This window comes from Hylobates moloch, unplaced genomic scaffold, assembly GCF_009828535.3.
Source record: "Hylobates moloch isolate HMO894 unplaced genomic scaffold, HMol_V3 SCAFFOLD_5, whole genome shotgun sequence".
Classification (NCBI taxonomy): Eukaryota; Metazoa; Chordata; class Mammalia; order Primates; family Hylobatidae; genus Hylobates; species Hylobates moloch.
Window position 1 is genome coordinate 84529757 of NW_026652280.1, and position 69041 is coordinate 84598797.

General features: G+C 53.3%; 2 protein-coding genes across 13 annotated transcripts; one reads left to right on the forward strand and one right to left on the reverse strand.

Moving 5' to 3' along the window:
* Window positions 1–5603: 5603 nt before the first annotated feature.
* SLC25A45 (solute carrier family 25 member 45) lies at window positions 5604–17550 on the reverse strand. 10 transcript variants are annotated; one of them, XM_032153408.1, is made up of 8 exons: window positions 17462–17545; window positions 12870–12954; window positions 12299–12360; window positions 10524–10567; window positions 10259–10330; window positions 9768–9953; window positions 7216–7474; window positions 5604–7073 (listed from the first exon to the last, which is right to left on the reverse strand). In XM_032153408.1, the coding sequence occupies exons 3-8, from the start codon at window positions 12333–12335 to the stop codon at window positions 6805–6807; spliced, it is 867 nt and encodes a 288-aa protein (XP_032009299.1). In that variant the 5' UTR covers window positions 12336–12360; window positions 12870–12954; window positions 17462–17545; the 3' UTR covers window positions 5604–6804. The 10 variants fall into 10 exon arrangements, with proteins under 10 accessions (XP_032009299.1, XP_058294913.1, XP_058294907.1 ...); XM_058438930.1 differs by having other exon boundaries at window positions 12299–12353; window positions 17462–17539; XM_058438924.1 differs by lacking the exons at window positions 12299–12360; window positions 12870–12954 and having other exon boundaries at window positions 5604–6307; window positions 6934–7073; window positions 17462–17550.
* Window positions 17551–17647: 97 nt separating this feature from the next.
* On the forward strand, window positions 17648–45536 carry FRMD8 (FERM domain containing 8). 3 transcript variants are annotated; one of them, XM_032153414.3, is made up of 11 exons: window positions 17648–17772; window positions 18048–18132; window positions 20384–20551; window positions 24610–24711; window positions 25078–25136; window positions 25296–25462; window positions 28139–28360; window positions 31039–31162; window positions 32005–32148; window positions 36096–36300; window positions 43247–45536. In XM_032153414.3, the coding sequence occupies exons 2-11, from the start codon at window positions 18048–18050 to the stop codon at window positions 43363–43365; spliced, it is 1395 nt and encodes a 464-aa protein (XP_032009305.1). In that variant the 5' UTR covers window positions 17648–17772; the 3' UTR covers window positions 43366–45536. The 3 variants fall into 3 exon arrangements, with proteins under 3 accessions (XP_032009305.1, XP_032009309.1, XP_058294914.1); XM_032153418.2 differs by lacking the exon at window positions 20384–20551; XM_058438931.1 differs by lacking the exon at window positions 28139–28360 and having other exon boundaries at window positions 17655–17772.
* The last annotated feature ends 23505 nt before the right edge of the window (window positions 45537–69041 follow it).

The window sequence follows — 69041 nt, forward strand, 5'->3', positions numbered from 1 at the left end:
ATTATCTGGGTGTGGTGGTGGGCACCTGTAATCCCAGCTATTGAGGAGACTGAGGCAGGAGAATCGCTTGAACCAGGGAGGTGGAGGTTGCATGAGCCGAGATCATGCCACCGCACTTCAGCCTGGTCAACGAGCAAAACTCTCAAAAATAAATAAATAAATAAATAAAATTAGCCTGGGCATAGTGGCTCACGCCTGTAATCCCAGCACTTTGGGAGGCTGAGGCAGGCGGATCACCTGAGGTCGGGAGTTTGAGACCAGCCTGACCAACATGGAGAAACCCCGTCTCTACTAAGAAAACAAAATGAGCCAGGTATGGTGGCACATACCTGTAATCCCAGCTACTCGGGAGGTGACACAGGAGAATCACTTGAACTCGGGAGGTGGAGGTTGCGGTGAGCCAAGATCGCACCATTGCATTCCAGCCTGGGCAACAAGAGCGAAACTCCAAAAAAAAAAAAATAATAAAATATAAATAAAAATTAGCTGGGCAAGGTGGCACACACTTGTAATCCCAGCTACTTGGGGGGCCAAGGTAGGAGGATCACTTGAGCCTGAGAGGTTGAGGCTGCAGCGAGCTTTGATCGTGCCACTGCACTACAGCCTGAGCAACAGAGCGAGACTGTCTCAAAAAAAAAAAAAAAAAAAAGAAGGGCATGTGCAAACGTCTTGTGGTGGGAGGGAGCCTGATGTGCTTAAGGAACCAAGAGAAGGTGCACACCTGCAAGCCTTGCAGGCTGCGGGAGGGAGCTTGCCCTGGTTCTGCAGAGGACTGGGAAGCCACCGAGCAGCAGGGAGACTTGGGGAGAACTGTACTGCCAAAAGTTAAAGTACGTGGGCCAGGCGTGGTGGCTCACACCTGTAATCCCAGCACTTTGGGAGGCCAAGGCGGGCAGATCACAAGAGCAGGAGTTCAAGACCAGCCTGACCAAGATGGTGAAACCCCATCTCTACTAAAAATACAAAAAATTAGCCAGGCGTGGTGGCGGGTGCCTGTAATCCCAGCTACTCGGGAGGCTGAGGAGAGAATTGCTTAAACCCAGGAGGCAGAGGTTTCAGTGACCCAAGATCTTGCCACTGCACTCCAGCCTGGGCGATACAGCAAGACTCTGTCTCAAAAAAAAAAAAAAAAAAAAGTTAAAGTATATGTTCAGATCTGAGACAGGACCAGGGCTGTGCTGTTAGGATTGGTAAAGAGGGAGTGGAGGCCAGATGCGGTGGCTCATGCCTGTAACCCCAGCACTTTGGGAGGCTGAGACAGGGGGATCACTTGAGCCCAGGAATTCAAGACCAGCCTGGGCAGCATAGTGAGACCCCCCTCTCTAAAAAATTGGGAAGGAGTAGAAACCTTTCAAAGGGTTAAGAGGAGTTAGGAACTCTTTTGGCATGGCGGCGGGGAAGAGGGAGAGCTCTCTGGGGCATTGGCCCGGGCTGGGAGCTGAGGGCAGCAGGGCAGGCTGGGGTAACTCGAAGTGCCTTTGGGACATCCGAGGATGTGTGACCAGAGACAGCAGTGTGGGTCTGGCACTCAGGAGCCTAAGCAGGCTGGAGACACCAGTTAAGTCACATTCACAGCATGGACCCCCTTGGCTCAGCTGTTTCCTGAGTCTGGTCAAAGTTATTTAAGCCAGAGTCATCTCGTGGTTGTGTCATCTCCCCCTTTCCCTGCGCATGTAGCTTTTCCCAGGCTGGAGTGCGGTGGGGAAAGCCACAGGGAGTGTCACTATACACATAAGTTAGTCTCCTGGAATTTCTTCAGCTGTGGTCACTGCTAAAAAAAGAAGTATGACGCTGGACAACAGGAGTCCAATGGGACTTTATTTAACATGTTTGCTCAAGTTATCAGCTCTTTGCAAGTGACCGACAGACACCACCTCCTTTGTAACCTCAAAGCAGGTTCACAGACTATCTCCCAGTTCTTAGGGATTTCTTCTGTCTAAAAGAGTTCTCAAAAATAACAGCAACCTGAGATACCATCTGTTAAATCCTTAAGCAATTTCACATGCATCTTATGAGACCCTGCTGATTAAAAACATCTAGATTTTTTTTCTTTTTTCTGAGACGAAGTCTCGCTCTGTCGTCCAGCCTGGAGTGCAATGGTGCGATTTTGGCTCACTGCAATCTCCGCCTCTCTGGTTCGGGTGATTCTCCTGCCTCAGCCTCCCAAGTAACTGGGACTACAGGTGCGTGCCACCATGCCTGGCTAATTTTTTGTATTTTTAGCAGAGACGGCATTTCACTGTGTTAGCCAGGATGGTCTCGATCTCCTGACCTCGTGATCTGCCCACCTTGGCCTCCCAAAGTGCTGAGATTACAGGCATGAGCCACCACACCCGGCTACATTTTGTGTTTTTTTTTGAGATGGAGTCTCTCTCTGTCACCTAGTCTGGAGTGCAGTGGGGCAATCTCAGCTCACTTCAACCTCCACCACCTGGGTTCAAGAGATTCTCCTGCCTAACCTCCTTAGTAGTTGGGATTACAGGCATGTGCCACCATGCCTGGCTAATTTTTGTATTTTTAGTAGAGATGGGGTTTCACCATATTGGCCAGGCTGGTCTCGAACTCCTGACCTCAGGTGATCTGCCCACCTTGGCATCCCAAAGTGCTAGGATTACAGACGAGAACCACCGTGCCCAGCCAACATCTAGATTTTTAGAATCTCTCTGGCCCCTTCCTGCCCCATCTTTGTCTTTCTGCCTTCCCCTCCAATAGTGGCATCTCCTCCTGGGGCCTCTGTGCAGGAGGAGTGAGTTATTTGCTCACTAATCACACCATACTAAACCCTAAACTCACTCCAGGACTGTTCTCCCAGCTGAGTGGGTAGCCTTTGCTAAGAGTTGGTGGAAAGAACTTGGGCCTGGAACTCCCTGGTCCCACCTGAGTCTGGCCACTCTCTCTGGCTGTAAAGGTGGAGTTTAGAGGAGGGGCACTCCGGGCTCTTTAGGAGACGCCTGTAGATAGAACCAGAGAGGGAGAACGGGAGCCCATTTAACTAAAGCCAAAAAAATAGATTTTTTTCATTTTACTCCCTTGCTAACTGCTTTTTTTTTTTTTTTTTTTTTTTTTGAGTTTGGGAGCAGAGGTTTAATAGGCAAAGGAAAAAGGAGAACAGCTCTCTCTCTCTCAGACAGAGGGGCACCCAAATGGGAATTCCCGCTAACTGGTAATTTGATGAGAAATAGCAAACGACAGAGGACCACTCTGACCTGCCCTCCTGCCTACTTCCTGCACTGTTTATAGAAGCCCACCTCCTCCTCCTCATGCGTCCTGTTTGCTTCCTTCAAGCCACTGGCTGCCCAGTGTTCTGACAACTGCTGTACCATCGCTGCAATGTCCAGCCTGGAATCCCTGGCACTGTAGTGGTGCTGGATGGGCTCAGAGATTGTCCGATCAGAAGGGATCACAGACGAAAGCTGGGGGTGGTGGCTCACGCCTGTTAATCCCAGCACTTTGGGAGGCTGAGGCGGGTGGATCACTTGAGGTCAGGAGTTCCAGACCAGGCTGGCCAACATGGCAAAACCCCGTCTCTACTAAAAATACAAAAAGTTAGCCGGGCATGGTGGCATGCACCTGTAGTCCCAGGCAGGAGGATCACTTGAACCCAGGAAGCAGAAGTTGCAGTGAGCCGAGATCGTGCCACTGCACCCCAGCCTGGGTAACAGAGCAACACACCATTTCAAAAGAAAAAAAAAAGGGATCACAGAGGAAACTGAGGCACAGAAAGGGCAGTGCCTGCCTCAAGGCACCTGGGAACCGGCCTCAGGTGGACCTTGTGTTTTCCATAGGAGGAGCAGAGACTGCTAGAAACTAGGAGTTCGAGTCTCTTCCACCATACACCTTTCTCAGCCCGAAAGGGCAGCACATTCCCATGATCAGGAGCCCCCAGAACACCGATTCTTAAACTTTAGCATGTGTAGAAATCCCTGGGAGACCTTTTCACAACACAGATTCCTGGGCCCCATCCTCAGAGATTCTGATTTGGTAGGTCTGGGGTGGGGCCTGAGATGCTGCATCTCTTTTTAAAAATTATCATCATTATTATTATTTGAGACAGAGTCTTGCTCCATCACCCACGCTGGAGTGCAGTGGCACAATCAAGACTCACTGCAGCCTCAACCTCCTGGGTTCAAACAGTCCTCCCACCTCAGTCTCCCAAGCAGCTCTGTCTACAGGCACAGTGCCACCACACCTGGCTAATGTTTAAATTTTTGGTAGATACAAGGTCTCACTATGTTGCCCAGGCTGGTCTTGAACTCCTAGCCTCAAGTGGTCCTCCTGCCTCGGCCTCCCAAAGTGCTGGGATTACAGGTGTGAACCACTGTGTCTGGCCAGATGCTGCATTTCTAATAAGCTTTGCTCCACGGACCACACTTGATTACCACTGACTTAGAAACTCACAGCGCCTTATCCACTGAGTTAGGGGGAAGCTTGCTAAACTGTTGCAACAAGGGCCTAAACTGTTGCAACAAGGGCAGAGCCAGGAGCCTCACGCCTGTAATCCCAGCACTTTGGGAGGCCAAGGTGGGTGGATCACATAAGACCAGGAGTTCGAGGCCAGCCTGGCCAACATGGTGAAACCCTGTCTCTACTAAAAATACAAAAACTAGTTGCAGATGGCCTCCATCTGCAGCACATGATCCGGTGAAGGAGAGCTCTGATGAGCATGTGACGGAGTATGGTCCCGGCAGGTCTAGCCCAGGGTGGTGTGGGGGGAGTTGAACTTAGGTGACTCGCGGAAGACCCCCATGTGCCCAGGTGGAGCAGGGTAGCTAAGTAACTGGACGCTGGGGCTGGAAGCTCAGAGGCATCTAAGCAAGTTGTATGACTTACCCGCGGTGTGACCTAGGACAAATTACATAATGTCTCTGAGCCGAGGCTGCCTCTCTATCAACTGTGATCATAACACTGCGATTGTTTCTATAGGGAGGCCCCAGTAAATGGCAGGAATTCCGGTCACCATGAGGTGGACTCACGTTGATCTCAGACCAGATAGGGACATTAGTGGGTACAAATGGCCCTTGATGCTCAATTTTGTTGTCAGTTAAAAGAACCCTCTCAGCCAGTTTTTAATTCCCACTGAGCAAGTGAGATGGGTAAAGAAAAGAACAGTGGCCCACGCCTGTAACTGCAGCTCTTTGGGAGGCCAGGGCGGGAGGGCTATCTGTGCTCAGGAGTTCAAGACAGGCTGGGCAACAGAGTGAGACCTCCTCTCTACAAAAAAATAAAAAAGCCAGGTGCGGTGGCACACACCTGCAGTCCCAGCTACTCAGACTAGGGTGGGAAGATGGCTTGAGCCCAGGAGTTCAAGGCCACACTGAGCTATAATGGCACCACTGCGCTCCAGCCTGGGCAACAGAGTGAGACTCTGTATCTAATAAAAGAAAAAATAGAGAAAAGAAAAAGCAGCAGAAAACAAGTGCCATTGGCTGGGAGTGGGCAAAGCACACAGACTCCCAGCTCCCAGCATCCTCCACTGCAGGTGACCTCGAGAAGGGTCAGAGCAGGCAAATGGGGGCTGGGAGGTTCAACAGAAAGCTGTGTGGCAAGACCAGGGAAGCAGGTGTGGCAGCTGGCGTGGAAGAGACAGGTCAGGAGTACAGTCGTATCATTTAACGAGCATTTATTGCACACGTCTGTTCAAGCACCAGGCTCAGGCTGGAAACCATCCAAAGCGCAATCCCTGACCTCAGGGAGCTCACAGTCCAGTGGGGAAGCCGAGAAGCAAATTAACGACTCTGAAGAAGCGCAGGCAAGTGCTATGATCAAGGCATGTGTGCGGGTGGGGTGTCTGGGAACCCCAAAGTCAGCCTCAGGTGGGGAGGTAAGTCAAGGAAGGGCGAGGAGACCGGGCTCAGCCTGGGTCTCAGAGGAGAGCGGGGCCAGCCCGGGGGATGGTGGAGTCACCCTGCCGGGCACTGTGCACTGCTGGCCAGGCCCGGGCAATGAAAGCACAACTTGTTCAGGGTCCAGGAAGCAACCCCAGGAGAACAAAGCCTCGTGGGGAGGGAGGAACCTGGAGGGTGGAAGGCGTTTGGGCTTTTCCTGAAGGTGATGAGAGCCACTGAAGGATTCTGGGGGAGGAGACCTAGGGTTATCCTGGGTCATGGGGGAGAGAGAGCTTTGAAAGGCAGGGAGGTGGGAGGCAGCAGGGACTCTCAGAAGCGGAGTCTCAGAGCTCCTTAAGAGGTGAAGGTGGCCGGGTGCGGTGGCTCATGCCTGTAATCCCAGCACTTTGGGAGGCCGACGCGGGCAGATCACGAAGTCAGAAGATCGAGACCATTCTGGCTAACATGGTGAAACCCTGTCTCTACTAAAAATACAAACAATTAGCCAGGCGTGGTGGCGAGCGCCTATAGTCCCAGCTACTTGGGAAGCTGAGGCAGGACAGTTGCTTGAACCCAGAAGGTGGAAAGGCGGAGGTTGCAGTGAGCTGAGATCACACCACTGCACTCCAGCCTGGGTGACAGAGCAAGACTCCATCTCAAAAAAAAAGAGGTGAAGGCACAGGACAGGGGCTGGGATGTCACCAGCACCACTTGCCAGCTCACTTGTGCCTCATGCTCCCTGTTTCACAGATGTGGGAGGCAAAGGAGTCAAAGCCAGCTACACAGGGAGGCTGCACAGGCCCCCGGCTCCCGGCTCCCAGCGGTGTCTGCCCAGCCCAGATCTGCACGGGTGGGAGGCACCTTGGTTAGATGGGCTGAGCCCCTTGCACTGATTTGCAAGCTTTCAACCTGGCCTCCAATCTCAAACTGGCCTCTGGGCCATGGGCCTGATGGGGAGCTGCTGGCATTGCCACAGGGCTCATCCCCACCAGCGGAGGAGATATTCGTAGCTGAGGAAGGTGACAGCATTGACGGGAAAGGCGCGGGCACTGTTGATGGTGACCCCCCGGAAGAAGACCCCCAGTCCTTCCTGCCGGACGCTGCTCACCATGCAGTCCAGCATCCCCTGGTACACTCTGCGTCTCAGTCCATCCATCTGCATCCGGGACTTGATCACGTCTAAGGGCGTGGCTGCCACCCAGGAAGCAATGCCTGCAAAGCCCCCTGCCACCAGCACTGTGGCTGAGCCTGGGGCAGAGGGAGCCCAGAGCAGGGGTCAGACCCAGAACACAGCATCCTCCCCAGACCCTTATCTCCCTCCCCAGTCCCCACTGGACCCTGCCTGCTACTCACACCTCTGTCCCCCATCCTCTCACGCCACTTTACTTACTGGGATTCTGGCCTTCTGGTGTGTACTGGCGACAGAGCCCTTCATAGGTGATGAAGTAGATTCCCATCGTGGGGGTGTCCCTCAGCGTCAAGGCCCAGGCTCCTCGGAACAGCCCCCGGGGTCCCTCCTCCCGGAAGATGGAGGCTGCACAGTGCACGGGCCCCTGGTACCGGGGTGGGGGGCTCCCTGGCTGGGCCCTTGGCTCTGTCTGGTTTTGTAGCCGGACTTTGATGAGGTCAAAAGGAGCCAGACAGTAGGCCTGTTGGTGATGAAACATGAGGGCCCCGGGTGGGGCTTTGGGCTGGGAACTGGCCCCTTATATTCACAAGAGGAAGGAGGCAGGCAGGGGGCCGCATCTTCCAGTCCCTCAGGAACCCTGCCAGTGCCCAGCCTCTCACGTGCATGTGTGGCTGGGATGGCCAGGATGTCTGCATGCGACGGGGACAGGCCACCTCCCTTGGCATCAGGCCCAAGAGTGAGAGGCACTGCCCCCTCATGCAACAGTGACCAACTTGCCTGGCCTGCAGCAGGCACTCAGAACAAGCCTGGATTCTTTTTGCAGGAGCAGGTTGGTTTCTGGCCTCCCCAAAGCCGGCAGTGAGCATACCTGTACGGTGAGCAGGGCCAAGTGAAGGATTCAGCCTGTGACTGTGAAATAGCAAAGAAATCACCCTTTCCCAGGGTGGAGGAGGTCCCCTCGTGAGTGTTGTTCTCCTGCGCCCACCTCTCAGAGGCCCGGGGGGCACAAGGCCAGCCCCTCCTGCCTCCGGAGAGGCAAGACTCCTTCCCATTAGCATCCCACCAAAGAGGCTTCTGAGTGTGGGAAGGTGGGTAATGGGGGGACTTGGCAGGTGCTAGGGCTCTTAGCATCGGCGGAAGCAGACGCTACACAGATTTGGGATGGAATTGGGGCTGGGGTCCTGGTGAGGGTCAGTGCTGGGGGGATGTAGAGGGCGATGGGGGCAGTTAAGGTTTGGGTCAGAGATGCCACTAGGTCAGGATAGCTTTTGGAGTCCAGGTGAGAATCGGGGTCCATGTCAAGGCTAGCCTGTCTCTGAGGGATTTATCTGTTTTTTGCTTGTTTGTTTTGTGACAGGTACATGGGCTCAGTTCCCCAGCCCTGGAGATGGCTGATGGCGACGAGGGCTGGCGGTCGCCTCCGGTGGTAGTACTTAGGGTGTGGCAGGCCAAGTCTTCGTTTGTTTACTTTGGCCCAAGGAGTAAGGGTCGTAGGTTAGGGACCATCCCTTGGGAGATGGGGCCTTGTGCCGCCCTCCAGAGCGTGCTGGCAGGGCTGAGCTCAGGGCTTCGGGAGGTGTTCTGAGCCCTGAGGTCCTGGGGGCTGAGGACACGGCTAGGCTGACACCAGGTGACAGACACCCCCACAGGGGTGGTGGAGTGTCAGATGCCATTTCAGAAGGTCAGCTTAGGCCAAGCCCAGGGCAACGTCTGTGCCCATCAGAGGCTGTCAATCCCTGCCTCTTCTTCCCACTCCACACTAAAACACATTCTTCCTCTAAGACTCTGTTAAACTAAAGCCACAGGTTTGACTGTAAACCCAGACTCCATCAGCAGCCCTCACAGTCCCCACTTCTGCTTTCCAAAGAGCTGGAGGGGGCAGGGTGACTTAGAAGCCGGGCCCGGCCACTTAGCTGAGGGCTTCGGTTCTCTTCCTTGTGTTTGTGGGATATGGCTGGCGAGGCTCAGGAAACCTATAGGTGACGCCTCGCACAAGAAGGAGCAGAAGAAAAGCTGGGGCCTCCGGGGGTCTCATTAATCATTAATTCATTTGAAGGAGCAGCCTGACTTTGTCCTTTGTCCTTGCTCTCTGCCCCATGAAGTGTGACAAGGAACTGGGGGCAGCTGCCCAGGAGAGGGCGGCCCTGGCTTGCGGCTGGGGTGTGAGTGGGTGCTGGGCGCACCCTCTCCCTGCTTATGCTCACAGGACCCATTCAGCACCAGCTCCCACTGGAGGCGGCTGGTCCCTCTTCCCTCCATCTGCCCCTCTAAAGCCCAAAGCCCAGATGACGGCAGTGACTGAATGGTTAATGCCCTGCTGGGCCGGGCCTCAAGTGAGGCTCCCAGGTCGTGGCCACCCAAGCACTGCAGGTAAAGGGTAGAGCCGGGCGGGGCCAGGGGAGTGTCAGGACCTCATCAGGACCCGGCCAGAGGGGCTGGGCTCACAGCTCTGCGGGGGACTGGCAGTTCTCCAGGGTCAAAGGTCTCCTTGGGGAGTGGGCTCCCTACAGCTCTGAGGCTGGCAGATCCCTCTGGAGGGGGGCAAGCCCCATCAGCTGGAGCGAGTGGCCCAGGCTGCTTCTCCCGGCACCCTCCTGGCACTGTCCACCAGCTCTCTCTGCCTTTTGCCCCCTCAGTTCCCCAGAGCCCTCCCCCAAAAGGCCTGCAGCCTGGAAGGCCACAGCACAGGCCTCTTGTTCCCCTCCAGGAGGCCGTGCCTCCACAGCTGTGGGTCGCCAGAGCAGGGTGGGAGAGGACAGAGCGAGATGACCATCCCTATGACACCTGTGTGTGCCCACTCACTGCCCCCTCACCTGCAGGAACCCCCCGGTGCAGCCCGCTAGGAAGATGTGCGTGTAGCTGGGCGGTTGGGCCCGCCGCTCCTGGTGGGAGGTGGCCGTGAGCACCAGTAGGGTGTTGCTATAGACCCCAAACAGGACAGAGTTGACCACAGCTATGCTGGCAATGGGGAAGCTCATTCCCTTGAAGAAGCCCAGGAGCTGCAGAGAGACACAGTGGCAGTGGAGTAGGCACTGTGGGGCCTCCCCTTGGTCCTCTCCAGCCCGGGCAAGGCAGCCTCTGGCTGGAAACTGCTCCCAAGTCCTGCCACAGGGAGGTGGGGACAGGCAGGGACAGGCTGAGGCTGCGCCGCTGGGGTGCTAGGCTACCGCCTAGGCCCCCCAAGGATCCTAGACTTGGTCTTCTCTCCTCCAGGGGCAGAATCCTGCTGGAGAGGGAAGCTGGTACCAACGGCCCCAGATGCCTCCCCCAAAGAGGGAGGACCCCAAAGGAGTGGGCCACTCACGGACTCATGGCGGTAAATCTTGACCATGCAATCAACGATGCCCCGGTAGGTGGTCTGGGTCTGCAGCCGCACCTGGGTGGGAGGACAGAGCAGGTAGGGTGGCGGGATGGGCAGGTGGGCCAACCTTTCCCTCTGCCCCCTCAAGCAGGATGCCAACCAGCAGGAGAGGCAGGAAAGGCAAGATTAGCCAGGCCTGATCTCAGGGCACCCTGACATTTGGGTCAGGTGAGATCGTTCATTCCTCTGGTGCCTCTCCTAAACTCACCTTTACAGTGTCAAATGGGTGTCCCAGGACCAAGCCCAGAGCTCCTGTGGTGACAAGAAGGTGCTATGAGTGAGGGCCCTCGTGCCAGGCCCAGGAAGCAAGTCTGTGCCAAGAGGAAAGAGGGGTTCAGGCAGGAGGAAGGAGAGCAGGGCCATCTCAGACACGTGTAGCCACCTTCCTGCCAAGCTCTAGAGACTCCAGCTGCCCCTGACACCCCCTCCACACAGGCACTTGGCCAGGAAGGCACTGAGACAAGGGAGCAAGACCCCAGGCCCCACCTGAGGATGCACACCCAGGAGGGAAGAGCCAGCCAAAGACGCACGTGTCCTCGCTGGAGCCCATACCCGGGTATCCCACTGCATATGAGCCGCGGGACTCTGGGTTAATCACCCAGGTTCCGCCTCTCCGAGAGCTTTACTCTTCTTTCTTCAACTCATAATGTTGTCGCCGGGATCCAGAGCAGGCCCTGCTGCCAGCTGGCCACGCAGAACTGCAGGGCCCTGATGGGGGTCATGCCTGGGCACCTGCGGAAGAGCTTCTACCCTCCCCTCCACCTGCCCACTGCCTAGCCCTGCCCTCCACAGCAGAGGCTGGTTCTGGAGCTTGGGGGAGGTCGCACCCCCAGGAGGCAGGTTCAGAACGTCCCTCTCTTTCTCCTAAGAGGAATGCCACCCAGAAGCTGGGCTGGGACCACAGCACAACAGGCCTCAGGGCCTGGGACTGCGGCCCACAGCCAGGTGGGGCAGAGGCCCAGAGGGAACTCAAGACAGCAGGTGAGGTCAAAGGTGAACTTCTTTGTAAGCCCCACAGGGTGGGCCTGGAGAGCAGGGCTCAAGGTACAGGGTGCTCACCTGGCTCTCCCGCCCTCTGCAGGTGTCAGGCAGAGTGGCCTTGGAAGGCAGAGGCAGCACCCTCCCACCTGTGCCTTCCTCTCTTCTCCCCATCGGCCACTCCCTGGAGGACTGGGGACAGCTGGCTCTGGGGTGCTCCATGGAACCCAGACTTTTTTTTTTTTTTTTGACACAGGGTCTTGCTCTGTTGTCCAGGCTGGAGTGCAGTGGCATGATCATGGCTCATTGCAGCTTCAACCTCCTGGGCTCAAGGGCCCCCTCCCACCTCAGCCTCTGGAGTAGTTGGGATCACAGGCATGCAGCACCAAGCCTGGATAATTTTTGTACTTTTAGTAGAGACGGGGTTTCACCACATTGGCCAGGCTGGTCTCAAACTCTTGATCTCATGATCCACCCACCTCAGCCAGCCAAAGTGCTGGGCTTACAGGCATGAGCCACTGCTCCTGGCCTCTCATTTCTTATAGAGACAGGGTCTTCCTATGTTGCCCAGGCTGGTCGCAAACTCCTGGCCCCAAGTGATCCTCCTGCCTCAGCCTCCCAAAGTGCTGGGATTACAGGTGTGAGTCACCATGCCCTGCTTTTTTTTTTTTTTTTTTGTGGCAGGGTCTCATTCTGTCACCCAGGCTGGAGTGCAGTGGTACAGTCATGGCTCACTGCAGCCTTGAACTCCCGAGCTCAAGCAATCCTCCTGAGTAGCTGGGATGATAGGTGTGAGCCATCGTGCCCAGCTAATTTTTTTGATTTTTCGTAGAGACATGGGCCTCCCTATGTTGCCCAGACTGATCTCAAACTCCTGGGCTCAAGTGATCCTCCCACCAGGTCGGAACTCAGCCTTTGGTTTCCGCTCCTTCCATGTCACCCATCTTCCCCAGGGAGTGACCTACCATTGGGTGTGATGTGACAGAAGGAAGAAAAATGTCTCACCAGAGATCCAGCCAGCCACAAATTCCTCCACCGGCATTGTCTGGGCTTGCGGGAACTGGCGGCTCCAGCAGAGAAGACAGAGTTGAATTCCCCCCTCTCCCTCCCCTGGCCCACGCTGATAACCTCCCACTAATGTTTAACCCTGGCGGGAAGGTGAGAATTGGCCTGGTGCCTGGACCTCCGGCAACTGGCAGAGGGGAGCGAGCCAGTTCCGGTGACCCTGGCCACCTGGAGGAGTCATGCAGAGTACAGTCTCACGGGCCAGGCGTGCCGGGACCACAGGGGCCCTGATCCCCGAGCCCGGCCAATGATCCTCGCTCTGGGGATGGCAACTGGGTCCCTGCCCCGTGGTCGTGCCCCTCCAGGTCTGCCTTAGTCAGCAAGAGGCAAGCCCCTGCGTGCCCAGACAGCCCAGCTCCACTCCCATTCATCTCCACCAAGGGGCACAGCCGCCCCCATGCCACAGAGAGAGGCCGGGTGCAGAGGGAGCGTGGCCACCAGGGGGTAGGCCCAGCCCGCAGTTGCCGCTGCGTGGCAGGGTGGGGAGGAGCCACTCCCAGGAGTGACTCACCAGGCCTGGCTGTTCTCTCCAGGGTTGTTTACGACTCCCCGACTCCCCCGTGTGAGTCAGAGACACAGCCTTCCTCGGCCTCCTCCTTCCCAGGGGAAAGATAGGGGTTTTGATTAAAGTGCGTGTTGATCTGCGATGGCCCCGTTCTGCTCAGTCAAAACCAAAACCCTTTCAAGGATCTGTGAGCCACAAGGTGCCGCCCATTCTCCTCTGACCTCACGTCCTGCCACCCACCCCCTTGCTTTCTCTGCTGCAGACTCTTCTTCAGTCAGCCTTCTGCCTCCAGGCCTGCAGACTGGCTTTTCCCTCTTCCTGGACACTCTTGCCCTGGCACCCCTCCAGCTGGGGCTCAAATGTCACCGCCTCGGTGAGGTCTGCCCTGCCTCCCCAGCCGGAGGCACCGCTGGCTCTTCCTCTCTTTCTCCATCACAGTTATCACCCCTACATGTGATGGGAAGAACTTGTGTGTCTGGGCAGGTTATCTCTGGGTGTTCTGTTCACTGTGGGTGAGAGCCACGGGGTGGGCTCTCAATAAATCCTGAGTGACTGAATGAACGGAAATGTCAGCCAGCAGCATCAGCGGCAGCCTGGGGCTCCAGTTCCCTCTTCCCACCGCCAAACGGCCCTGGGGAACATCAAGGCCCAGTGACATCTGCACCCTCCCCTCCAGATCTCCCCACAGCTCCTAGTCTCCTATGGGAGACACCCAAGTCCCAGTCCTGCTCACCCTTCTCCCCTCACTGCGGCCAAGGCAGAACCCAGCCATCCCTGCTGCTTTCTCGTGTGTGGACAGATTCCGGAAACAGGACCTCCCACCTCCTGCCTCTGGAGCTGCCTGGGGCTCCTTGGGCCACCCCCAAAGATCATCCTGAAAGACCATCCCCAAAGACTGGCCTCTCATGGTGGCTTGGGCTGCAGTCCTGGTTCTGCTTCTTATTCCTAAAACTGCCTTTGCAAAAACTATAACTGATACAGGCCAGGCGCAGTGGCTCACGCCTGTAATCCCAGCACTTTGGGAGGCCGAGGTGGGAGGACCACCTGAGGTCAGGAGTTTGAGACCAGCCTGACCAACATAGTGAAACCCCATCTCTACCAAAAATACAAAAATTAGCCGGGTGTGGTGGCGGGCGCCTGTAGTCCCAGCTACTTGGGAGGCTGAGGCAGGAGAATCGCTTGAACCCGAGAGGCGGCTGTTGCAGTGAGCCAAGATCATGCCACTGTACTCCAGCCTGGGCGACAGAGCGAGACTCTGTCTCAGGAAAAACGAAAAAAAAAAAAAAAAAAAACTACAACTGATACATTTATGACAGTGAAAGAGATCTGACCTAACTGACTCCATCTTGCTTCTAACCTCCAAGCTGTCCTTGCTCACTCCTGGCCATAGGCTGAACTAACTTTGGGAGGAACTCAGTCTATAGTTTAGCTTTGAAACAAAGATGATAACAGCTCTTTCCCAAAACAAATCTTGTTCCTGCCTGGGGACCAGACTGCCTTTGTAGGACTAACAAATTAGCCACAAGATTAGAAAGTATGGTTTAGGAGTCATGCAGCTGGAGACTGCAAGATTCTGACCCTCCCCAAATTGCTCCTGGGGATAACATCACTATTGTAAAACCTCAGATCAGGGCCTGAGATATTTTGCAGACCCTGCACTTGATGGATCACCTGTCACCACTCAGATCCATAAACTGGCTCATCTGGTCTTGTGGTCCCCACCCAGGACCTGACTCAGCACAAGAGGACAGCTTCAACTCCCTATGATTTCGTCTGAGACCCAACCAATCAGCACTCCCAACTCACTGGCCCCCTACCCACCAAATTATCCTTAAAAACTCTGATCCTGGAATTCTCAGGGAGACTGATTTGAGTAATAATAAAACTCCAGGCCGCGCACGGTGGCTCACGCCTGTAATCCCCGCACTTTAGGAGGCTGAGACGGGTGGATCACGATGTCAGGAGATCGAGACCATCCTGGCTAACACGGTGAAACCCTGTCTCTACTGAAAGTACAAAAAATTAGCTGGGAGAGGTGGCGGGCGCCTCCCAGCTACTCCAGAGGCTGAGGCAGGAGAATGGCGTGAACCCGGCGGGCGGAGCCTGCAGTAAGCCGAGATCATGCCACTGCACTCCAGCCTGGGCGACAGAGGGAGACTCCGTCTCAAAAAAAAAAACAAAAAAGAAAACACGCCAGTCTCTCATACAGCCAGCTCTGCATGAATTAAACTCTCCTTATTGCAATTCCCTTGTCTTGACAAATTGGCTCTGTCTAGGCAGAGGGTAAGGTGAACCCAATGGGCGGTTACATTATGTCCCTCAGTGATGTTGAGCAACCTCTTCTGTGGGCCTTGGGGTCTATTATTGTTTGCCAAAGTAGGACGGCAGTCGGGCTAATTGATGTCTAAGCCTCTCGGCTCTAAAGGCTGGAGGCCGCCTCCTCCCTCACTTCAGAATGGGTCTCATTCTCTTTTCCAATCTCACCGCCTCACCCCAGTTCAAGAAAGACCCTCATTCCCACTTCCCTACGGCCTTCCTGAAGGGAAGCCCACCTACGCATGGCGTCATCTTGTGAATCTCTGGCTCACGACCTCCAAAATGTTCTTATTGTCTGACATGCCTGCCCCGTATCTGTCATCCTGGGGTTCAAGGCCTCCCCCATGGTGCCACCCACCTGCTATGCTCTCACCCAGCGGGGGTCTTTCCTGGGGTCCTAACCATGCTCATGCAGTTCCCACTACCTGGAATGCCTTTCCTTCCCCACCATCAGCCTCCTGGACTCTCTCCCAGTGCCCCTCCTTGACTAGACCCGGGTTCTAGCCTCCCCACCACCACCACAGAGACTGCCAGGTGTCAGTCTTTGACATAAAACAGAGATATGATACTCACCTCTTAGTGAGTTCTAAGGATTAAAGCACTTTAAAAAGTGGCTGGCACGTAAATGGCAACTGCTAATACTTATTTCCACTCTCAGGACGCATGAGAATGACACAGGAAACGGGAAAGAACCTGGCCCAGTGCCCTACACACAGCAAGTGAGAAGAGACTTTTCCTGCCTGTAGCATTTCATAGTTCTTAAGGCAATGCTGTCATCTTCTGTGGTTTTATTTATTTTTTTGGAGACCAAGTCTCATTGTTGTCCAGGCTGGAATACAGCGGCAGGATGGCGCTATCAGAGCTCACTGTGATCTCAAACTCCTGGGCTCCAGCGATCCTCCTACCTTAGGCTTCTGAATGGCTAGGACCACAGATGTGTGCCACCACACCTGGCTAATTTTTGTTTTTTTTACAGATGGCATCTCACTATGTTCCTCAGGCTGGTCTTGAACTCCTGGCCTCAGGCGATCCTCCTGCCTCGGCCTCCCAAAGTGCTGTAGTTTTAAATGTGCTGTTCTCCTGGGCTTCTTTCTCTTTCCCCTCTTCCTTAACTCACCAATTAAGTGCTGTAGTTTTAAATGTGCTGTTCTCCTGGGCTTCTTTCTCTTTCCCCTCTTCCTTAACTCACCAATTAAACCACAACAGACACTTTCTGACGGCAGGGCCATGTCTCCCCTCAGTCTCCATCCCCTGACCTAGCACAAGCCCCGCATCCAGTAAGCATTCAAAACAACACTGAACTCTTCTGCTCCTGCTTCACTCTGGCTGGGTGGAGAGGCCATGGAGATACAGTGTGTCCTGGTCTGAGGGTCCCAGAGCTGAGAACCAGGAAGAAGATGCCTACCCCCACTGGACACCCTTCCCTGCAGCCCACATCTGAGCTTCCTCAAGTCCTTAGGTCACATCAGCAAGGCAGATGTGATGTCATGGGCTCAGCTGTGGGGCAGTGTGGATCATAGGAGGGCAGGCAGAGCTGGTTCACATACCGAAGAAGGCTGGATTGGGTCAGGAGCTAGAGCTGCTTTCCAATCCCAGGGAACCAGGGCAAAGTGAACCCACTGCCCTCCGTTCCTGATCACCAAGCCCACTGCTGTCACTTGGGACAACTTCTGGTTCCTCTGGCCCTAGAAGGTGCCCCATGGACTTATTTTTCTCCCTGAGTTCCACATCTCAGATGCACACACGCTGCATTACCAGGACATGTCAGTGACATGGCCCTGAGGGTAAGTGGTTTCACACCTGCCTCTTTGGGGCCCCAAGTCTCCTCCCAGCCTGGGAAAACCTCAAGGTCTCCCAGGCTGTTGTGTAAGATAGCAAGGGCTCATGTGACTGCTCCCTGGAAAAACAGAGTGTCTGTCCTGGTTTTCTGACGTAGACATATATTAATAATCATTTGAGAGTAGGGATAGTCCTTGGGGGTCATTGAGTTCAACCTCCTCATTTTACAGATGAGGAAAACTGAGGCCCAGAGGAGAAGGGACTTGTCCAGGATGAGCCTGGGCCAGGACCCATTCTCCTGACCACTGCCGAGAGCGCTAAGGTACAGGCCGCTGCCAGCGCCGCGTGGATCCCTGACACGTGCCAGGAAGTGTCCATTTCACAGGCAGGGAACTAGCCCGGAGACCCGGCGTGGGCATGCCAACGCCCCTAGCCTGATTCTCGAATCTTCACCAAACCCTCTTACAGGCCAACAGTCGGGGCCTTTGTGAAGGGAAACTCACCCTGGATTACTCGGGTGGTGGCGGGGCTGGTACGTGACGCGGCCACCCCACGGGCGTGACGAGACACGCGAGGCGGGCGTCCGGGCATGCGCGGGCCGCGCGGGGCGGCCCTGGTCTCCCATTGGCTCCCGCGGGCCGAAGGGGCGGGGCCTCGCACGCCACGCTTCCTCCCACCGCTGCTTCCGCGTCGCTTCCCGGTCAGCTGGGTCCTTAGCGGGAGTCCGAGTGCGGGCGGTGGCGGGCTTGGCGGCGGGGCAGAATTCCGGGCAGGAGCCTTGCCTCTCAGGTGGCGGGCTCTGCGACCCTGCGAGGTGAGAGCACAGCGACGTCTGGCCCGGGCCTCCGTCCCCGGCTCGGGGGGCGCCTTGCCCTGCCTGGGCATCCCGGTCGACCTCCGTTCTTGACCGTAGCAACCCGCACCCCTCCCACCAACGCCCGGTCTGCACTCTTGGCCCCTCCAGGCAGCGCCGCTCAACCTTGCGGACCCAGCCCGGGATCCCTTACCGTCCTCACTGAGAGCTTGAGGAGACCTCCAGCACCCCCATCCCTGGCTCCCGGTAACTGTTGTTTCTCTTTGCCTTTGCAGATGGACGGGACGGAAGGCAGTGCTGGGCAGCCCGGCCCCGCTGAGCGGTCCCACCGAAGCAGCGTGTCCTCCGTGGGAGCCCGAGGTGGGTGCCGCTCGCATCTCCTCTTCCACACCCTTCTGGGACCCCAGCCCTGGAGAAGTGGCTCTGGCTTGTCTTCTTTTTCATTAAAGATAATTTATGTATCAACTAAGAAATAATAAGGTACATTCAGATGTGGAAAACTCACAGAACTCAGAGGCTCTGTCACTAGTTTACTGGCCAGGTTGTGTCCTCCTGAATTTCGCTCTCATTTGTAAAATGAGCTTAACATAGCTGTGAAATTCAAATGAGATTATATGAATGAAAAGTGAAGGCTGATGTGGTTCACGCCTGTAATCCCAGAACTTTAGGAGGCCATGGTGGGCAGACCACATGTGCCCAGGAGTTCGAGACCAGCCTGGGCGACATAGACAAAAAAGAAAGTGACACATTCACTTTCTTTGTGTCATTTCTTTCTTTCTTTCTTTCTTTTTGAGATAGAGTCTCGCTCTGTCGCCCAGGCTGGAGTGCAGTGGTGCGATCTCAGCTCACTGCAAGCTCTGCCTTCTGGGTTCACGCCATTCTCCTGCCTCAGTCTCCGGAGTAGCTGGGACTACAAGCGCCTGCCACCACGCCTGGCTAATTTTTTGTATTTTTAGTAGAGACGGGGTTTCACCGTGTTAGCCAGGATGGTCTCGATCTCCTGACCTCATGATCTGCCTGCCTCAGCCTCGCAAAGTGCTGGGATTACAGGCGTGAGCCACCGCACCTGGCTGTGTCATTTCTTTCTCCCAAATGGCCTTTTGAAAGCAGGGATCAGGCTGGGCACGGTAGCTCACGCCTGTAATCCCAGCACTTTGGGAGGCCGAAGCGGGCAGATCACTTGAGGTCGAGAGTTCCAAGACCAGCCTGACCAACATGGAGAAACCCCCGTCTCTACTAAAAATGCAAAATTAGCCGGGCGTGGTGGCACATGCCTGTAATCCCAGCTACTCAGGAGGCTGAGGCAGGAGAATCGCTTGAACCTGAGAGGTGGAGGTTGCGGTGAGTTGAGATCGCACCATTGCACTCCAGCCTGGGCAACGAGAGTGAAACTCTGTCTCAAAAAATAAACAAAAAAAAGCAGGGATCATATCATGATCTTCATTTGATAGGGAGGAAACTGGGTCCCTAGGGAGGTTAAGTCCCAGGCAGGCTGCGGAAGCTCTCCAGGTGATTACGTACTGCAGCTTCCAGTGCCTCAGTTCTTGCCTGAGAAGTGGATCTGAACCTGAGCCTCCTCGAAGTGATTTTCTGATCTCTGAGAGTAGCTGCTGGAGCATAACAGACTGGGGGTCCAAGAAGCACCTTCCCTTGTGTAGATGAGAAACCGTGCCCTTCCCTTCCACACACTCTTGGAGGGAGGAGTATTAGCTCTACTTTTACAGATGAGGCAACTGACACTTAAATTGACTCGCTGAAGTTGGCCAGCAACCAGGCAAGGATGGGAACCTGAGTATGTCGGCCCCAAAGTCCAGTGTTCCTTCACCAAGCCTGCAGTCCCAGGGATGGGGATTTGAATCTGGTTGCTCTTCCAGGTGTCTCCATTTGGCTCTGGAACCCACAAGTTGTCACAAGGGAACTCTCAGCTATTTGGGCTGTTCTTCCCTAGCCTGCTTCGTATTGACTCCTGAGGCTTAAAGAGTCCTCAGACTTAAAGAGTCCTAAGGAAGCTGAGACCTGCAACTTGCTTTAACCTGGGTGACCTAAAGAATCCTCTCTTCCCATCTTAGCCTCAGTCAGAGAGAGACTTGCCTAAGGACAGCAGTGGGTTACCAGCTCTCACTCCTGCCAGCCAGCCAGACTAACCGCCATAGCCTCAGGATGGTTTCAGCCTCTCTGTGCTGTAGTTTCACATCTGTGGAATGTTCTTGTTCAGGTGGAGATCGCACCACTGCACTCCAGCCTGGGCGACAGAGCGAGACTGAATCCTTGGGGCAGCTATGGTGGTGAGGGGCAGGTTTGCAATGGCCAGGCTGAATTTGAATCTTGGGGGATTGGGGTGGGGCTGGTCTCTGGGCAGGAGTTACTGGGTTTCTGGGTGGTTTGAGAGTGTCAAGAAAGCACTAATAGATAGCACTCGTGATAGGGTCTTTTGGGGCTGCTGGGGCTCTGCCTCTGGCGAGGACTCTGTCTCAGGAGTGTAGCCCTGGTCACCCCCGAGGGGTGTAGGGTGGGGGCTGCAGCCCCAGTGGGTGGTAGAGGATGCCTGGTTGGCCTGGCCTGGCTGTGCCGGGCAGAGGCCTCAGCTGAGCCTACCTGGCCTCCATCACAGCGGCTGACGTGCTGGTGTACCTGGCGGATGACACGGTGGTGCCCCTGGCTGTGGAGAACCTGCCCTCGCTCAGTGCCCATGAGCTGCACCGCGCCGTCCGCGAGGTCCTGCAGCTTCCGGACATCGCCCTGGATGTCTTTGCGCTCTGGCTGGTCTCCCCTCTGCTGGGTAAGGCTTGGCAGTGAAGAGCCCAGGCTGGAGGGTTGGAAGGGCACTGACCAGTACAGGAGGGAGGGGGCAGTGTTTGGAGCTGCTAGGGAGCTGCTGGCCACTGCCCATGGGGGAAGGTGGGACTTGGGTTTATCCTGAGCTGTCCACCCATCTGAGCACCTAGAGCCCTGAGAAGGCCCCTGCTCTTGGCCCTGCTGTCTGTCTTTCTGCTGGTGGTGGAGGAGTGGCCACGCCTGCCCCCCAGGTCGTGCTGGGGCTGGGTGGTCCAGGAACAGTACCACAGGAGGGAGGGAGGAAGGGGGCCTTGTCTGCCGAGCATAACCTTTGCCACAACCTGGGTGCTGTTTGGGAGCCATGATTTCACCTTATCCTCAGGCCTAGATGAGGAAGTAGTGGTTAGGGTGGTGAGACCACTGTGTGGCAGGAGCAAGACAGACCCAGGCCTGAGTGGCTTCCCGGTCGGTCGGCCTCTTTGAACTGTTCCTGTTCCTTGGGGACAGGGAGGAGAAGGGACATGGCCCAGGAAGTAGGCCCCTCTGACCCTGAGGCTCTTAGTGAGGGTGGGGAGGGTGAGGGTGGGAAGAGTAGAGACTTGACTTCTCTGGCGGGGGGGCCTTCAGCCTCCAGCCCTGCCTGGCTGGCCTCATGACCACCCACATCCTGCCCTTTCAAGCTGAGATTGCAAGATGGAGGGACGTGGGGGCGGTGGCTTTCTAGACCCTCAGCCCGGGGTCCCTCAGTGAGCAGGGTCTCTGAGCCTGCTGGTTCGCACAGGAGGGGGCCAAGGGAGAGGCTGCCCCATGTTGTTTAGTAAATTGGTGCCATGGGCCGGGCGACTTTTCTTAGCTTACACATTCCCTTTGTTGTAGAGGAATGCAGGCAAGAAGGGGGTGACCAGTCCCATTGAGGGAGTGTGTAGGACAGCCTGGGTTAGGCCCAAGGGGCCCCCAGCAGTTATGTCTTCTCCTGAGGCTGCTGGTTGGGGGAGAGGGAACATTCGGCACCCCTGCTCCCCACCCTCATCCTTCTCTCCACCCCCTCTCCCCTGCCAGTAGGAGCTTCCTGCTCAGCTGCTGCTGGGAGGTTCTCGCCCACCCTCTTCCTGCTGCCCCGGCTCCTCGGCCACCTCATGCCCAGCCTAGTCACCTCTCCTTCACCTCCGGTCCTCGAGTCAGGACTGTGGGCCCCTTGGTTTGTGTCTGAAAGCTGGGGGTACAGTTCTGCATGGGTTGGCCCCTGCCCTGCCTTGGGAAGCTCCCAGAGCCTGCTGGGCAGCCTGCCTCCTCCTCTCACCTCCTCCATCTCCACTCCCTCCTCATCACATTCTGGCTCTCCCACAGCCAGAGGCCGTGAATGGGCTGCTTTGTTGCCCGGCCCACACAGGAGGATGGTGGCAGAAGACCCCGGCACAAAGTCAGCACCCACTCTGTTCCCAGGCTGGGTTCAGGGAGGCTGAAAAGCCACTTCAGCTGTGACTTGGGCCCCCTAGAACCCTTTTCCCCTGGCCCCTGCACCCCTGATGGGGTGAACCGGTGACAGATGCCCCAGGGCCGTGAGTACCCTGCAAGGGCAGGGAGGGGCACTGTCTTCTGGAGCTGCCCTTCATGCCGGATGTTTCGGCAGGGCTTAGCCTTCTCAATGCCATTGTCACTCTGCATGGAACAGGGCTCCAGGGACCTTCTGTCCCATTTGGATAACAGCCTCCAGGCAGGAAGGCCCCATCTGGAAGTGTCTGGGACTGCGGGATTTCTGAAGACAGGAAGGAGTCTTTTGAGCTGCTGAGGCTTGGGGTTAAGGCTGGTCAGGGCTGGGCTGTAGGCAGCAGGAAGGGCATCCTTGTCTCCAGGGTGTTCCTAGGCCCCATCTTGTCAGTTACTGTGCTTGTTCCACAAGGACGTGCAAAGCCTCTCTCAGGCCACGTGGTATCCTAGATGCTGGGAATACAGGAGGGAAGACCCTGGTGGAACTTAATTTAACTTTATTTTATTTATTTTTTATTTTTTTGAGACAGAGTCTCACTCTGTTACCCAGGTTGGAGTGCAGTGGTGCAATCCCGGCTCACTGCAACCTCCGCCTCCTGGGTTCAAGCAATTCTTCTGCCTCAGCCTCCCGAGTAGCTGGGATTACAAGCAAGCTACACCACGCCCGGCTAATTTTTGTATTTTTAGTAGAGATGGGGTTTTCCCACGTTGACCAGGCTGGTCTCGAACTTCTGACCTCAAGTGATCCACCCGCCTCAGCCTCCCAAAGTGCTGGGATTACAGACATGAACCACCGTGCCCGGCCACCATTGGAATTTTAGAGCCTAAAGTATGGTGAAGGGGGGTTTAGGAAGCAGAGCTCTGTTCCTGGTTTAGCCAGTAGCCCCATGTGGCCTCAGGCACTGTGCCTTCCCGAGCTTCAGTTTCACCGCTGTGAAGTGGGTGATCTCCATGTCCTCCAGCCCTTTCAGTTCCCAGACAGAAAGAGCATGAGGACTCCATGAGGGGCTCAGTGGCCAAGTGAGGGGAGTTGATGGAGCCCTTTCTGGAGGGAGTGGGGAGGCGACTATTGGGAGTAAATTGTGTTTCCCTACTGGAGGTGGTGACAGATGGGTGGGGCCCAGGGTCTAGGTTGTAAAGGAGGGCTGTGGAGCTTCTGGGAAATCTGGACCGGAAATGTTGGGACAAGAAAGGGCTGCAGAGGCTGGATGCAGGGGTGGGTGGAAGGGCTGTGGGCAAGGGGGCCCATTTGGAGGCTGTGGCTGCTCTTCCAGGTGGAAGGCCCAGATGGCCCAAAGAGCAGAGACAAAGACCCCTGGCCTCAGGCCAGCAGGAGGGGCGATCGGCCATCAGTGGGGACTGCGGAAGGGTAGAGCAGGGAGATGTGGATCAGGCAGGGCTCGGGAAGCTTGGAGCAAGCGCTGGCTCCTGCACCCCGGTGACAGACATCCCCATACATCTCTGGATGAACTTGGAAGTGGCCTCACACCTCTCAAAGGCAGAGACCCCGGTGGCCACTGTTTTTTGGTGGGCGCTGGTGTGTGAGCTGAAAGGCTTTGTCCCTCCTGGGCTGAGGCATTGAGTCCTGGGTCCAGAGCAGTGGTGGCATGGGGCAGCCTGGAGTTTGAGGGGCTGGACTGCTGCACTTGGTCATTCTGCCAACCCCTGGTGAGGTCACTGCACCCCAGGGATACAGCAGTGGACAAGTCTGCAGCCCCTGTGGGTGGCAGCAGCGAGGAATGTCAGGTAGTGATCAGCCTGTGAAGGCAAACAGATGTGGCGCCATCGGGGTGATGGAAAATTTTGAGGAAGGGCTGCCATAGTTAGGGGTCCAGGGAAGGTGGCCCTTGAACTTAGACCTGAATCAGCCAGCCACGGGAAGATCTGGGACAAAGGAGTCCAGGAAAAGAAGAACAGCAAGCGCAGAGGCCCTGGCACAAGCAAGCTGGGGATGATTTAAGGAGATTTAAGAAGGCCAAGGTGGCAGGAGCAGAGCGGGAGAGGCAGTGAGAGAGGAGATAAGGTGGGAGGGCCAGGCAGGAGCTGGGTTGCGTGTGGGCCACGGAGGTGCAGAGCTTGCAGGATGGAAGGTCAGCTGGAGCTCCTCGGAGGTGTCGGAGGTGGGGAGTGACAACGGGGTGGCCCAGGCTCTGGCAGTGGGAGGGCAAGGCAGCCCCTCGGGCCTCTGGGCCCCAGTTGCCAATTTCCCGTTCTGCTTCCTGATGGCACTGAGGGTTCCTTTGTGCCCCAGCACCTTCCATCGGCCACAGCCTCCAGCTTCAGCTTGCCCTGGGGCTGCAGTGAACAGTTAGTGGCTGGCTCTGCCTGGAACCAGACCCCCGTCGCTTGCTGTGTGACTGTGGACAAGGAACTTGACCTACCTCTCTGAGGCTCATTTGCTCTATAGATGAAATGGGGGATAGGGTTATTGCAGAGTAAATGGCTCTGGACCCTTGGCACCTGCTGAGTTACTGTTGGTTGCGACTGTCGTCATGCTATGCAGTGTGATAGGTGGGAGGGGAGCCGCTGGACTGGCTGGAGGCTGCATGGGCCGCTCCCCATCTCGTCCTGCAGAGGTGCAGCTGAAACCCAAGCACCAGCCCTACAAGCTGGGACGCCAGTGGCCGGAGCTGCTGCTGCGCTTCACCAGTGCCCCGGACGACGACGTGGCCATGGGTCAGTGCTGCTGCCTGTCTGTCCTTGCCTGGGGACTACCTGAGTCTGCAGCTCTGGCTCCCAGCCCAGCCAGGGCCCTGCCGGCAAGGAGCTGCCCTGGCTGAGGGGCAGGGCCTGCGTCTCCCCCATGCTCCGTCAGCCACCCCTGGCAGGGGAGGAAGGGGTCCCTGAGAGAAGCCCCAGTGGGGGGTGGGCTGGGAGCTGCCGGGGCACGTTGGGATGAGCTGCGCATTCCACCCGCTGCACGGCCCTCTGGTTTTCTCAGCCCTGGTGGGTGAGGTTGGTGGCCAGGGCCTGGGCCAGTCAGGAGAGGGGAGGGTTAAGCAGAGTGGTGATGCCCGGCAGTGACCCAGCCTCTCTCCCCAGATGAGCCTTTCCTGCAGTTCCGAAGGAACGTGTTCTTCCCAAAGCGGCGGGAGCTCCAGGTGAGACGGGAGCCCTGGTGGCCCCACCAGGCCCGGCCCCTCGTGCCCAGCCTCCCTGTCCCTAGACCCCTGGACATTCGTACCTTGCCCCAGCCCAGCTAAGCAGCTCTCCCTGCCCCAGCCCAGCTGAGCGGCTGTCCCTGCCACACCCGCCTGCAGATCCGCGATGAGGAGGTCTTGCGGCTGCTCTATGAGGAGGCCAAGGGCAACGTGCTGGCTGCACGGTACCCGTGCGACGTGGAGGACTGCGAGGCTCTGGGCGCCCTGGTGTGCCGCGTGCAGCTCGGGCCCTACCAGCCCGGCCGGCCGGCAGCCTGCGACCTGAGGTGAGGGCCTGTGTGACTTGAGGCAGGGGTGCTGGGTGGGGGAGTTTGTCCTTGGAATCGAACTTATAAGCAGTCTTCAGTTTCGCAAGGTGGGGGCAGGGTCCTGGAGTCAGGAGGCCTCAGCCCCGCAGGCTCACTCTGGCCCTAGGCAGTTGCTCCGCCCTTAGGCAGTTGCTCCGCCCCTCAGCCTCCTTTTCCTCACCTGCCCTGGGCTGGAGCCTCAGGTGAAGTGAAGTCTGGGAGAAGAATCTGGAGCCCTGCCTCCTGCTGGCCAGGGTCAGAGGAGCTGGGCTTTTGGAGTCACAGCCAGAGACCACCTAGATACTGATCCTTTGTCAGCAGTAACAGGCCAGCTTAGTTCCAGACTCCTGGGATGTTCCCCCAGCGGTCAGCAAGCTGGCTGTCCACCTCCCAGCCCTCTCCAGGAGCCGAGTTCTCTGCTGTGTAAATTAGCAGGGCCTTGGGTGGCGAGGATTGAGTCTGCCCTGCCAAAGCCCAGGCCGGTCTCTGGTCTCCACGGAGGATTATCCCGAGGTTTAGAAATAATTCCAGTGAAGGGGCCAGGTGTGGTGGCTCACGCCTGTAATCTCAACACTTTGGGAGGCCAAGGCAGGCAGATCGCTTAAGGTCAGGAGTATGAGACCAGCCTGGCCAACATGGTGAAACCCCATCTCTACTAAAAACACAATAAGTAGCCGGGTGCGGTGGCGCACACCTGTAATCCCAGCTGTTCGGGAGGCTGAGGCAGGGGAATCACTTGAACCTGGGAGGTGGAGGTTGCAGTGAGCCAAGGGCGTGTCCCCGCACTCCAGTCTGGGTGACAGAGTGAGACTCTGTCTTAAAAAAAAAAAAAAGGCCGGGCGCAGTGGCTCACGCTTGTAATCCCAGCACTTTGGGAGGCCTAGGCGGGCGGATCACGAGTCAGGAGATCGAGACCACGGTGAAACCCCGTCTCTACTAAAAATACAAAAAAATTAGCCGGGCACGGTGGCGGGCGCCTGTAGTCCCAGCCACTCGGAGAGGCTGAGGCAGGAGAATGGCATGAACCTGGGACGCGGAGCTTGCAGTGAGCCGAGATTGCGCCACTGCACTCCAGCCTGGGCGACAGAGCGAGACTCCGTCTCAAAAAAAAAAAAAGAAAGCCAGGTGTGGTGGCTCATGCCTGTAATCCCAACACTTTGGGAGGCCGAGGCGCGCAGATCACCTGAGGTCAGGAGTTCAAGACCAGCCTCAACATGGAGAAACCCCGTCTCTACTAAAAATACAAAATTAGCCAGGCATGGTGGTGCATGCCCGTAATCCCAGCTACTCGGGAGGCTGAGGCAGGAGAATTGCTTGAACTTAGGAGTTGGAGGTTGCAGTGAGCCGAGATCGTGCCATTGCACTCCAGCCTGGGCAACAAGAACGAAACTCCATCTCAAAAAAGAAAAAAAAGGACTGAGCGCTCCAACTGCAGCTTATCTGATGGCCGGTCCACAGCCCACAGTGTACCCGCTGCCTAAGGTGGGGAACCAACTGCAGTTATGCCAGGGCCTCTCCTGCTTCGTGTGGGGCGTGGGAGATCCCCTTTCTTTTGTGAGCCTGTGCTAGTTGTAGGTTGGCGTTTTCATGTTTTTATCTGGCAGAACAAAGCATTGAGGCATTAAAACCCCTGCACCAGTTTTGGTTATAAAAGTTCCACCAGTTCAGAAATCCCAACGGTCCTGACTTGGTGACACAGACGTTGCTCTGAAACCCTCCTGCTGCAGTCTGATTCTAGGCAGCTGGGGGCTCTTTGCTCGGCCTCCAGACCTTCCCTCAGCCTGTCACCTCTGCTATGAGCTGCAGACCTGGGCCCACCTCCTGGGCCTCCTTCACTCGCCTGGCTGCCCTGTGTGTCTGTGTGCCCTCGCAGGTGGGGGTCGGGGACCTCTGCAGTGCCGGGCACACTGCGGGTGCTCAGGGTGGTGGGTTCCTTCCCTTCTGGGGGTGAAGAGGGGCCTGGTGACTCCCTGTGTCTGTCCCTTTGGCTCCTATGAGTTTCCTGGGTGGGTACATGGTAGCCAACCAGGCAGGAGGCAGGAAGGGTTGGGAGACAGGACCAGGCCCCATGGGGGCCCTTGGTGCACATGGGGCTGCAGTGCAGAGGCTGCCGGCTAAGGCAGGACTGGTGGGAAGTGCAGGAAGGTGGGGCCCGGGTTCCTGTTCCTGGCGGGAGATGCAGGCATCTGGAGCCGCAGGATGAGCCTTTGGCTTCAGATGGTGACCCCGGGTCAGACGGGCAGAGGGACAGCCCAGGTGGGCCTCATAGGGAGCCGCATCACAGTCCTTGGCCTGCACTTGGAGAGCTTGTCAGGTTTTAGGGCCGGGAGAGCCCACCGGGGACAGGTGGGGGTGTCACCATCCCCACTCTGCAGAGGAAGCAGGCGCAGGACAGGAGGTGCCTCCTACCAGCTGTACAGCTGCTCGCGGCAGAGGCAGACAGGCTGGCCCTGGAGTCTGCCCTTCGGAGAGGGGCCAAGAACTGAAACCCCTCTGTCTGGTGCCTGGGTCTCCCCTCATGGGCTCCTTACCCAGCCTCTGACTTGGAAGTAGATGTGTGTCTGCTTCCTCCAGGCAGCTGTGCTTCCCCCGCCCTCTCCCGTGAGCCTGGCGCCTCTGGTTGGGCCGCTAGCACCCGTCTTCCTTCCTCCACAGGGAGAAGCTGGACTCCTTCCTCCCTGCCCACCTCTGTAAGCGGGGCCAGGGTCTCTTTGCTGCCCTCCGGGGCCGTGGGGCTAGGGCCGGGCTGGGCGAGCAGGGCCTGCTGAACGCCTACCGCCAGGTGCAGGAGGTCAGCAGCGACAGCGGGTGCGAGGCCGCCCTGGGCACCCACTACCACGCCTACCTCCTCAAGTGCCACGAGCTGCCCTTCTATGGGTAAGAGACACAGCCCCGCGGTCCCCCACCCCCTCCGCAGGCTGTCCTTGGGCTTTGCTAGCACAGCTGCCAGTGAGCCCACCTCTGCTCCAGCTGAGCTGTGTTCCCATGAAATGGTATCTTGTCACGAGCACCTCAGGCCCCACCGTTCCAAGCTGGGCACCTGTCCTCCCCTTCCTCCTGTCGGGCTGGGACACCTTGGATGGGTCCTCTGCTACCTGGCACAGTCACCTGGTCACTGGCCTGGCCGACCTCGCCTTCAGCCAGCTGTCTCTGTCACGCAGTTGGTGTCTAACAAACAGCTCTGTGCACCTACTGCACGCACGCTCCCTGGGCACTGGAGGTCCCTCTGAGCCAGAGACACCGTGCCCCTGCCTGGTGAAGCTGATGTTCTAGTGGAGAGAGACGAGAACACAGAGGTTGAGGAGAGCCTGTCATTGGGCACAGGCGGCAGCCAGGAGGCCAGAGGGTGGGGTGTGGCTTGGGCCTTGTGGTCAGAACAGGTGAGATGGTCAGATGCAGGACGTTCTGAGGGCAGAGTGACAGGATTTGCCAGATGGATGTGCAGTGGATGAAGCGAAGGAGAGGAGGCAGAGAGGACTGGCCTAAGCCCCTGGCAGATGGCGTTGTCATCTGCTGAGCTGGGGGCGGCGCTGTGGAGCGGTCAGGGAAAGTTTAGGAATTTGGTTTTTTGTTTTTGTTTTGAGACAGGGTGTTGCTCCGTCACTCAGGCTGGAGTGCAGTGGCACAATCATAGCTCACTGCAGGCTCGACCTCCTGGGCTCAAGTAAGCCTCCTGAGTTGCTGGGACCACAGGTGTGCAGCACCATGCCCGGCTAATTTTTTTTTTTTTTTTTTTTTGAGATAGAGTATCGCTCTTGTTGCCAGGCTGGAGTGCAATACCATGATCTCGGCTCACTGCAACCTCTGCCTCCCGGGTTCAAGTGATTCTCCTGCCTTAGCCTCCCAAATAGCTGGGACTACAGGCATGCACCACCATGCCCAGCTAATTTTTGTATTTTTAGTAGAGATGGGGTTTCGCCATGTTGGCCAGGCTGATCTCGAACTCCTCACCTCAGGTGATATGCCTGCCTCGGCTTCCCAAAGTGCTGGGAGCCACCACGCCTGGCTTAATTTTTGTATTTTTTTAGAGACAGGGTTTTGCCTGTTGGCCAGGCTGGTCTGGAACCCTGGGGTCAAGTGATGCTCCCACCTCAGCCTCCCACAGCACTGGGATCATAGGCATGAGCCACCGTGCCTGGCTGGGAGCTTGCTTTGGACATGTTGACTTTGAGATGCTTGTTAGATGCCCCACTGGTGACTTTGAGTGGGCATCTGGTGTCTAGCGCAGTCTGAACTGGAGCTCGTATTTGGCAAATCCTATGCATATGGATGGCACCTGAAGCCTGGAGAGATGCTGGGAGGCAAGTGTGGGCCAGGTGAGTAGGGGCTCTGGGCCCCCCAGCAAGGCAGGAGGGCTCTACCCGCAGCAGCTCCTAGCGCACGTCCCGCTTGTCCTCCCGGCAGCTGGTGATGGATGTGGGCTCCAGTCTGGTGGGCGATCATGAGCAGGGATAGAGACAGCGAGTGTGGCCGGCTGTCACAACTCTGCTGTAAAATGGGGTCAAGAAATGGGTCTTGTAGTGGTTTTGAGGGGGAGGTGACAGCCCACGTATGCTGACCGGCAGGTGGCCCTCTCCTGGCTGCTTCGGTTTCCTCAGTGAAATCAGATGGCTTGCCATCAGCTGAGCTTGGGGGACAGAAGTCTGCCAGAGGAGGCTGGAGTGGGATGGCCCCAGGAATTCAAGGTGGCCCGTGCTGGTTTCCAGCCCCATCCCGTAGCATGGAGAGAGCGGGGTTTAACTTGGGCTCTGGCTCAGTGGGTGGTGTGGGCAAGGGTGAGTCCAAGGGACGGGAGAAGGCGAGGCTGCAGGAGGGACAGGTGGCAGCTCTTCTCAGTGTTTTTTTTTTTTTTTTTTTGAGACGGAGTCTCGCTCTGTCACCCAGGCTGGAGTGCAGTGGCGTGATCTTGGCTCACTGTGAGCTCCGCCTCCCGGGTTCACGCCATTCTCCTGCCTCAGCCTCCCAAGTAGCTGGGACTAGAGGTGTCCGTCACCACACCCGGCTAATTTTTTTTGTATTTTTAGTAGAGATGGGGTTTCACTGTGTTAGCCAGGATGGTCTCGATCTCCTGACCTCATGATCCGCCTGCCTCAGCCTCCCAAAGTGCTGAGATTACAGGCCTGAGCCACCACGCCCAGCCTCTTTTCAGTTTTGAGCCCTGGAACCACTCCCCTCGCCTCCTCATGTTTCCCAGCAGGTCCCTGCTGCTGAAAGGTCTCCGCCCGGACAGTGGTCAGCAGCCCTGACCCCCAGACCAAGTGCCAAGCCCACGTGACTGGCTTTGGTCCACACCTGGGGCCACACGCTTCCCTCCGCCTGCAGAGCCCACCCTTCTCTGTGCCATCAGGCCCTTCTCCTCCAGTCGCACACTGCCAGCTCAGATGCTGCCTCCCGTACAACGCCTCCCCTTCATCCCACCTCCGTTTCTCCCTTCCCTGGGGGGCGTTTCAGTCACCTAAACAGCAGAAGTTTCTCAGGGCCCAGGTTGGGGCCTTGAGCAGCCTCCCTCAGCATTTCTGGTGCTGGCCAGAGGCTGACCCCAGTCCCCTCCCCAGGTGTGCCTTTTTCCACGGTGAGATTGACAAGCCGGCCCAAGGCTTTTTGCACCGGGGTGGGCGCAAGCCAGTTTCTGTGGCCATCAGTCTGGAAGGCGTGCACGTCATCGACAGCAGAGAGAAGGTACTGCTCCCAGCTCCTCCAGGGTGGAGAGGATGGGAGGGGGCTCCTGACTCAGGTCTTCCTGGTTCCTCTGGGCCTTTGGCAGCCTGGGGGCAAGGTGGGTGGACTATTTGGGAGGGACCCTGCCTCCCTGGGATGTCCTTGTAGCCCCTGAGGGTGATCCTGGGTCCTCTTGCCCAACATGCTAGGCTGTGGGGTGGCCGGGGCAGGGGAGGCCGCAGCTGGGACTTCCACTCCTGAGTGGAGGGAGGGCAGCAGGGCCTGGTGCTCCAGAAGACCCCGCGACGGGAGCCCTCTTGGGCTGACCATGTCCTCTTCTCCCTGCGTTTGGCGGCCAGCCCTGGGTAGAGAGCCGCATCAGCAGCCAGCCCCGTGGGGCAGATTACCTGTCCCTGGGCAGAAATTTGCTCCTAAACCAGCAGAAGAGTTTTGGCCTCTGGTTGTCCCAGAAGAGGGACCCCAGCCCCTGCTGCCATCTGTGTCCTGGGAGGCAGGGCCCAGCTCAGCCTCATGCTAGATGCCACCCCCGACCTCATAGAAGAGACTCCACTTCCCCACCCGCCTCCTCCCCCACGTGCCTCCCCAGCTGTCAGGGGCTTGGCCCGCTGGTGGGACTGTTGTGGGAGAGGGGATCTCAGCCTCCCTGGACTGCAGCCCCCGGGAGGCTCTGATGAAAGCTGAGGCTCTCTCCTTAGAGAAACACATGAACAAACGTAGACCCAGCCTTGGAGAGGCACACGCCCTGGCCAGGTGTCCCCTCCTGGTGGTGTCTCAGTGGGATGGGGTGGGAAGCAGACCTCTGCCCAGGGGTCAAGCCTGGCTCTGTGTCTCCTGCTGGCCAGCACGTCCTCCTGGGCCTGCGCTTCCAGGAGCTGTCGTGGGACCACACCTCCCCCGAGGAGGAGGAGCCCATCCTGTGGCTGGAGTTCGACGGGGACAGCGAGGGCACACCTGTCAACAAGCTCCTCAAGATCTACTCCAAGCAGGTAGTTCGGGTGGTGCCTGCACACGGGTCGGGAGGCTGGGCCCAGGTGCCCCGGGTCCCAGACAATTAGAGGCACCAGGCTGGCGGGGAAGGAGGTGAGAAGCTCCCTTGAGCCTGAGGATGAAAGCGGCCTGGGCACAAGGGGTGCCTTGACTCCTGCTGACACGGAGCCACCCTGGGAGGTCAGGAGGCCTGGTCTGCAGACTCCACGCCGGTGGTGGTGGCAGCTGTGGGGTTCGGGCAGCTGTTTGTTGAGGGCTAGCCGAGTGCTTTGAGATCAACCTGCACCCTCCCCTCCTGTCCCCAGTACCAGTGCTGTTGTGACCCTATTCACAGTCGCCTGTGGTGGGCGTGGAAGCGTTGGGCCTCTCCAAGCCTGTGTTTGATTTTCCCTATTCAGCGTGTTTTACTCAGCACTGAGCACCTCTTCTACCCCAGCCTCCCTCCCCTGCCCCTTCCTTTCCCACTTAGGTCACATCCGAGGCCCGTCCCTGCCACAGGGCCCTTTCAGGACTGTTCCCACCCTTTTCTCCTTTCATCTCGGGTCTCTCTGGATCCTTCATCCCACACCTCTCCGGCTTCCTTTTGGTGCCCTTCCCCACCTTCACCCCTCCCTTCGCAGCCAGACCCCACCCCTGCGCCTCCCACGCTGGGGGCTGCTTCTAGCCCCATCGGCCTCTGCTTTGCCACAGGAGGGCCCCCTTCCCCTTCTCAGCTTAAACCACATGCTCCTAAAAGCTTCTTTCCGCCCCCACCAGCCACCTCCTCCCCCAGCTTCCCTTGCTGCTCCCCATTTTCCTGGCCCCCCTCGAGGGCGCTCCTCTCCCTGCCTCATGGCTTTGAACTCCAAGATATTCTCACCTTTATGTTCAAAGTTCACAATTTTCTTTCTTTTTTTTTTTTTTGAGACGAAGACTGGTTTATGCTTTGTTTCCTAAGAAATTTTGCCTAACCCAAGACCACAAAGATATTCTCACGTTTTCTTGTAGAAGTTGTATAAATTTAAGCCTCCCAGCCATCCCAAAGTCGATATTTTACATCAGGTGTGATATACAGGTCAATGTTCATGTTCGTGTTTACAGATTCTCAATTGTTTCGGTGTTGTTTGTTGAAAAGACATTGAATTGGCTGGGCATGGTGGATCACGCCTGTAATCCCAGCACTTTGGGAAGCCAAGGTGGGTGGATCTCTTTAGGCCTGCAGCTCAAGACCAGCCTGGCCAACAGGGCGAAACCCCCATCTCTACGAAAAATACAAAAAATTGGCCAGGTGTGGTGGCACATGCCCGTAATCCCAGCTACTACTTGGGAGACTGAGGCACGAGAATCACTTGAACCAGGGAGGCAGAGATTGTGGTGAGCCAAGATGGTGCCACTGCACTCCAGCCTAGGCAACAGAGTGAGACTCTGTCTCAAAAAAAAAAAAAAAAGAAAAGAAAAAAAGACATTAAATTGCCCTGACATCTTTGTTGAAAATCAGTTGGCTGTGCATGTGTGGGTCTGTTTCTGGATTCCCTCTTCTAAACCACTGATCTATGTGTGTCTTTCACTAAGAATCACACTGTATATTGATTTTTGAACCTTTATAATAAGTCTTGAAATCAGGTAGTCTGAGGTCCAGAACTTTGTTCTTTTTAAAATGGTTTCCATAGAAGTTTTAGAATCAGCTTGTTGATTTGTAGCACGCTCCCCATCCACCCCCCAAAAAAAGGCTGCCTAGGATTTTTATTGAGATTGCACTGATTGCTTTGGAGGTAATTGACCTCTTAAGTCTTCCAGTCCATTTATTTCTGTATCTCCATTTATTTGTCTCTGATTCATTTCATTAACATTTTATAGTTTTCAGCATACAAAGCTTCTGCATCTTTTGTTAGATTTATCCATTTATTTTTTTTTCTTTTGGTGCTACTGTAAATGGCACTGTTTTTAATTTCAATTTCCAATTGATCATTTCCTTATATAGAAATATAATTTTTTTTTTTTTTTAAACACTCTTGCTCTGTCACCCAGACTGGGGTGCAGTGGTGCAATCATAGCTCACTGCATCCTCGACCTCTGGGCTCAAGCTATCATCCCAAGCCACAGGTGTGCACCACCATGCCAGGCTAACTTTATTTTATTATATTTGTAGAGACAAGGTCTCGCTGTGTTGCCCAGGCTAATCCTGAACTCCTGGGCTCAAGTGATTCTCCCACCTTGGCCTTCCAAAGTGCTGGGATTACAGGCATGAGCCCCTGTGTCTGCCTGGGACTTTCGTTTGTTTGTTTGCTGTTTTTGTTTTGAGACTGAGTCTCGCTCTGTTGCTCAGGCTGGAGTGCAATGGCGCGATCTCAGCTCACTGCAACCTCCGCCTCCTAGGTTCAAGCAATTCTCTCACCTCGGCCTCCTGAGTAGCTGGGATTACAGGAGCCCGCCACCATGCCCAGCTAATTTTTGTATTTTTAGTAGAGATGGGCTTTCACCATGTTGGCCAGGCTGGTCTCAAACTCCTGACCTCAGGTGATCCACCCGCCTCGGCCTCCCAAAGTGCTGGGATTACAGGCGTGAGCCACGGCACCCGGCCTGGCCTGGGACTTTCTACGTGGACAGTTGTGTGGTCTGTGAGTGGGGACAGCTGGGTCTCACTTTCCAATCTGTGTGCCTCTTGCTTGCCTTGCCTGACAGCGCTTCTGATCCCCAGTGTAGGATGGATAGGTGTGCGCAGGCATCCCTGACGCACCCGGCCTGAGAGACAACATTGTCTTTCACTGAATAAGTGGGATTTCGCTGTGGCTTCTTCAGAGATGCGCTTCATCAGGTTGAGGAAGTTCCTTTCTGACCCTGGCTTGCTGAGTTTTATCTTGGACGGATGTTCAGCGGAGCTTCCTCTTTCGGCTGCATTTGAGCGGCAGGCTCCCTGAGCCTCAGAGGCATGTTGCTGTGCAGGAGTTTTTGTTCTAGGGAACTTAGTAGGCTTCCCAGTTGTGGTTGCAGCTCAGGACTCTGTCCCCACCGGCTGCCGTCCCCTCACCAGCCCACTGCCCTTTGGCTGGTGGAGTCCACTCAGTGAGGAGAGGAGTGTGGGTGGACTGAGCTGAGGACAGGGAGCGTGGAGAGCCCACCAGGCCTCTGCTCTTCCTTCTGGGCCGAGCAGCAGTGCCCCCCCTCCCCACCCAGAGGGATTGTAGCTGCCCTGTGGAGAGGCAGGAGCCAGGCCAGTCTCCGTAGGGCCACTGCCAGCATCTGACCCAGCCCCACCAGTCAGGAGCACAGGTGGCCATTCCTGTCTACTTGGCCTCACCTTATCCCAGGCCTGCAGCAGTGCCTGGCACGTGGGAGGCACTCAGGAAATACCTGTGTCCTGACTAAGGGGCGCCACCCTCGATACCCTCTGTCTGCGACTCCCTCAGACCCGAGGGCCCTGTCCTTGGTGCCCAGCTGTGCCCGCTGGCACCTGGCTACTGCATCTTTTCTGTCAGTGTGCCTCATGCTTCACACGTGTTGAGTAGAAGTCACTTTTGAAGAATGTGCTGGCGGGGAGCCGCCCGCCCCTGCCCCGGTGACATCGCGCCCCTTCCTCCTGGCTGCAGGTTTTCCTCCCAGCCAGCACCACCCGCCTCCCTGCCCTGCTTCCCCACTCTTCATACTCTGCAGCAGCTGGGCTCCCTACCCCCTCCCTCCCCACCTGCTTCTGCCCATGGAGTCAGCCTTCCTGGGCTGTGCCTTCTGACTAGAATGTTCTTTCTTTCCCACCCAAACTCCCAGATCTGGGGACCCCTCCTCATCCACCAGGACTCACCTTCATAGTCACCCAAGTGGGACACCTCCCCTGCCTCCCCACTGCCTCCCTCCTGAGTGATGTGTGTCCCCTCCCCTGCTTCCCCAACCAGAGAGCAGAGCTCATTTCAGGCTCAGCAACAGGCATGGAAGAGGGGCCTGGCCAGGCCTCACGCTGCCCCCTCCTCCCCAGGCTGAACTGATGAGCAGCCTCATTGAGTACTGCATCGAACTGAGCCAGGCGGTGGAGCCTGCAGGCCCCCAGGACAGTGCAACTGGCTCGCCCTCGGACCCCAGCTCCTCGCCGGCTCCTGCTCAGCGCCCCAAGCTGCGGAGGCAGGGCAGTGTGGTGTCCAGCCGGATCCAGCATCTCTCCACTATTGACTACGTGGAGGACGGTGAGCAGCCCTTCTGTGCACATGCACACACAAACACACATGCACATGCACACGCCAGGGGGAGTTCCTGAGGACAGGGCATTGCAGAGCAGCTCCAGACCCAGTGTGAGCTGGCCTCCATCTCAGGACCCAGCTGTGAGCAGGGCGAGCCCGGGTCCTGGCCATAGTGCCTTTCCTATCCCTTCTCAGTGCTGCGTCACAGACGTGTTCTGCCGCATTGTCCAGGATGTGATCCGGGAAACTACTCAACATCTGTTATTAAAGTGTTGGGTAGGCGGGGCACGGTGGCTCACTCCTGTAATCCCAGCACTTTGGGAGGCCGAGGCGGGAGGATCACCTGAGGTCAGGAGTTCAAGACCAGGCTGGCCAACATGGTGAAACCCTGTCTCTACTAAAAATACAAAAAAATTAGCGAGGTGTGTGGCGGGCACCTGTAATCCCAGCTACTCGGGAGGCTGAGGCAGGAAAAACGCTTGAACCCGGGAGGCAGAGGTTGCAGTGAGCTAAGATTGCATATTGCACTCCAGCCTGGGAGACAGTAAGACTCCGTCTCAAAAATAAATAAATAAATAAATAAAGTGTTGGGTAAATCACTGCTGTGACCACATCCTGGGGTGTTCAGTGCAGCTGGTAAAAATACCCAGGCCGGGCGCAGTGTCTCACACCTGTAATCCCAGTACTTTGGGAGGCCAAGACAAAGAGGATCGCTTGAGCCCAGGAGTTCAAGACCAGCCTGGACAACAGAGGTGAGACTCTGTCTCTACAAAATAAACTTAGCTGAGCACGGTGGTATATGCCTGTAGTCTCACCTTCTTGGGAGGCTGATGAGGCAGGAGTATCTCTGAGCCCAGGAGTTGGAGGTTTGCAGTGAGCTACGATTGCACCATTGTACTCCAGCCTGGATGACAACGATGAGACCATATATATATATATATAAAATTTTATTAATTAATTAATTAATTAATTTACTTTTGAGACGGAGTTTCATTCTTGTTGCCCAGGCTGGAGTGCAGTGGCGTGATCTCGGCTCACCGCAACCTCTGCCTCCCCAGTTCTAGGGTTCTAGTGATTCTCATGCTTCAACCTTCTGAGTAGCTGGGACTACAGGTGTGTGCCACCACACCCGGCTAAATTTTTTTTTTTTTTTTTTGAGATGGAGTCTCGCTCTGTCACCCAGGCTGGAGTGCAGTGGGCGCGATCTCGGCTCACTGCAAGCTCCACCTCCCGGGTTCATGCCATTCTCCTGCCTCAGCCTCCTGAGTAGCTGGGACTACAGGCGCCCACCACCACGCCTGGCTACTTTTTCGTATTTTTAGTAGAGACGGGGTTTTACCGTGTTAGCCAGGATGGTCTCGATCTGACCTTGTGGTCCGCCCGCCTTGACCTCCCAAAGTGCTGGGATTACAGGCGTGAGCCACTGCGCCCGACCCTAATTTTTTGTGTTTTTAGTAGAGATGGGGTTTCACCGTTAGCCAGGATGGTCTCAATCTCCTGACCTTGTGATCTACCTGCCTTGGTCTCACAAAGTGCTGGGATTACAGGTGTGAAACACCATGCCCAGCCCAAGACCTTATTTTTAAAAAGGAATACCCTGGCTGGGCGCAGTGGCTCACGCCTGTAATCTTAGCACTTTGGAAGGCCAAGGCGGGAGGATCACCTGAGGTCGGGAGTTCGAGACCAGCCTGACCAACATGGAGAAACCTCATCTCTACTAAAAATACAAAATTAGCTGGGCGTGGTGGTGGCCGCCTGTAGTCCCAGCTACTTGGGAGGCTGAAAGCAGGAGAATCGCTAGAACCCAGGAGGCAGAGGTTGAGGTGAGCCAAGATTACGCCACTGCACTCCAGCCTGGGCAACAAGAATGAAACTCCGTCTCAAATAAATAAATAAATAAATAATATAAAGGAATACCCTAAATGCATCTTGTATCAGATCCTGGAACAGAGGACATTTGTGGAAAAACTATTGAAGTCCAAAACTATTTTAGTTAACAGATACTGTGTCAGTGTTCATTCCTTAGCTTTGATGTGACAGAACATGCTGTCATTGGGAGAAGTTGTAGTGGTATTCTGGAACTCTCTACACCTTTACAGCTTTCCTAGAAATCTAGAATTATCCCATGATAAAAAGTTTTTTAATGCAGTAACAAAGATCTACATTTATTTATTATTTATTTATTTATTTATTTTGAGATGGAGTCTCGTTCTGTCACCCAGGCTGGAGTGCAATGGCGTGATCTCGGCTGACTGCAACCTCCACACCCTGGGTTCAAGCAATTTTCCTGCCTCAGCCTCCTGAGTAGCTGGGATTACAGGGGTGAGCTACCACGCCCAGCTAAGTTTTGTATTTTTAGTAGAGATGGAGTTTTGCCATGTTGGCCAGGCTGGTCTCAAACTCCTGACCTCAAGTGATCTGCTCACCTTAGACTACCAAAGTGCTGGGATTACAGTGTGAACCACCACACCCAGCCAAAGATCTACATTTTACTTGGCAAGATGTTCACAAACGAATACTCAGTAAAAAGAAATGGCCGGGCATGGTGGCTCACACCTGTAATCTCAGCACTTTGGGAGGCTGAGGCGGGCAGATCATGAGGTCAGTAGATTGACACCATCCTGACTAACACGGTGAAACCCTGTCTTTACTAAAAAAAAAAAATATAGGCTGGGCACGGTGGCTCACGCTTGTAATCCCAGCACTTTGGGAGGCCGAGGCGGGCGGATCACGAGGTCAGGAGATTGAGACCACGGTGAAACCCCGTCTCTACTAAAAATACAAAAAAAATTAGCCAGGCGTGGTGGCGGGCGCCTGTAGTCCCAGCTACTCGGAGAGGCTGAGGCAGGAGAATGGCGTGAACCCGGGAGGTGGAGCTTGCAGTGAGCTGAGATTGCGCCACTGCACTCCAGCCTGGGCAACAGAGCAAGACTCCGTTTCAAAAAAAAAAAAAAAAAGAAATGAGTAGGCTGGGCGCGGTGGCTCACCTGTAATCCCAGCACTTTGGGAGGCTGAGGCGGGCGGATCACGAGGTCAGGAGATCAAGACCATCCTGGCTAACAGGGTGAAACCCTGTCTCTAGCCGGGCGCGGTGGCTCACGCTTGTAATCCCAGCACTTTGGGAGGCCGAGGCGGGCAGATCACGAGGTCAGGAGACCGAGACCACGGTGAAACCCTGTCTCTACTAAAAATAAGGCGGGCACCTGTAGTCCCAGCTACTCGAGAGAATGGCGTGAACCTGGGAGGCGGAGCTTGCAGTGAGCCGAGATCGCACCACTGCACTCCAGCCTGGGTGACAGAGCGAAACTCTGTCTCAAAAAAAAAAAAAGGAAATGAGTAACAGGACAGCATGTGCCCAGCCATGCCCATGAGGAGGGCGGGCCCAGCTGTGGCCGTCAGCGGCCATAGCTTTGACTTTTTATTTGTACTTATTGGAGTATGTAAATCTTTTACAATGAACATGTCATTTTTATAGTCTTGTAGTTTTTAGAATAATTGTTTTTTCTTTTTCTTTTTTTTTTGGAGACGGAGTTTCACTCTTGTTGCCCAGGCTGGAGTACAGTGGCGTGATCTCGGCTCACCGCAACCTCCACCTCCCAGGTTCAAGCGATTCTCCTGCCTCAGTCTTCCAAGTATCTGGGATTACAGGCATGCACCACATGCCCAGCTAATTTTATATTGTTAGTAGAGGCTGGGTTTCTCCATGTTGGTCAGGCTGGTCTCGAACTCCCAACCTCAGGTGATCCGCCCGCCTTGGCCTCCCAAAGTGCTGGGATTACAGGTGTGAGCCACCATGCCTGGCCCTAGAATAAGTTTTATAATCAGAAAAAGCAAACTTTTTCTACAATGTAATTTGGACCACTGTGTGGCATTCCTTGGCATGGTTTTAGCACGCTCATTTTGACCCAGTCCTCTGCTTGTGGGCATTACAGTTTTCAGCGTTCAGCTCTTCTAAACAGCACACCTACAGCAAGGTCCTTCCTTCGAATCTGAAATGTTTCCTCAGGATACATTCTTAGAAATGGCCTTGCTCATGTAAAAGTGTGCAGATTTTTTTTTTTTTTTTTTGAGACGGAGTCTCGTTCTGTTGCCAAGTTGGAGTGCAGTGGCGATCTTGGCTCACTGCAACCTCCGACTCCCGGGTTCAAGCGATTCTCCTGCCTCAGCCTCCTGAGTAGCTGGGATTACAGGCGCCCGCCACCACGCTCGGCTAATTTTTGTATTTTTAGTAGAGACGGAGTTTCACTGTGTTGGCCAGGATGGTCTCGATCTCCTGACCTCGTGATCTGCCCGCCTCGGCCTCCCAAAGTGCTGGGATTACAGGCGTGAGCCACCGCGCCCGGTCAGATTTTTTTTTTAAACAGGGTTTCACTCTAGTGCCCAGGCTGGAGTGCAATGGCCTAGTCAAGGCTCACTGCAGCCTCGACCTCCTGTGCTCAAGCAATCCTCCTTCTGCAGTCTCCTGAGTAGGTGGGACTACAGTCATGAGCCACCATTCCCAGCTAATTTTTAAATTCTTTGTCAAGACAGCATCTTACTATGTTGCCCAGGCTGGTCTCAAACTCCTGGGATCAAATGATCCTCCCACCTTAGCCTCCCAAAGTGCTGGGATTACAGATGTGAGCACCCTGCCTGGCTGATATGCTGATTTTGAAGAGGCTTTTCATACCTGCCACATTCCAGAGAAGTTGTGCCCAGGTGTATCCTCCCCAGCAGAAAAGATGGTGTCTGCCTCCCATGCCCTCACCCACAATGGGTGTAGTCATTCCGAGCCAAAGGGAACTTGTCTGGGCTGGTGTTTGAACACAATGAGATTGGAAATTTTTTTTTTTTTTTTTTTTTTTGAGACAGTCTAGCTCTGTCACTCAGGCTGGAATGCAATGGCATGATCTCGGCTCACTGCAGCCTCCGCCTCCTGGGTTCAAGTGATACTCCCTGCCTCAGCCTCGCAAGTAGCTGGGATTGCAGGCGCCCACCACTATGCCCGACTGATTTTTGTACTTTTAGTAGAGACGGGGTTTCGCCATGTTGGCCAGGCTGGTCTCGAACTCCTGACCTCAGGTGATCCGCCCGCCTTGGCCTCCCGAAGTGCGAGGATTACAGGCATGAGCCACTGCGCCCGGCCGATTGCAAATTTTTATGTGCTTGATCATATTTAGATTTCCTTCATGAATTACTGATGATTTCTTTTGCTCATTTTTCTTCTGTTGCTTGACTTTTTAAAATTAACAACTTGGCCAGGTGAGATGGCTGTAATCCCAACACTTTGGGAGGCCGAGGCAGGCAGATTGCTTGAGTCCAGGAGTCCAAGAGCAGCCTGCACAACATAGCAAGACCCCATCTCTATTTAAAAGATGAGCAGGGCATGATGGCTCATGCCTGAAGTCCCAGCTAGTTGGGAGGCTGAGATGGGAGGATCACCTGAGCCCAGAGGGTTAAGGCTTCAGTGAGTTATGATCACAACACTGCAGTCCAGCCTGGGTGACAGAGTGAGACCCTGCCGCAAAAAAAAAAAAAATGTATTAACATCTTGGCCAGGCACAGTGGCTCACACCTGTAATCTCAGTACTTTGGGAGACAGAGGCAGGAGGCTCACCTGAGCCCAGGAGTTTGAGACCAGCCTGGGCAATCGGGTCTTGCTCGAGACGGGTCTCTACACAAACTAAAAAAACATTAGCCATGGCTCACACCTGTAGTCCCAGCTACTGGGGATGCTGAAGTGGGAGGATCACTTGGGCTTAGGAGGTAAGGCTGCAGTGAGCCATGATTGTAACACTGCACTCCAGCCTGAGCAACACAGCCTGTCTCAAAAAAAAAAAAAAGCCACAAAGGCGGGACATGGTGGCTCACACCTGTAATCCCAGCACTTTGGGAGGCCAAGGCAGGTGGATCATGAGGTCAGGAGTTTGAGACTAGCCTGGCCAATATGGTGAAACCCCGTCTCTACCAAAAATACAAAAATTAGCGAGGCATAGTGGCCCACGCATGTAATCCCAGCACTTTGGGAGGCCAAGGTGGGTGGATCATAAGGTCAAGAGATCGAGACCACCCTGGCCAGCATGGTGAAACCCTGTCTCTACTAAAAATACAAAAATTAGCGTGCGTGGTGGCGTGCGCCTGTAGTCCCAGCTACTCGGGAGTCTGAGGCAGGAGAATCACTTGAACCTGGGAGGCGGAGGTTGCAGTGAGCCAAGATCGTGCCATTGCACTGCAGCCTGGGCGACAGAGAAAGATTCCGTCTCAAAACAAAAGGCCAGGCGCAGTGGCTCACGCCCGTAATCCCAGCACTTTGGGAGGCCGAGGCGGGCGAACCACAAGGTCAGGAGTTCGAGACCATCCTGGCTAACATGGTGAAACTCCGTCTCTACTAAAAATATAAAAAATTAGCCGGGCCTGCGGGCGCCTGTAGTCCCAGCTACTCGGGAGGCTGAGGCAGGAGAATGCCGTGAACCCGGGAGGCGGAGCTTGCAGTGAGCCGAGATAGTGACACTGCACTCCAGCCTGGGCGACAGAGCGAGACTCCGTCTCAAAAAAACACAAAAACTAACATCTTACAGCAATATGGTACTTTTGTTGTAATTAATGACCCGGTATTGCTGTTAGCCAAAGTGCCTACCTTAGTCACGTTTCCATAGTGTTTTCCAGACGTCCCTCTATGCCAGGATCCCACCAGGACCCCACACTGCATTTAGTTGTCGAGTCTCCCCAGGCTTCTCTTGGCTATGAAGGACCCTCCTTGTTTGTGATGACCTTAGGTTGACAGTGTTAGGGAGTGCTGCTCGGGGTATACCGTAGCATGCTGAGGGGGGCTGAGGCTCGGATGAGGGGAGCTCAGTCTGACCAGGCTCTGGAAGGAGCTGTAGCGCTGGAGCCAGAACCTGGCTTCCTGGGCCTGAGCCCCCTCACACAATGACAGCGCCTCTGCTCAGTGTGCCCTCCCATTCCCTCGCAGGCAAGGGGATCAGGCGAGTGAAGCCGAAGCGCACCACGTCCTTCTTCAGCCGGCAGCTGTCCTTGGGCCAGGGGAGCTACACCGTGGTGCAGCCTGGCGACAGCCTGGAGCAGGGCTGAGGACGCTGCACCCGGCAGGAGAAGGGCAACTGGGGGCCCTGGCTTGGCACTGTCCTCCTGAGGGGCAGGGGCCGGCTGCAACAGTCTCATGGGTCACCACATAGGGAGGGCTGCATCAGCAGATTTCTCAGACCGCGAAGTGACTTCTGGGCCCGGGGCCATGCCCAGGCTGTGCAAAGCTGACCAGGGCCTCCCGCAGGGCCCCTCTGCAGCCTGCCCTCCCTTCCCCTACTTCCCCTGGACGCTGGGCCCTGCTGCTATCTCAGGACCATCGGATCAAGCTGCAGCTGCCCCCCTCACTTGGAAACATGCCTTTGTGCCCACGTCAAGGTGGGCAGTGTCCCCTGTTCTGAAGTGCCTAGTGGCAGAGGACCAAGGATTGAGTTTTGGGACCTGAAGGTCCAATGTGTGCCTTTGGCCTCTTCCCTGGAGGTGGGTGACCAGTCCCCGCCTTCCCCCTGCTAGTGCTCCACCCCCTGGACTTGGATGACCAGTTTCCCGCCTTCCTCCTGCTGGTGCTCCACCCCCCAATGCCAGGCTGGGCCACCACTCTGAGGAGGATGGGAGGGACCTCCCTGGATTGAACCGGGACAGAAACACGGTGAGGGCCCCCACCACACCTCCCTGGTTGAATCAGGAATGGAGGGAGCCAGGCAGGGTCCTACATGGGGTCCTGTGCCCCTTGGTCTGGTCTCCTTTGCAGGCACAAGACACCAGAAAGAGCATGCCTTTCTGGTAGCCTTTGGTGATGTCACTGCTGGGAGGTGGCTGTCCTGTGGACCACCTGGCCTCCAGACCCACACTCACAGTCTGTGAAAAACTGAAAAATCCCCTGGTGGGCACTCCCTGGAGCCCAAGCAGCTCACCTAGGGGACTGACTGGACCTGCCCTCTCCTCCCCGTGTCTGGGTCTTCAGGTTTTAGTTTGGTCTTTGTTCATCTGAGTTGTGCCAGGGCAACACCAGGAAATGCCCTGGGTAACCTCTGCTGCGCGCTCCTTCCCAGGCGGTACCATGGATTCCTCTGGGGGCTGGTGCATGCCCGGAAAAGCCTGGGCCACACGGGACAGTCTCTTCTTTCTCGAGGACACTTGGAAAGGTGACTGATGTGGGTGCTTGGCTTCTCTGGTCCCAGCTTGCCCTCCGGGGAGCAGGGGCTCTGTCTTGCCCCAGATGAGCTGAGCCCCTGAGAGGAGGGCTTTCCCAGCCCTGGGACCTCCGAGGTGGGTGTGCGTGCGGGTCTCACAGGTGCTTCCTGGGACTTCCTGTGGCAGCACAGGGCTTGGCTTTGTCTTCTGTTCCTGGTGGAAAACCGTGGGAGAGGAAGCTGGGGCCTCTACTCCAAGTATCAGAGCCCGTTCACTCTCCTCCCTTTGGTAGCTTGTGGATGTGCCAGGCGTTTTGAGGTGGGCTTGCCTTCTGGCAGCATGGACTTTATTTGTTAATAGGCAGAAAGAAGAGGCCTGGAAGGGCCTCCAGTCTTTTGGAATGTCCTGGCCACAGGGTCATGTCAGCTGCCAGTTCTTGTCTCCCGTCCTGGAGTTGCTGGGTCTCACCGAGCTGCCCGCCCGCCTGTTCTGGTGGCTCCAGCGCAGGTTGTCCCTGCTGCTTTGATTCCAGGGGATTTTATGTTTTTTTATTTTTTTATTTTTTTTTTTTTGAGATGGAGTCTTGCTCTGTTGCCCAGGCAGGAGTGCAGTGGCACATTTTGGCTCACTGCAACCTCTGCCTCAAGTGATTCTCCTGCCTCAGCCTCCTGAGTAGCTGGGATTACAGGTGCGTGCCACCACGCCCTGCTGATTTTTGTATTTTTAGTAGAGACGGTTTCACCATGTTGGTCAGGCTGGTCTTGAACTCCTGACCTCATGATCCATCCGCCTCAACCTCCCAAAGTGTTGGGATTATAGGCGTGAGCCACCGCCCCCAGCTGATTCCAGGTGAATTCTTCTCTGATGGGCGGGCGAGGGTTGTGTCCATGTGATGGGTTGGAGTGTGTGTGTCTGAGTACACAGATGATGTGTTTTCCCTTCAGCTTCTTAGGTTTTCTGAGCATCCATTGTGCCTTAACATTTTCTGCTTGTCCTTTGGGACAAAGCAGTATTTTACTCATTCTTTGAATGTTCTCATTCTTTTGTATCATGTGACTTATTAATAAAATCAGTTTCTAACAAACTCTGGGGCGGCTCATGATATGAAATAATGAGGGTGTGTCCGTGACAGTCCAGGAGTTGATTACAGGCTGCATATTTGGTTTTCATGAAACGTGCGTCGAGGTGTGCAGCCCTCAGGCTGGCCAGGTTGATGCCCACGGAGCACCCGAGTGAAGCTGTCTCATCTTGGCGGCTTGTAGTACTCCCAGCCCCAGGTTGCCCAGGAGGGGCTCTGGGGTTCCTGTGGGGACCAAGGTGGGTAACTGCAGATGCTCATGCCCTTCCTGAGGGCACCTCATGCTCCAGGCCTGGCAGGAGGCTGTTTGTTTCCCACAGATCCTGCTGTCAACACCTACCTGGGAGGGAAGGGACAGTAGCAGACCCCCCTGGAGGACTCTGAGCCCTGCGGCAGCCACCCAGGACCTGGGCCTGCAGGATGAGTGCCACTGGGGGATTGGGGTTCACCATGCTTCCAGAGATGGGAGGAGTAAGCCACCTGTCCCTGTGGCAGCGTAGTCCTGGGAACAGGGCCGTCTCCTTGGGTGTCCATGACAGCGAATGGCACCTTGTCCTCTGTGTGATCGTCTTTGCCTGGCAAGGCAGCACAATGCCCTGACCATGGGCACCTGTGACCTTTCGTGGGAATAACAGTACCCAGGCCAGGCACAGTGGCTTGCTACTGTAGTCCCAGCACTTTGGGAGGCCAAGGTGGGAGGGTCACTTGAGCCTAGCCTGGGCAACATGGCGAAACCCCATCGCTACAAAAAAAAAAAATTAGCCAGGCATGGCGACACAAGCCTGTCGTGCCCAGCTGCTTGGGAAGCTGAGACTAGAGGATCGCCTGGGCCCAGGAGGTCGAGGATACAGTGAGCTGTGTTCACACCACTTTGCACGCCAGCCTGGGCAACAGAGCAAGACCCTGTCTCCCAAAAAAAAAAACCCCAAAAAACAACTCACTTTGGCCAGGTACAGTGGCTCACGCCTGTAAACCTAGCACTTTGGGAGGCCAAGGCGGGTGGATAACCTGAGGTCGGGAGTTTGAGACCAGCCTGACCAACCTGGAGAAGCCCTGTCTCTACTAAAAATACAATATTAGCCAGTCATGGTGGTGCATGCCTGTAATCCCAGCTACTCGGGAGGCTGAGGCAAGAGAATCGCTTGAACCCGGGAGGCGGAGATTGCAGTGAGCCGAGATAGCGCCATTGCACTCCAGCCTGGGTGACAGAGCAAAACTCTGTCTCAAAAAAAAAAGTAAACTGATTGTTTCACAGTTCTGGGGGCTACAAGTCCAAAATCCAGGTTTCAGCTCAGCAGGGCTGTGCTCCCTCTGCAACCCATAGGGGAGTCCTTCCTTGCCTGCTCCTAGCTTCGGGTGCCTTGCTGGCCATTCAGGCATTCACTGGCTTGTGGCTGCACAGCCAGTCTCTGCCTGTGTGGTGACCTGGCATCTTCCTTAGTGTCTGTGTCTTCACATGGTTGTGTTCTTACAAGGACACCAGTCAGATTAGACTAGGGGCCCACTCTACTCCACCATGACCTCATCTTAACTAATAACACCTGCAATGATCCTATTCCCACATCATGTCACATTCTGACGCACTGAGGGTTAGGACTTTGACATATCCTTTTGGGGGAACACGATTTAACCCTTACCGCCACCCTACAGATGATTGTCTTGGACTTCTTTGGGGTTTTTTAATGCAGCAAAGGCTGTTATTTTCAAATCCTAGCTACACTTGGGTTGCACGGGGCAGCAGGAATGACTTCCCCCCCTGCCAGCCTGGCACACACAGCCTGGCTTCGCCAGCACCTGGATCCAGAGGCCCGAAGACCTGAAGAGGCTCTGCCCAGACTGCCCCTGAGGACAGTGCAGTGCGACAAGGGCTTCACAGTCCCCAGTCCCCAGACGCTCCCTAACTCTTCAGAATGCAGGTAGCAGAGGTGACCAGAAGAGTCAACACATGCGATCCTATTGTCCCTTCTGAGGCTGGGGTTTCTAGGTCATTCTCCACTTACAGCAGCAGCTGGGGCATTCCTGGGGACTTCCCAACCCAGGGCTAGCTGGACACAGGAGGCTCCAGCCACAACCAAAGCCCAGCGAGAGGCTTGCGCAGACCCACAGCTGAGGCTTCATGTGGCCAGCCCCCAGGCAAGTGGCAGTGCATGGAGAGACCCACAGGAGGCCAGAGGTGCTGCTGGGACTCAGAAAAGCCACAGCGACCAAGGCGACCCAGGACGCTGTCATGCTCAGTCTGAAAAAACAAAGGTGCTAGCGGCATAGATAAAGCTGGGAAGGAGAGGGCTGGGGTGGATGTGCCAGGGGCCTCTGACACTTGTCAGGGAGCAGGAGTTCCAACTGCTCCCTGCACACAGGGTTGCAGGATCAGCAACTGAGTTACCCATGGAGACATCAGCTCAGAGTCCGGGCAGCTTTTCAGACGACACCAGGGATAAGAACATAAAGACCAGGAAAATGGGTCACTTTGCACACACATGATGCCCCAACAGATGTGCAGGCCACCACCCAACACAAGACAAAGACAAACAGACAATAGACTGGGAGGGGAACGGTGGTCAAAGAAGGCTTCCTGGAGGAGGGGGCCTGACAGGCTCAGTAGGATACAGGTAAATGTAGCAAAGTGAAAGGGCATGGGATGGAGCAGGGACAGTCAACCAAAGCCTGTGACTTTGAGCCTAAGGGACACTGACAGTCCTGACCCAAAGGAGGTGCAGGCCTCGGGACAGATTCTCATCGCTCATTCTTTTCCCTTGTGCAGAGGACTTTTAGAGCTACCTGGCATTTTCTCCTTGTCGAAATCCACCCCACATTTCAAAGAAAGTAGGCAGACTACCCAACTTCACCCAGAACGGGGGTGCAGGGCTGGGCCTGGGTCTGAGGACTTCAGTTTTTTTTTTTTTTTTTTTTGAGACGGAGTCTTGCTCTGTCACCCGGGCTGGAGTGCAGTGGCGCGATCTCGGCTCAGGCTCACTGCAAGCTCCGCCTCCCGGGTTCACGCCATTCTCCTGCCTCAGCCTCTCCAAGTAGCTGGGACTACAGGCGCCCGCCACCACGCCCGGCTAATTTTTGTATTTTTAGTAGAGACGGGGTTTCACCGTGGTCTCGATCTCCTGACCTCGTGATCCGCCCGCCTCGGCCTCCCAAAGTGCTGGGATTACAAGCGTGAGCCACCGCGCCCGGCCAGGACTTGAGTTTTAAGCAGCAAGTCCAATGCCGTGTGGTGGCCCCGCTCCTCTCGCCCCCATTGGGCGGACAGCGTGGGTGGGGCGGAGCCTACTCCTATCTGCAGGTTGCTGGTTCGGCTGTGGCCAGCAGGGGGCAGCTGAGCCCACCCTTTCCTCGTGCAGGGCTGCGGGGACAGTGAAAAGCACCGCCCGCCCAGGCAACCTGGAACCAGAGTCGTGCCCCACGACAGAATCTGGGGGTCTTGGGTCTGGCGCTGCGGGCTCACCCCCTCTCAGAGTGGGAGTCCTGGCTCCTGACTGCCCTGACCTTCTTCCTGCCACTGGGCCCATCATGGGGGTCCCCAACTTTCAAGAACACAGGGTAAGGGCTTTGTTTCCCTGGTGGTGGTGGGGGGGAGGGCATTCCTCACCTTCCTGAGGAAAACTTTGGTCCTGAGTTTTCCAAAGATCAGGATCCATGTCCTGGAAACAGATTCTGCTGTAGATGTGTGCTTTTCTGTGAAATGACAACTTAGTAAAAATATTTAAACTGGGGCTATTTGGAGACATCTAAGAGGTGGGGTGAGCACAACCTGGCACTAGTCGCCTCCCTCCGGAGGCAGTTGACTGTCTGGCCTCTGCCCCTGGGCCCTTCCTCCTTCCCAGCTGCCCTGAGCCCTCTTCCAGCACCTCCTGTCCCCACCTCACACACTAAGTCCTCCTGCTATTTTTAACTATTCGACATAATTTGCAAAAGAGAGAATAATTATAGTCCCAGCTCTTCCCAAGGACTTCTTTGTCTGGTGCCCATCTGACCTTGGCACTTTGTTGTGGAGGTGGCAGTGACCCTGACAAGTTCCCCCAGCCAGCGAGAGCACAGGCCTCCCATACAGCATCGTCAAGGTCAGCAGCCTCCCGGGCAGGGGGGTTCTACTCCCCGCAGAAGCCCTGGCACTACGGCCAACTTGCTCACAGAGGGCACTCAGTCAGACCAAGGTGGGCTGGGGCAGAAAAGGCTCCAGAGATTCAAGGACACTCACAACTGGTGCTGTGATGGGGCCACCGGGACAAGCACAGTGCAGGCCATTCCCGTCAGCAGGGACCCAAGAGGAAGTGGTAGGCTCTGGCAGTGGGGGCTGCTGGCAGTCCTGAAGAGAGAGGGCTTTGCAAACCTAGGGGTGGAGGTAGTGGGATGTCAGCACCGGGGCTCCCTGCTCAGAGGAGCTGGCGCCAGGATTCCCAGTGGGTGGGCTTGGGGAGGAGGCTGGAAAGGTTAGCACAGGCGAAAGCGTGGGGCCTAGGAAAGCTGGGCTTGCTTATTTGGCCAAGGGGGGTGGGGAGGGTTGGAGGAGGTCTAGGGGCCACCGGAGGTGCAGGGCAGCCTGGGGAGGCACAGCTATGGGGCCCAGCCACGCATTCCACAGGCCTTCCCTCTGCGGGAACAGGAGTGAGGACACAGGCGCTCAGCGTGGCAGGGCGGGAACAGGAAGGTCTCGTGAGCGCTGTGACAGGATGGAGCTACAGGAGACAGAGGTAGCAGTGAGCTGGTGAAGAGGCAGAAGGAGGCAAGGAGGACAGGATGTTCTGGGGTGCCAGCTCAGGCAAGGCTCCAAGGAGTGGGTGCGTGCTCAGGAGGACTGGGGACCAGGGCCTGGGGTAAGGGGCAGGTGCCCAGGCACTCTAGCATGGCAGGGAACAGGAGACAGTCCCAGGAGATCCGGATGCAGGGTGCTGACACCGCAAAGTTCTTTCCTGTAAAGCACAGCCCGAGGCCTGGGGCTTGGCCCTGGGCAGAGGAAGCCCCCCTTAGATCTGCCTTGGCAGTAGTGAGGAAAGGGCGCGCACAGACCCCACACAACCCGAGGTGACAAGGGTCAAATGCAAGAGTGAGAAGCCCCCTCCTGAGGGTCCCTCCCCTGCCTCACCTTCCTGGTGGGCGGCCTGCTTTCCAGCACAGGTGGTGGACCAGCCCACATTAGGTCAAAGTGTTAAAAATAGCGGGAGGGCTCAGTATGTGTTGGGGGGATGGGAGGTGCTGAGGGAGGGCCCAGGACAGTTGGGAAGGAGGAAGGGCCCGAGGGGCTGAGGCTGGGACCATCGGCTCCTGTAGGTGCAGCATCCTGAGGCATGCTCACCTCACCTCACCTCAGCTTTGTAAACCAGGGCCGTGGGAGTCCCCCCTCCCTCTGATGCCCTCTCCCTCAAATGCCTCTGCCAACGTATGGCTGAGAGTGCGCCCCAGTTCCCCTTGGCCACCCCAGGCAGTCCCAGTGCACTGAGAGCAGCCGCTGCCCTTCTTCCCTCTCCTGCCTCCTGACCTGGGAACCCACAGAGCTGGGCCTGTCATCACATTTGTGGGGCCACAGCTGACCTGGGAACTCCCTTCCTCAGTCAGTCCACAAATATTTACCGAGAGCCTCACGGTGCTCAGTGACCTTTACAAAACATAAAGTGCAGAGTCACGTGCCAGGGCACAGCGATCCCGAGCAAAACAGATGGAAACCCCTCCCTGGAGGAGATCAAGTTGGGGGCGGCACTTTAGAGCCGTGGTCAGGAGGCTGGCTGAGTGGTGACCTTGGGGCAGACGCCTGAAGGAGCAGTGGGAGTGGACTAGGCAGCAATTGGGTGAAAAGTGTTCCAGGAAAAACTACATTGCCAGAATCAAGAGATGTTAGGGCGGAGAGGAGCCTCAAAATGGGGGAAGCAAGGCTGGGATTGGTGGCCTGCCCTGGTCACATGAGAAGTGGGGGCAAAGCAGGCCGGAGCCTCATAGGAAGAGGCCGGTTAGAGCTGGGGGTGGGGCCCAGCTTGTGTTTCCTGCACTGGCTGCAAGGCATGAAAGGTGGGCTCCCGGCCAGCACATAGTGACAGTGCAGTTTCCAGACCCAGGCCCTGAACTGAGGGGCCTCAGGGCTCAGAAAGGGCCTAGGCCTCAGATCTCTGGTGAGCGGGGAGCCCAAAATGGCCCTGGAGGCCACAGCTCCAGAACTGGACCCACGGAGGATGGAGGGCTGGGGCCCTGCACATTCTCAAGCAGTAGTAGCAACACTGTCATTGTCCTGCCTTTGGTATAATCCTGAAGCACCACCCTTTCTTACCCGGCTCCTGCTCCCCTTTTCCAGGGGCTCCTGTGGGAAATCCCGGGTACTTCCTGGGACTGGTCTGTCTATATGTTTGGAAATCACAGAGTTGACCTGGCTTCAGAACAAGATGTGGGGGGGCCAGGCACCCGGGAGACCAGTGACCCTGACTGGCAATAAGCCGCAAGAAAGGACTTGGAGACAGGGGCCAGGCACGGTGGCTACCCTTGTAATCCCGGCAATTTGGGAGGTCGAGTCAGGTGGATCACTTGAGGCCAGGAGTTTGAGACCAGCCTGGCCAATGTGGTGAAACCCTGTCTCTACTAAAAATACAAAAAAAAAAAATTAGCTAGCATGGTGGTGTAAGCCTGTAGTCCCAGCTACTCGGGAAGCTGAGGCAGGAAAATCGCTTGAACCCAGGAGGTGGAGGGTGCAGTGAGCCGAGATCACACCACTGCACTCCAGCCTGGGCAACAGAGTGAGACTCCATCAAAAAAAAAAAGAAAAGAAAGAAAGGGCTTGGAGACAGGGCCCTAACCCTGGAATCCGGATGTTGCCAAAGCAGCCCCCTCCTGTTCCTCTGTCTGCCTGGGAAGAAGCAGACGGTGGCCACCCACCCAGGCAGGGCGGGCCCTTCACCACCCAGCCCCACCCCGGAATCCAAAGGCCTCTGTTTGCTGCTGTTTTCTGGAACAATTTGTTTTGATCTAGAGAAATCTGCTGACACCGGCCTTCCTGCTCTCGCCCTCCAGCAGGGCAGAGATATTTTTAGACTTATTTGTAGAGGAAGAGAGCAGAACCCAGACCCAATGTGCACCCTCCTCACTGTGGGCACAGCTTTGGCCCCTTAAGGCAGGACAGAGATATCCGTGTGGTTGTCTACCCTCAGCTCACCTCTCCATAAATACATTCCTTTCCCGAAAAAAAACGAGCTGTGTGGAACTTGGAGGCCAGCAAAGCTTCTATATAAGGACCCTCTGAAACAGTGCCCTTTTGTCCTTGAAAACCCAGGGTGGCAAGGGCAGCTCCAGACACAAGGGCACAAAGGAGCCTTGGTTCCCTTTGTGACAGGGAAGCCTATGCTTTACACAATCCTATCCTTTGTATGTCAATAATTCTCACTACTTAAAAAAAAAATATATATATATATATGTGTGTGTGTATATATATATATCAGAAAGGGTCTCACTCTTTTGGCCAGCCTGGAGTGCAGTGGCACAATCATAGCTCACTGCAGCCTCAAACTCCTAGGCTCAAGGGATCCTGCTGCCTCAGTCTCCCCAGTAGCTGAGACTACAGGCAGTCATGTGCACCTGGCTTTTTTTTTTTTTTTTTTTTTTTTCATTTTTTGTAGAGACAGGGTCTCGCTGTGTTTCCCAGGCTGGTCTCGAACTCCTGGCCTCTAGGCAATCCTCCCACCTTGGCCTTCAAAAGCGATTGGATCCCACTCTTTTCTGAAAACTAAAATCTACCATAGTTTGTTTCTGGGATTTGGGAATGATGTGTGTGAATCAGAGAGATTTTGAGACCTGAGATAGAGAAAAGCAAGCTAAGACATCAACTGGAGCCTGGAAACAGCACTACAGTGGGGACGACCCACCTCTCAGATGCCTGGTGAGATAAAGAAAGGGCTGGCTGACTCCACTGCCCAGTACTGTGAAGCAGCAGCAAAGAGTCACTCCACTGGTTTCATAAGCTGCCCAGCTTTCTAGAACATTCTGACAGACAATTCCCTCTTTCCACACGGCTCTTTCAGGCCAAATCACCCCACCCCAACACACCCCTGGAGATATAGTCCGGACGAGTCTGATGGGGCAGATCCTGGAGGAGGCCGCACTGCCGGAATCTTCCCCTGGCAGAGAAACAGGGCTAAACAGCCACCAGGGAGCAAGCCTGGACTTGCCACATCGCCACCTTCTATGCTGAAGGTCAGATGACACACAGTCACCAGTTTTCCGAGAAGCACAGGGAGGGGTGCATGTCAGGCCCAGCCCTGCCTGCTGATGCCACCTCACAGACGCAGACGAAATGTCTTCACCAGCTTCCTCCCGGTTGCCAAGGGGGCCTGTTTTTAAGGGGTTGTTTTGTACGGGGTGTGGGTGTTAACCAGGGAGAGGTTCCTGGCAGGAGTTCCTGTCAGATGCCATTTTCCATTCTGGTTACTTGAACCGGGGTCCTTTTTCTATCCTCTACCTCAGGGGCCAGAGCTTCCTCATCACCCTGCATCCCCTAGCAAGGGAGGTGCCCGCTACACGGTCCAAAGTCCTCTCCAGACATTCGGGCCCTGCCCGCCTTGGTGGAGGGCTCAGGAGTTCACCAGGTTTGCTTCCAGAAGAGCCAGGCTGGGGGTGCCTGCTTGCAAATGCAGCAAATAAAAATAATAATAAATAAAAATCACCTCTCTCCCCACCCCCACCCAAATGTAAAACGAGCCGACAGCCTGTCCCTCGGCTATGGCAGATACTGCTTTCCGCACAATTTCTTGGTTTTACATTATTTTGCAACGGCCTTTTCCCACTTAATCCATCCTGAACACACTTCTTGAATGTTCTACCCCGGCAGAAATGCGCGCGTTCTCAGGAAACACGTCCCCTCGCCAGGCCCCTGGGAAGAGTCAAAACCACGATGCCTGCCCCTGAAGCGCCCGCGCGGCTCCACGGGGCTCCATGTTGTCACTCACTAGCTCCTGGACGCTATCAGCCCGCAGCAGGGTTTCCTGGCCAGAGAAACCGCCTGTTGGGGTGCGGGGCGTTCCACGTTCCCTCGCAGGACCCCGCTGGGCTTCTGGGCCACCCCGCCCCCAACCCGCGCCCGGGCGCCAACGTCATCGGCCGAGCCCGACTCGGAACCACCGCCCGAGAGTCACGCGAGCCTCCAGGCGGGACGCGCCCTCTGCAGAGATCCCTCCGCCGCCGCCTGGAATTTTCCAGATGTCCTACCGGCCCTTTTTTCGGGCCTCGGCGGGGCGTGGTGACCTCAGGCAACCCCGGCGGCTCCCGTCGCCCACTCAGGAGGGCGCACCCGCCCGCCTCGCCCCCAACCCCTGTCTCGGGGAAGCGCGTCTCCCGCCCTACCCCGACAACACCCAGGAAGAAAAGGAGTCTTCTTCCTCATGGCATCCGCCTCCCAAATGTCACTTTGAGCGCTGTCCGCGATCCCAAAAAGCACTGTTAAGGAGAAACAGGGATAAGCTGGGGTCCTTGCGTGGGGGCCGCCTGGGAGACCACGCACCGCTCGGGTCGTCCTTCCCGGGCAGGGTCGGGAGGGACTATTTTTCCGGTGGCCGTGGAGGAATCGTCCCGTTGAGCAATAACCCCGGTGATGCGGTAGAGGGCTATAAAAGCAAAAGTTGTGGCCGGTGCAGTAGGAGTTAGCGACAGGGAGGGATACTCTCCTGGGTGTAGCTGTGGGGGAGGAAGTGGCCAGTTCAGGGCCTCAGGGGACAGACGGGAGAGATGACTGAGTTAAATGAGACTAGGGGGCTGGGGGTGGAAGAAGGAAGCTTGGCAAGAAGACTAGGTCTAGGGTGACCACAGTGGGGCAGGCTGCGTGGAAAATGCCCGCAGGAGCCCCCAGGGAAGACAGCCACGCTCCAGGCCAGGCTGTCAATACTGCCTGCTGGAGGGGGAACTTGACCTTTGGGAGGGCGCCGCTCTTGCATGGCTGAGCGAGCGCGGGTGCGCTGATCTATGTGGAAGGAGGAAGGCAGGGAGAGGTAGAAGGGGCGGAGGAATCAGGAGGAATGGGCCGCTGCGGCCCTGGAAATGATCAGGAAGGCAGGCAGTGGGTGCAGGGCTGCAGGAGGGCCGGGAGGGCCGAGCTTCAACTTGTCCGTGCCAGCAGCCCCTTTTTTTCCAGACCAAGGGCTGTGAACCCGACTGGGGATGAGGCCTGGTCTTGTGGAACTGAACTTAGCTCGACGGGGCTGACCGCTCTTGCCCAGGGTGGTATGTAATTTTCGCTCGGCCTGGGACAGGGCCCAGGCCGGGCGCAGCCTGGTGGAGCCTCAAGGTCTGGGTGCGAAGCCAGGCCCCTGGGCGGAGGTGAGGGGTGGTCTGAGGAGTGATGTGGGGTTAAGGCGCCATCCTCACCGGTGACTGGTCCGGCACCTAGCATGTCTGACAGGCGGGGACTGCGAGGCACGCTGCTTGGGTGTTGGGGACAACATTGACCAAAGCTTTATTTTCCAGGTGGCAGTGCTCCTTTTGGACTTTTCTCTAGGGTTGGCGCTAAACTCTCCTGTGAGCTCACTCCACCCCTCCTCTTCCTCCCTTTAACTTATCCATTCACTTAAAACATTACCTGGTCATCTGGTAAGCCCGGGACAGTAGCCGAGTGGCTGTTGGAGTCGGTATTGTTGGTAATGGTGGAGGAAGAGAGGCCTCCCCGCTGAGGCTGGGGTGGGGCGGATCGGTGTTGCCTGCCTGCAGAGAGGGTGGGGAGTGAATGTGCACCCTTGAGTGGGCCTGCAGCCATCCAGCTGAAAGTTATAAAAATGCCTCATGGACCGTGGTCTGTTACTATAGTGTTCCTCATGGCGAGCAGATGGAACCGGGAGACATGGAGTCCCTGGCCAGTGTGAGTCCTAGCAGTGCAGGAGGGGAGACCCTGGAGGAGAGAGCCTGCCTCAATTGATGCCTGCAGATTGAATTTCCAGAGGCTTAGGAGGAGGAAGTTCTCCAATGTTCTGTTTCCAGGCCTTGCTCAGGAAGCCCTGTATTCAGGAGGCTACCATTTAAAGTTTTCAGATGAGCTTATGGGGGGCAATCTTAAAAAGTCCACAGCAGATGCATCCGGCTCGAGGGGCCCTCAGCTTTGAATAAATGCTTGTTCCAGAGTCCATGAATGCCAGCAGGCACCCCTCCTTTCCTGGGGTAAAAGTTTTCAGATGCTGCATCTTCTAAATTGAGCCTCCGGTCATACTAGTTTTGTGCTTGGAACCTTGCTTCAAGAAGATCCCTAAGCTGTAGAACATTTTAACGTTGATGCCACAACGCAGATTGATGCCTTGTAGATGGAGCTTGCAGATGGAGCCCCGTGACCTCTCACCTACCCACCTGTTTGCCTGCCTTCCTCTGCGTTGCTCGGAGAAGTTCTTAGCCTGATGAAATAACTTGGGGTGTTGGAAAGATGTTTAATTTTAAATGCCGTAGACTGGGGATATATTAGAGGAAGCAGATTGTCAAATTAAGGGTGTCATTGTGTTGTGCTAAGCTCTGGGAGGGTGCAAGTTGGTTATTCCTAAATCTGTGTGTGAGAAATGGCAGGTCTAGTTTGGGCGTTGTGATTCCATTGCAGATTACTAAGAAGGGAATGGTGGGTATACCGGTAGTGCTCTTTTGTTCTTGCTTCGTTTTTTTAAACTTGAACTTCGTTAGATTTCATAATACTTTTTTGGCATTCTAATAAGAGGACCCTGAGGTGGGAGTTGTGGGGGACGGGGAGAAGGGGACAGCTTGGCACTAGTCACGTGGGAGTTGCAGTGTGGGGGATGGGGGTATGCAGCTTGGCACTGGTACTGGGAGGGATGAGGGTAAAGAAGGGGAGAGGGTTGGTTAGATATATAATGTGGGTGGTGGGGGTGGTAGGAAATGCATGTTGAAGGGAATTCTCTGGGGCTTTGGGGAATTTAGTGCAGTGGGTGAGCCAAGAAAATACTAATTAATGATAGTAAGTTGTTAGTGTTGGTTAAGTTGTTGCTTGGAAGTGAGAAGTTGCTTAGAAACTTTACAAAGTGCTTAGAACTTTAAGTGCAAACAAAGAAACAAAAATTGTTTTGCTTTGCTACAAGGTGGGGAAGACTGAAAAAGTATAACTGAAAACGGATGACACAGAGTCACCAGTTTTCCGAGAACCAAAGGGAGGGGTGTGTGATGCCATCTCACGGGCAGGGGAAATGTCTTTACCAGCTTCCTCCCGGTGGCCAAGGCAGCCTGTTTCAGAGGGTTGTTTTGTTTGGGGTGTGGGTGTTACCAAGTGAATTAGTCACTTGAAGGATGGGTGTCAGACTTGCATACGCAGCAGATCAGCATCCTTCGCTGCCCCTTAGCAACTTAGGTGGTTGATTTGAAACTGAAGGTGTGATTTTTCAGGAGCTGGAAGTCTTAGAAAAGCCTTGTAAATGCCTACGTTGTGGGCTTTTAACATATTTAAGGGACCGCTTAAGACGAGATTAGATGGGCTCTTCTGGATTTGTTACTCATTTGTCACAGATATCTTGTGATTGAAAATCATGAGCTAAGTGAAATTGCAGTGAATTTCAAGGGAATTTAGTATGTAAATTGTGCCTTAGAAACACATCTGTTGTCTTTTCTGTGTTGGGTCGATACTAATAATGGCAAAATTTTTGCCTGTCTAATATCTTCAAATCGTAGTCTTTGTAACAAGAACCAAATAACCTTTTGTGGTCACTGTAAAATTAATATTTGGTAGCAGACAAAATCCATGTACCTTTGCTAAGGTTAGAATGAATAATTTATTGTATTTTTAATTTGAATGTGCTTTTTAAATGATCCAAGACTAGAGGGGAAACTATCACCTAAAATCAGTTTGGAAAACAAGAGCTAAAAAGGGAAGGGGATGGGGATTGTGGGGAGAGAGTGGGCGAGGTGCCTTTACTACATGTGTGATGTGAAAACCCTACTTGGTTCTGAGCTGCATCTATTGAATTGGTAAAGTAATACCAATGGCTTTTTATCATTTCCTCTTTCCCTTTAAATTTCACTTGAAATTTTAAAAATCATGGTTATTTTTATCCTTGGGATCTTTCTGTCTTCTGGGTTCCATTTTTTAAATGTTTAAAAATATGTTGACATGGTAGTTCAATTCTTAACCAGTGACTTGGGGATGATGCAAACAATTACTGTTGTTGGGATTTAGAGTGTATTAGTCATGCATGTATGGGGAAATAGTCTCGGGTATGCTGTTGTGAAATTGAAACTGTTAAAGTAGATGGTTGAAAGTACTGGTATGTTGCTCTGTATGCTAAGAACTAATTTTGTTACGTCATGTACATAATTACTAATCACTTTTCTTCCCCTTTACAGCACAAATAAAGGTTTGAGTTCTAAACTTATTAGAATTGTTGTATTGCTATGTTACATTTCTCGACCCCTATCACATTGCCTTCATAACGACGTTGGATGTATCTTCATATTGTAGATTTAGGTCTAGATTTGCTAGCTCCAAGTAATTAAGGCCATGTACGACAGCATGGTAACCACAGATAGAACTGGTATTATCCCAAGTGGTCTGCAGACTGCTGGGTGGGGATGGGATCTGCTCTCTGTTGGGAGTTGGTAGTCATTTGTTTGAAATGTGGTGAAACCACTCAAGCCAATGAAGGTGGGCGTGTAGGTGGGGAGTACTTTGCTATAATATTTTAAAACTACCTGGTTAGAGTTCTAAATGGTACTTTTGTTTGGTTAGGGGAAAGCCTGAATAAAAACAGAAATGGACACACAATATGTATATTCCATAGTCTTTGGGAGGCTGGAATGTGCCTGGGATTTGGGTCTAAGTATATGTGTTATTCTTATCTCACTAAAGAATTTGGCTTGTTTTTTTCCTTTTGGTGAGTGACTAAAACGTCTGGGCTTCCCTGTGTGCATGCTACACTTAGCAAGCAGAGGCTGTGCAAAGGTGTGAGCAGAAGCACATGAAATCTGGAGGATACATCTTGGCTTGCAAACTGCCTCTGTTTCCTGTTTGGGACTGTTCTGTCCTTGCACTGCTGTTCTGTGTTACCTCTTGGGGTATAAGGTTTTGCTTACAGTAGACAAACTTTGGGTGTAGAATGGAAACCACTGCCAGCCTCTGTGCTGAGAAGGAAGGTGCTTGTTTCAAAGGGAGCAGCAAGGGAGGCTTGTTCTACTCACCTGGGCCTGTTTGCCTGAGAAGGGGAGATAAGGGCTGAACTGGGACTAGCCAGGGGGACCGACACAAATGGTGGGGGATCATGACCTGAAGGATTCTTTCCTTCCCATGAGCTGCGGGACTGGTTGCCGTCCTTACAACTGTGTCTTGTTTGCCTGTGCCGTTATATCTTGGTGACCCCTCCACGTGTACGCTACTGACAAACGGGTGGAGTGCTGGGAAGAAGTCACTGAGCCGCCCACCTAGTAAACTTCTCTGTGCTCATGGCACCGCCAAGATGGTGTGTGCAGGGTCCAGGGCCCTCTTCCTGCTTGCCACTCCTTTCCCTGGATGCCCCTGAAGCAATCCAGGCCTCCTTTCCTATCTTACCCCTTTGCTTTGCTTTCTACCCCGGCATGTCTATAACCACTTTGTCTTCTTTTCAGAACTTCTTGTTTTTTTATGATTATTACAAAACTCTTGCTTCCACCCTGGAAGATAACAGCTATAGATACCTCTATGTAAATGGTGCTGTCTCCAGCAACTGGCATGCTGAAGAATAATTGATTCACAGGGTATAAATGTTGGGGATTGGAAGTGGGGATGAAATAGCACTTGTTGATATAGGAGCAGAGAGGTGAGGCCAACTGCTGAAGACAGCTCGCCACCCTCCTTGCCTCCACTCCAATCCAGGGGCCAGGGCCACATTCGTTGCCTTCCATTTATCCTCAGATCAGGTGAGATCGACAGGAGGTGTTGATGGCAGTGCCAGCAATTAGTGCTAATCCGTTTGCATCCTTATGCATAGATCTGAATTCAGACTTGGTGAATTTCCAGAGGTGTGGGTAATATAATGGAATTCAGTGAGTGGGCATGGCCGATCTTGTGCAAATTAAAAGTTATGGGGCATAAGAATAGCGAAAGTTGAACTTGAAGTTCTTTTAAAAAGGAAAGTACCCTGAGAGCCAGTATTGGTTGAGGCTCCTCAGTATGCCCAGGTTGGCAGCACTGAGAACTGCAGGAACGGCCTGTGTTACAAAAAGGAGATTGACTCAGCTGCCCTTGGTGCATCTTATTGACTATGACTGCTAAGAGATTCCAAGGACCCTTAATACCAGGGCTAACCTCTCCATGTGCAGTGAGGCCTCTGGGGGAAGTGTTATTTTCTGGCTTTGTGTGGTACTCATTATGGTACAGTGCTGGCATGAAATGAAGACATGCCCAAATAGGCTTACAGATATTTATGATATGTTTTAAATGTTCATATTTAACAAAAACATACTGATGCTGTTTGGAAATGGCAACAGGAAGACAGCAAAATGAATTACAAACATTACGAAAAGATGAGCAGGTACATGTTCCAAGGCAGGTGGCTGTGACCTTCCTTTGAGTGAGGGCATCCCCTCCAGCACCTTTCAGCCTGCTAGTTAGGATGACCCGCCGCCACCCTCCAGGACCCCCAGCCTGCACTGCCTTTCCTCTTTTAAATAATTCTTCATTGCCGGGCGTGGTGGCTCACGCTTGTAATCCCAGCACTTTGGGAGGCCGAGGCGGGCGGATCACGAGGTCAGAAGATCGAGACCATGGTGAAACCCCGTCTCTACTAAAAATACAAAAAATTAGCCGAGCGTGGTGGCAGGCGCCTGTGGTCCCAGCTACTCGGAGAGGCTGAGGCAGGACAATGGCGTGAACCCGGGAGGCGGAGCTTGCAGTGAGCCGAGACTGCGCCATTGCACTCCAGCCTGGGCGACAGAGCAAGACTGCGTCTCAAAAAATAATAATAATAATAATAATTCTTCATTCAGTTCTAATATGTAAAAAAAAAGTCTACTGTAAAGTTTGCAAATAAGGAAAAATTTTTTAAAGTCCTCAGTAATCTTACCAGTAACAATTGTTATGGGCACATTTGCTTTTGGAGTATTTCTTTTGTATGCATGGGATAAGTACATTTTTAAACAAAAATGAGATTATGCCATAAATTCTATTTTGTGACTTTAATATATAGTGAACACCTTTATTTAATGATGACAGGATGTTCCCTTGCATGGCTGTATCAATTTAAACAATCTTGTTTCAATGGACATATAGGGTATTTTCTAGTTTTTTTTTCCTCTTAGAAAATAATACTTGTGATGACTTTCCTTGTAGCTCAGACTTTTTCACGTCTGTTGTTATCTCTTTGGGAATGCTAAATACATACATTTCGAGAAGGAAATGACTGTTAAACTCTAAGACTTCAGGTTCATATTGCTAAACTGCCCACTAGGGAGGGATTTTTTCAATTAGTGTTCTCACTAGTGAGGCAAACCTGATGCCTTCCCCTCTTCCTCAGAACGGGCTTTATCACATTGAAAACCTTTGCTCCTCCGACGATCGAGTCTGCTTTCCCTGTGGGTGTGAGCATTGCTTTGTCTGCTGGCGACTGAACATCTCTACCGTGTGTTGATTGGCCATTTGTGGTGTGTGTGTGTGTGTGTGTGTGTGTGTGTGTGTGTGTGTGTGTATGATTTTCTAATTCCTAATTAGTCATTTTTCTATTGGTTGTTTTGCAAAAGCTATTTACATCTTAAGGATATTAATAATCCTTTGTTATATTTGATGCAAATATTTTTTTCCAGTTTATAGGTTGCCTTTTAATTTTGTGTTTCAGGTAGATAAAAGGTACATGATTTTCTTAGGTTAGTTTATCACTGTGGTTTCTGAACTTGTTATGTGTAGATCTTTTCCACCCCAAGAGTACATAAATATTAATCCATACTTTCTTGTGGAAGTTGTATGGTTTCGTTTTTTACATTTAAACGTTATTCCCCGTGGTGTATGTTGTGGAGTCTGTGTGTTTGTGTGAGGAGGGGCATGGTGCTCTCAGAGCCCACCTCCTGTGGCCAGAGAGCCCTGTCCTGTGAGGGTTGTTGTCACAGTGGCAGGGTTCACTGCAGAAGACCTCGAGGGCAGGCTGATGTTTCCTGAATGGGCCCCTGGTTGTTGCTCGTTCATGACTCCATTTCCCCATCTGAGTGGGTTTGGACCTAATAGGGCACTGGAGCTGGTTCGAATCCTGACTGGACTACTTGGCAACTTTATGTCTGGGAGCAAGTTACTTAACCTCCCCAAGCCTGTGTCTGTGAAATGCAGGTAAATGAATGTAGATGTTTGGCAGCAGCTACTCCTTGTTGAGCTCTCACAGTGAACTCTCCTGCCTCTGCCCTCCTTCCCCGCCTCCCCTGGTGCCTAGCCTCAGGTCTAGCCACTTCCTCCTGGGCCCCTCTCCCTGTTCTGTGGCTGGCTGCCTGCCTGCCTGGCGCTGGACCTTTCATGCAACAGGAATCAGCGTGTATATTCTGGTCTGGTTTGTTTCTACACTTAATTTTGTTTCCAGTAGTATTTCCCTGTACCGGCAGTTCACAAACACATTTGAAGAGGCTTTTTCTCAGGATTCTTAATCTTCCCAAAGGAAGTCCCATGGATGGGTTTCTAGAAGTCTGCAAATGCTCTGAAATTGTATTTTTCTGTGGAAAGCATAACTTTCATCTGCTTGTTCATGCTCAAAAAAGATCACGAATGAATGATTGCATGATTTTATGCCATTGTGCTTATACTGAGGGATATTTAGCCCATCTCTTGAGTTGTTAAACTGTTTTGACTATTTTAAATCATGCAGCTGTGAGCATCTCTGTAAATTTAGTGTACATGCATATCCCCTGGAGTGGCATTGCCTCGGCAGTGAGCACTTATGGTTTTATAACTCTCTTCACAGACTCAAATGACTCCAGAAAGCTACACTTCCTGTTGTGAGTATATTATATCCATTTCCCTACATAGCCACTAACATCAGGTTTTTACAGTTTTATTTACTTCTTGCTACTTTAAGAAATTTTTGTGGTGAAATATATATGTTTACTATCTGAATCATTTTTAAGTATATGTTCAGTAGTGTTAAGTATGTCGCCATTATTGTACAACCAATCTCCAGAACTTTTTCATCTTGCAAAACTGAAACTCTGTACCCATTAAATAACATTAAACATTCCATTCCCTCCAGCCTCAGCAACCCCATTCTTTCTACTTTCTGTTTCTGTGAGTTTGACTATTCCAAGCACTTCATATCGGTTAAATCATGAAGTATTTGTGTGTTTGTGACTGGCTTATTTCTCTGAGCACAGTGTCCTCAAGATGCGTCTATGTTGTAGCATGTGTCAGAATTTCCTTCCTTTTTAAAAGAGCTGCATAATATTTTATATCATTCTTTTTATCCATTCATCCATTAGTGGACACTTGGTTTGCTTTTGGCTATTGTAAATAATGGTGCTATGTACAAATATCTATATTACTGTATTTGCAAGTATAATGCTGTAATGTACACACCTTTTTCAGATCCTACCTTCAGTTCTTTTGAGTATATAGCCAGAAGTGGTATTACTAAATCTTACGGTATTTCTATTTTTAATTTATTGAGGAACCACTGTATGTTTTTCATAGCAACTGCACCATTTTACATTCTCAACAAGAGTGCACAAGGGTTCCAAGGTTCCCACATCCTCCCCAACAGTTGTTATTTTCTGCTTTTTTTAGATCGCAGCCATCATGGTGGGTGTGAGGTGACATTTCATTGTGGTTTTGATTTGCATTTCCCTAATGATGAGTGATGCCGAGCATCTTTTCATATGCTTACTGGTCATTTGTATGTCGTCTTTGGAAAAACGTCTATTCAAGTCCTTTGACTATTTTAAAAATTGGGTTATTAGAGTTGTTGTTGACTTGTAGGAGTTTCTTTCTATATTCTGGATATTAATCCCCTATCGGATATATGATTTGCAAATATGTTCTCTTATTCCATAAGGTTACTTTTTCACTTTGTTGATTGTATTCTTTGATGTACAGAAGTTTCTAGTTTTGAAATAGTCTAATTTATCTGTTTTTACTTTTGTGGTCTGTGCTTTTGGTGTCATATCCAAGAAATCCTTGCCAAATCCAACGTTATAAGGTATTTTTAAGGTATTTTAGTTGTCTTAGTCTATATTTCTGTACTCACCTTTCTTTATCCACTCATCAGTTGATGGGCATGTAGGCTGGTTCTATATCTTTGCAATTCTGAATTGTGCTGTGATCAGGTGTCTTTTTGGTATAATGATTTATTCTCCTTTGGGTAGATACCCAGTAGTGGGATTGCTGGATCAAATGGTTTTTATAATTTTCTATTTTACCACAGTTTCTATCTGCATTTTTCCTCTTTGACCACTAACCATGTGAAATTCTCATATTGACCTTTATAATGATCATGAACTCTTAGTATCATTAGGAAGGCCACATTTGCCACTTATGATTGTAAACCTTATCCTCCATTTTTCCTGTTATTGTTGGTGCAAAAAGCATCTATTATACTAGGACTTTAAAAATCAGTCCGATAAGTCTTTGATAAGTCTAATAATAATAACTGATAAGGCCGGGCGCGGTGGCTCACGCCTGTAATCCCAGCACTTTGGGAGCTGAGGCGGGCGGATCACAAGGTCGGGAGATCGAGACCATCCTGGCTAACACAGTGAAACCCCGTCTCTACTAAAAATACAAAAAATTAGCCGGGCGAGGTGGCGGGCGCCTGTAGTCCCAGCTACTCGGGAGGCTGAGGCAGGAGAATGGCGTGAACCCCAGGGGGCGAAGCCTGCAGTGAGCCGAGATCGCGCCACTGCACTCCAGCCTTGGGGATAGCAAGACTCCATCTCAAAAAATAAAAAAAAATAAAAATAAAAATAACTGATAAGTTTATTGAATTTGCTTCTGATTACTTTTTCTTTAGTAGCTAAACATGTATGTACGCCTATGGTTACAATGAACACTCCTCTCCATTTAAATTAATTATTTACACTGATGAAATAGCAAAATTTTAATGACTAAATACTGTCTTGGTTTTTTTGTTCCAGGTCTGTCAATATTAACTTCTTATAATTTTCTTTTTTTTCTGTGTGTGTGTGTGTGTGTGTGTGTGTGTGTGTGTGTGTGTGTGTATTTTTTTTTTATTTCAATGGCTTTTGGAGTACAAATGGCTTTTGGTCATATAGATGAATTCTACAGTAGTGAAGTCTGAGATTTTACTGCACCGGTCACCCGAGTAGTGTACATTGTACCCAATATGTGGTTTTTTATACCTCGCCCCCTTCTTACCCTCCCCACTTTGAGTCTCTAGTGTCCATTATGTCACTCCTTATACCTTTTTGTACCCATAAGTTAGCTGTCACTTATAAGTGAGAACACACAGTATTTGGTTTTCCATTCCTGAGGTGCTTCACTTAGAATAATATCCTCCAGCTCCATCCAAATTGCTGCAAAAAAAAAACAAACATTATTTTGTTCTTTTTTATTGCTAAGTCATATTCCATGGTGTAGAGATACCACATTTTATTTATCCACTCACTGGTTGATGGGTTGGTTCCATATCTTTGCAATTGTGAATTGTGCTGCCATCAAGTGTCTTTCTGGTATAATGACTTCTTTTCCTTTGGGTAGATACCCAGGAGTGGGATGGCTGGATCAAATGGTTCTTAACATTTTCTATCTGGATCTATTTCTGGAAATTTTAGGCTCCAGTTTTTGTTGTTGTTTTTAATAAAATGCAATGGAATGGAATGATCATCACTTTTCATTATGCTTTAAAATCTAGTAAATGGAGGCTAGAACACTCCTCTAAGGCAAGAATATTCTCTCTCTGTTGGAACTCAAATACACAGAACGGGGTAAATCTTAATCTTAATCTTTGATGCAGGACATAACATGGCTCTCTTTTATTTGCTTTCTTTAATTGTTTTTTAATAATGTGGTAAGAATTTCTGAATCTCCTATCCGATACAAAAACTAGGACAATACAGACAGTAATTCCTATGGTTACAATGAACATTCCTCTCCATTTAAATTAATTATTTACACTGATGAAGTTGAAATAGCAAAATTTTAATGACTAAATACTGTCTTTGATTTTTTGTTCCAGGTCTGTCAATATTAACTTCTTATAATTTTCTTTTTTTTTCTGTGTGTGTGTGTGTGTGTGTATTTTCAATGGCTTTTGGGGTACAAATGGCTTTTGGTCATGTAGATGAGTTCTACAGTAGTGAAGTCTGAGATTTTACTGCACCTTCCACTTACGTGGTCCCACACCACCCGCCTCCTCTGCCGCCCCCTGCCACCCCCTAGGCCAAGGTAATAATCATCCTGAATCCGGGGTTTATCTCTCACTTGCTGTCTTTTCATATAACTTTGCAAAAGAATCTGATCTAAGGCCGGGCGCGGTGGCTCAAGCCTGTAATCCCAGCACTTTGGGAGGCCGAGGCGGGTGGATCACGAGGTCAGGAGATCGAGACCATCCTGGCTAACACGGTGAAACCCCGTCTCTACTAAAAAATACAAAAAAATTAGCCGGGCGTGTTGGCGGGCGCCTGTGGTCCCACCTACTCCGGAGGCTGAGGCAGGAGAATGGCGTGAACCCAGGAGGTGGAGGTTGCGGTGAGCCGAGATCGCGCCACCGCACTCCAGCCTGGGGGACAGAGAAAGACTAAAAAAAAAAAAAAAAAAAAAAAAAAAAAGAATCTGATCTAAATGTGTTTTTCAGAGTATATATTTATGTTTTAGTTGTTCTTAACTTATAGAAAAGTTATTATTTTGCATGTAATCTTATGGAACATTCTCATTTAATACGATGGTAAGATTCAGCCCTTGCCCAGGGGGTAGTTCATTTAGTTTGTTTACTGGATAGAGCTCATCATGTGACTATACCTCAGTTTATCAGTTCTCCCATCCATGGTGACTAGGTTGACTCTCAGCCTCTCAACAACACTGTTTCTCAGTGTCCTTGTAGAAGTGATATGTGGGTGTTTTCTCCTTACACAGAGTTGAAAGGTGACGACAACAACGTTGGCACTACCAATCCCCCACTCTGCAGAGGGGTAACCAGTGTTACCAGTTTGCTGTGTTTCCTGCTACACCTCTTCTTATTCACTTCCATTTGTATCTGAAAAACGTGTTGCATTGTTTCTTTTCTATAGAAGTGGTAAAATACTATTGTATCCTGTACATTATTGATTACTTTTTTTCATTTAACAGTAGGGAGATGCCTGGGAGTACACAGAGAACTGCCCTCATTGTTTTCAACTTCTGCACTGTATGTCTGTGAGTTTAGCCATTCTGCTATTAATGGAAATTTACAGTATTCTAGTCTTTTGATATTACAAACAGTACTGTGCAATCATTGTCATACACAACCCCTTGTGCACAATGCATGAGTGTTTCTCAGGGTAGGTACCAAGAAGTGAAATTCCTGGGTCATAGGGCATGAGTCCGACATTTTCCTCCATTCTGCCCTGTTGCCCTCCATAGTGGGTATCCAGTTTTGCATACCTAAGTATGAGAGTATCTGTTGTTCATATCCTCTACGACGCTCCATATATGAAACTTAAATTTCTGCTAGTTGCCGTCTTTGATCTATCATGTATGCAGTGACCTACTAAGACTTTAATTGGTACAGTAGATTCTTGTCATCTGTGTGTGAATTTAGCATTCATGGGCTTAATGCTGATAAGGCCCCCAGGGTCCAAGACATATAATCATGTATAATTTTGTCAAGGTATAATTTTTTAAATTGCTCTTGTCATGTGTTTGCTGGGGATGCCCAACCCAGTGCTCTGCACCCAGATCACACTGTGGCTTTGTCCTCTGCTTATGCCTGCATTGCAGCAACTGTCCTGAAGAGACCAAAATTATGCAGATTTAGGTAAGTCCATGGCTAATGTTATTATATTATGTGCTATTGTAATGGATGGGGCTGTGGAGTGTATGAATTTATAAATCACTAGTCTTGTAATTAAAATTCAAACACTACAGAAAAAGGCCATGTAGAAGATAAAAGTTCCTCTATAATCCCAGACCCCTAAGATAACTACTAATGACGACTTCATTTATATTCCTTCAGACATTTTCTGGCTGTGGATGTACTAAAATGTATCCTATTATTCTCTGCCCTAAAATGGAATCATACAAGGTGTACTGTTATTTTTATGGCTGTATGACATGTAATATTGTGCGTGTTGGTATGGTTATTTTAACCATTTTTCTAGTGATGGCTTTGAGGTTATTTGCAGTTTCCTAGCCATCTCAAAGAGTGCTGCAGTGATCTCTTTTGCATTCCTCTGGGTGCAGAGCTGAGGCACCCAGAGGCAGTGTCCAGAGGAGGCAGCATCTGTAGGCGTCTTCACCTGCTCTGGCTCTTGGCACATCTGGTTGGTGACACTGTTTTGTGAGATGGGTTGAAAGCATGTGCTGCCAAAATAGAATAATGTTGGTCCTCTCCTCTTGTGCTGTGGAATTTGGGTAAAACTGCTTAGTGGCTACAACTGCCTGTCCATACCAGAATCAAGTATAACATGGTGCCCG

Excerpts from the sequence above, each read along its gene's own strand:
- SLC25A45 (XM_058438923.1), bottom strand. The coding sequence starts at position 17,549 with ATGCCCGGACGCCCGCCTCGCGTGTCTCGTCACGCCCGTGGGGTGGCC. Across the intron at positions 10,331-10,523 it reads ACCCATTTGACACTGTAAAG|GTGCGGCTGCAGACCCAGAC; the intron begins GTGAGTTTAGGA and ends CCTCCCACCCAG. Across the intron at positions 7,475-9,767 it reads GCACCGGGGGGTTCCTGCAG|GCCTACTGTCTGGCTCCTTT; the intron begins GTGAGGGGGCAG and ends CATCACCAACAG.
- FRMD8 (XM_032153414.3), top strand. The coding sequence starts at position 18,048 with ATGGACGGGACGGAAGGCAGTGCTGGGCAGCCCGGCCCCGCTGAGCGG. Across the intron at positions 25,137-25,295 it reads CAAAGCGGCGGGAGCTCCAG|ATCCGCGATGAGGAGGTCTT; the intron begins GTGAGACGGGAG and ends ACCCGCCTGCAG. Across the intron at positions 36,301-43,246 it reads TATTGACTACGTGGAGGACG|GCAAGGGGATCAGGCGAGTG; the intron begins GTGAGCAGCCCT and ends ATTCCCTCGCAG.